At 47.7% G+C, this 71,617-nt stretch overlaps 1 protein-coding gene across 1 annotated transcript; it reads right to left on the bottom strand.

Annotated features, from left to right (window-relative positions):
- Positions 1 to 34,354: 34,354 nt before the first annotated feature.
- Positions 34,355 to 37,277, bottom strand: ZNF706 (zinc finger protein 706). The gene is made up of 3 exons (XM_082014879.1): positions 36,522 to 37,277; positions 35,211 to 35,318; positions 34,355 to 34,574 (listed from the first exon to the last, which is right to left on the bottom strand). The coding sequence occupies exons 1-2, from the start codon at positions 36,654 to 36,656 to the stop codon at positions 35,223 to 35,225; spliced, it is 231 nt and encodes a 76-aa protein (XP_081871005.1). The 5' UTR covers positions 36,657 to 37,277; the 3' UTR covers positions 34,355 to 34,574; positions 35,211 to 35,222.
- Positions 37,278 to 71,617: the final 34,340 nt, after the last annotated feature.

Raw genomic sequence — 71,617 nt, 5'->3', positions numbered from 1 at the left:
TTCTGTGAGAAGCTGCCAGAAGCTTCCCCTGTGTCCAATAGAGCCAGTGCCAGCCGGCTACAAGATGGACCCGCCACTAGCCAAGGCCGGTGGTGGTAGTGCCTCAAGGGGAACAGAGTTAAGAAGGGGAAGGAAAAAACAGCAACAGCAACTGCAGCTGGAGAGAGGAGTGAGAATGTGTGAGAGGAGCAGCGCTGCAGACCCCAGGTCAGAGCAGCAGGAGGGGCAGGAGGGCTCCAGGCGCCGGAGCAGAGGTTCCCCGGCAGCCCCTGGGGAAGCCCACGGGGAGGCCGGCTGTGCCCCTGCAGCCATGGAGCTCCACGGGGGAGCAGATCTCCACCTGCACCCGGGGAGGGCCCCACACTGGAGCAGGGGGATGCCCGAAGGAGGCCGTGACCCCGTGGGAAGCCCACGCTGGAGCAGGCTCCTGGAGGGGCCTGTGGCCCCATGGGGAGAGGAGCCCACGCTGGAGCAGGTTTGCTGGCAGGACTTGTGACCCCATGGGCGACCCATGCTGGAGCAGCCTGTTCCTGAAGGACGGCACCCGTGAGAGGGACTCAGGCTGGAGAAGTTCGTGGAGGACTGTCTCCTGTGGGAGGGACCCCACGCCGGAGCAGGGCAGAGTGTGAGGAGTCCTCCCCCTGAGGAGGAAGGAGCGGCAGAGACAGTGTGTGATGAACTGACCACAGCCCCCATTCCCCGTCCCCCTGCGCCGCTGGTGGGGAGGAGGGAGAGAAATGGGGAGTGAAGCTGAGCCCGGGAAGAAGAGAGCGGTGGGGGGAAGGTGTTTTTTTAAGATTTAGATTTTATTTCTCATTACTCTACTCTGATTTGATAGATAGTAAATTAATTTCCCCAGGTCGAGTCTGTTTTGCCCGTGAGGGTAACTGGTGAGTGATCTATCCCTGCCCTTATCTCAACCCATGAGCCTTTCGTTGTATTCTCTCTCCCCTGTCCCGCTGAGGAGGGCAGTGACAGAACGGCCTTGGTGGGCACCTGGTGTCCAGCCTGGGTCAACCCACCACACCTGGACTTCCTGTTCTATGTTACCAAGCACTATGATATAACTGGGATTGGGCTACTTTGGATTACATTGTCCTACATAAAAAAAACGTTCAAAACCAAGGTCAAGTCCACAGAAGTACTCCCCGTGGCTGGTGCTGTGGGTGGTGCAGACAGGCAGTGCTCACACTGGGACTGAAACACCAGAAAACAAAGCATTTGAGACCCTCTTTTGATATGATGTGTAAAGGCAGAAGATTGAACTCTTCATCTGCGTGGTCCCTTGAGGAGATGACCTCAAATGTGGTCTCAACCATGTGGAAATGGCATTTCAAATTTTATAAGTTTTTTTTTTTCTTTCCAGGAAGAACCTGTCGCCTTAAAATAATATTCCCGGGATGTTAAGGGCAGGCAGAATGACACAGGAGTTAAGGATACTTATTGTTTTACCACTGTAGAGCACTGAAGACTAAGAGCTGCTTGTGACTCCACCTGAAGAGTGAATTAAACAGAGGAATGTATCACTTGCTGTGAAGGTAACCTGCCTTTAAGGTCTTTTTTTCTTGTAACAAAAACAACCCCTGTTATGCAAAGAATTAAATTACTCATTCCAGGCTGACATATTGCCTTAGCATTTCTGCTCTATTCTGAGCAGTTGCACTTTTCAGCTGGTACCTAGAAAGAACATCGTCTCTTAGGAGTCTGCATAGGATGGTTAGAAAATACCTGCCTAGATGAGTCACTAGGAAACAGAGAGGAAGAAAGAAGTCTGGAAGCATTAAGTTGCAGAAGTGTTACAGGCCAAAGAAGAAAATAAGCACAGTGTTACTGCATCCAAGATCTGTAGTATAACAAGAAAAACATCTAAATTTTTCTTAATAAAACAAAAACCAGTGGGACTATACAGAATTAAGAGAGGGAATTAACCTCAAAATAGTTGTCAAGCTATGGTTAGCATCTCGGAGGCTCATAGAATCATAGAATAGTTTGGCTTGGAAGGGACCTTTAAAGGTCATCTAGTGCAACCCCCCTGCAGTGAGCAGGGACGTCTTCAACTAGACCAGGTTGCTCAGAGCCCCATCCAACCTGACCTTCAATGTTTCCAGGGATGGGGCATCTACCACCTCTCTGGGCAACCTGTGCCAGTGTTTTATCACTCACATTGTGAAAAATTTCTTCCTTAGATCTAGTCTAAATCTGCCCTCTTTTAGTTTAAAACTGTTACCCCTCATCCTACTGCAACAGGCACTGCATTCTCTCTTCCCACACCTCTCGAGGGGATGAACTGCAAGACAGGGACTGGAGGAGCAACGTCCCTCCCACTGTAAGAGAAGATCAGGTTCGAGACCACCTCAGGAACCTGAACATGCACAAGTCTATGGGACCTGATGAGATGCATCCCAGAGTCCTGAGGGAACTGGCTGATGTAGTTGCCAAGCCACTCTCCATAATATTTGAAAAGTCATGGCAGTCAGGTGAAGTCCCTGATGACTGGAAAAAGGGAAACATTGCACCCGTCTTAAAAAAAGTAGCAAGGAAGACCCTGGGAACTACCGACCTGTCAGCCTCACCTCCATGCCTGGGAAGATCATGGAACAGATCCTCCTAGAACTTATGCTAAGGCACATGGAGGGCAGGGAGGTGAGATTTGAGACAGCCAGCATGGCTTCACCAAGGGCAAGTCCTGCCTGACCATCTAGTGGCCTTCTATGATGAAGTGACTACATCAGTGGACAAGGGAAGAACTACAGATGTCATCTGTCTGGACTTCTGTAAGGCCTTTGACATGGTCCCCCACAATATCCTTCTCTCTAAAGTGGAGAGAGATGTATTTGATGGGTGTTTGTTGGGTGGATGAGGAGTTGGTTGGATGTTCACATCCAGAGGGTATCAGTCAGTGGCTCAATGTCCAGATGGAGATCAGTGATGAGTGGTGTCCCTCAGGGGTCCATACTGGGACCGGTATTCTTTAATATCTTCATCAATGACATAGTGGGATCGAGTGCACCATCAGCAGGTTTGCAGATGACACCAAGCTGAGTGGTGCGGTTGTCACGCCTGTACAGATGGGATAACACTGTAAAAAAGAGAAGGCTGGTGGTAAATACGTGTAAGTGTATGCATGTGTGCGTGCAGCATTGCTAACTCTAGCTCCTGGTATCACCAGCAATGGAGATTTCACTGGAAAATGAAGTGATTTTATTCCTCACAGCTGCCAACCAGTGTCTGAAGCGTGACTGCCAACATAATGCAGGTTGCTGCAGCAGCTCAGCTCCTGTCGTGCCCCAGGGCAGCCCCAGCTTTGGGTGTTGGGGTGGCCACTGGGCTGTGCTTTGGGGCACCAGCTCCTGCTCCGTGCCACCCAGCATCTGTGCCCCTGTACCACAGGCAGACCTGGATGACAACACTTGAACCATATTGACTCAAGCTCTATTAAGCTGTAGGAAAGAAACAAAATACCCCTTACAGCAAGGTCAAAACACTTGTCCTCCTTACCTGCTAATAGGGTGGAAAAATAATTAACCAGGGACAGAGTGTTGATTAGCATTAGGGGAACTGGGCAGCTCATTTGTATACAAGCCGATAGTTGCCATGTGTGCACCCCTGTGTTTGTTCACACTGTTTTTAAAGGTATCTTTGCAATCATAAGGTGCTTTCCCATACATTTTTTTTCTGTAAATGAGCCTCAAGAGCAAGTGGCAGGTCTTGAAAAGTGCACAGGCTCCCGCAGAGTGGCTTGGCCTGTCTCAGAAGCTGTTCCTAAAACGATATGAAGCTCTAAGGCTCCTGGATCGACTGTGCTGCTTTAAAATCACCTTGTCTGAATTACATAGCTGATTCTCACAGGAGGTGCTTAGGCTTCATGGGCCTCTCATAGCCAGAGCTGTAATTTTTGCACTCAGCGGTTGTTTCAAACAAGTAATTCAGAGGCCATGGCATTAGCCACCAGCTGTAATTAGCAATCTCACTTTAATGGCCCTGCATCCCCATTCATAGTGCCCCAGAGTTGCTGGATGGTGGCCAGTCAAAAGCACGAGTAATCTACTTGCAGCGACAGCCTTGGAAATGGTGAAACTAAATATGAAAACTCAAGCCCAGAGTCTCTTACATGTCTCTCAAGACTGAGTGTGAGCTTCCCACAACCTGGCTTTCCAGGACGTTGGCAAGTTCAGTTCCTGGAGTGTCTGGCTGAGTAGCCAGCGGTTGTGTAAGACACTGTGCTAGCCTAGCCTTGGCACAGGGTGAGACACAGTTTTCCATAATCACACCGAGGTGAAGTTATTTGCCATTGTTTGAATGAGAAGAAATTTTGTCTGTGCTCCCAGGTAGATCAGGAGTAGGAAACATACCTCCTCCAGATCCCCTCAAGCTCAGCCTCCTCTTGTCTCCTCCGTTATATTAAAGCATGAACAGGCAATGACCTTAAGACCATCTCATCACAGGCATGTGGGATTCATCATGACAACAGCTGCCTGTACTTGTAACTGTCTGCCCTCTTTTGCATTTCCCTTCCCGGTTCCATTTTCTCTTCAGTCTCAACACTCAAGTTTTATCTGTGTTTTCAATTTAAGGTCTATCCCTATATGAAATACCTGCGGAGCTTTACTGGGAACTATCAATAAAACTCTTAGTAGATGCTTGGGCAAAATTCTTGCTGGGATCAAAGCCGGGGCTGTACCTGGATGAGGACTTCAGCCTTTGGTCCACGTTTGCACCACAGCAATATGTTGTAGCCATCTGTGCTGGGGTTGAAGCCAGCATTTGTACAGGACACCTTTATTCAGCTTAGATGGGCAGCCATTAAATACCATATCATATAGCGAGATAATAAAGGCTTTTCTCAACCTGCAGGCTAATGTGGAGAAATGGAGCCATATTGTCCATGGGATTTTCTCAAACACTTCGGGGAGGGCACTGGATGCCGCTGGGGGAGCAGGAGAGACTGCTGCTGGAAAAGCAAGGCAGAGAAGATGCACAAGCAGGCAGGAGCAGTGGTCCATAGGAGCTGAGGGAGCTGGGGCACAGAGCCTCTTGCTCAGTGCTGCCGAGCGAAGCAGCTCTCTCCTGCGGGCTCCTGCGATGGCCAGGGATGCAGCGGTGCCCTGCGAACAGCGCTGCACAATGGCTGCCCAGCTCCGCGCCTTGGTTTCTCCCATGAACAGAAAATAACCTCTGGGCATTGAAATATTGCCTAATGCTTAAGCTATGGGACCATACCAGGTTGGTCTTACGCTGGAGCAAATCAGCTGCTTTTACTGCAGGTACTTCTGACTTTGCCTGTGTGGTAGTAAAGAAAAATGCCCCCTGACTTTTTCCTGTGGAGCCTGCAGTGTGATGAGAGATTTAATCTGCATAGGCTGGCTAATGCAGCCCCGTGAATCGGGTTTAGCTTTGATTAAGTTCTAGCACATGTTGTGGGCCAGCAGATTCTTTTCATGATAGTACTTTATGGCTTTGCATGCTTAGGACCCTCTCTGGGCATGTTGTATTGTGCAGCACGGGCAGCCCACAGACCTGTTCCGGCATTTGCCCGCCTGATTTCTGTGGCTGTGCTGGTGCAGGAAGCGTCTGGGGGAGCGGGCTGGCTCTCGTGTGGGAGGCAGAGGCTGTTGTGCAGGCTGCAGAATTCCTGTAGAGATTTTGCCTGGTATGTGTCTGAAGTTCACCTCCACACACAATCAAGAGCACCTCTTATCTTGCTACTCAGCCTGCAAAACTTCTAATACTCGGGTGGACCAATTATAATACAAATAGAGTGACCAGGGAGATTTCCTGGGGCCCTGGAGCGTCTGTACCTTGCTTTATTCCAGCTACTGGCTGCTTTATGACTGTCTGTAGGAAAAGTTTCCTTTTAAATGGGCATATTTGCTTGTTTTTCAAGTGGTGGTGACTTAATGCAATCAAAGTCAAGCAGTCTCAGATGACTTGCTGGTTCCTTCCACAGAAGAAAAGTTGCCTTACCAGGCATGTGATCCAAGCAGCAAGCCATCTCCTGGCACAGAAGAAGTTTGTCCTCCCTTGCAGAGTGAGCAACCTGGGATGAATGATAATGAATAGCTGCTTATCCTGAAGTGACTGTGAGCTGCAGTGAAGCTGTGCTTCAAACCTAGCACAGGCAGTAGCATCTCGGAGTAATGGTGACCTGCAGGGAGCCTGGTTGCTTGGATTTTAATGAACTGGTGCTCTGCCTTCCCAGGGACCCGCGCAAGACCTGCCCATCATTTCTGCTAGCTCAGCAGAGAGTCGCGGGCCTGGGAGCCTGGAGAGCAAGGCTGGTATTTGTACAAGACAGACCATTACTAGAGGGCACAGGGCGGGAAATGGGGTGGCGAGGGACAGCCTATTTAAAGCATTTTGGAGGCACTTGGGTCTCCCAAGAATCTGCACCTGTGTCTTGCGCATCATGCTGCGCCTGTTTGAATAGCACCCTTTAGGAGAGAAAACTCTCGGTCTCTCGTGTATTTAAACGTCAGGATTCAAGCCGGAAGCAAAACAAAAAGCAAAGAATAGCCTCAGGGCAGGATAAGTATGGGCTTCCAACAGAAACAACTCTTTCAGAGTAGGACCCATCTACCTGGGTTCCCAGATCCTGAAGGGTACCCATCAGTTCACAGCACAGTTTTAATAGGCCCTGAAAAAACAGGTCTTATAGTTCAAATATCCTCACTGTTTGCTAGATTGGGAAAATACTATTTTTACATGCTGTTTACAAGACTGATGCCTGCAAGTGTTACCACAATTTGAGTATTAATTAATTAATAGCAATGTGCAGTAGCTTTGGGGCAGATGAGGTCTGTGAGGATGATTAAGCCCTTCTCCAAGTCGGTAGCAGCAGCAGAGGAAAAAAAGAACCCAGCCACAAGAATCTGACAAATCCATTGAGCAGCCTAATCAATCAGCTGAGAAATGAGCAAGCAGATGTTTAACGGGAGATGTGGGGATGATCGCACCGGGAAGGCGGGGGGACAGCACAGCACCTGCTGGCGTGACCCGTGCCATCAGCTGTCATCCCTCACAGCAGGTTCATAGAATCATAGAATCATCTGGTTGGAAAGGACCCTTAGAGGTCACCTAGTCCAACCCCCCTGCAGTGAGCAGGGACATCTTCAACTAGAGCAGGTTGCTCAGAGCCCCATCCAACTTGACCTTCAATGTTTCCAGGGATGGGGCATCTACCACCTCGCTGGGCAACCTGTGCCAGTGTTTCACCACCCTCATTGGGAAAAATTTCGTCCTTAGATACAGTCTAAATCTGCTCTCTTTTAGTTTAAAATCATTACCCCTCGTCCTATCGCAACAGACCCTGCTAAAAGGTCTGTCCCCATATGCCAGTTGTGCTCACAGCTCCGCTCCGTCCTGCAAGACAATACACTCGTGTCAGCCCCAGCGAGGGCCAGCTGGTCCCTGAGGGGTGGGGAGCCGGGAACCACGGTGACCCCACACAGTCCTGCCCTCAGGCAGAGCTAGGGGCTGAAGAAGGGTCCATCCACAGCCCCCACACTGGGGTCTTCTAGGAACCCTCCCCCTCCCTTTCTGTAATGTGTTAAGAAAGGTACTGGTTTCTGGTTACTCCAGTTTGAGAGTCAAGCTGGCCTGGAAGGCAACGGGATCCTCTCGTTTGCCCCTGGCACGTATCCTCACACCTCCCTCCCAGACCTGCCTGCTCGTGCTGAGCTGCGATGGCAAAGCTGCTGCGCGCAGACGGCCTCCCCGCCCCAGCGGGACCCGGCACCCTCGTGCCATCGTGCTTCCCCGGCCGCTGCCCGCTGCTTGCAGGGACCCGTCCCTCGCGGCGCAGCCCGTGGCAGGACCTGCAGCAAGTGGGCTGCCCGACAGCCCGGTGCCGCCGGGGTTTCCTACCCTCAGCACTCCGGCTCGGCCACAGCCCAGCACCTCCTCCCCAGCTTTCCCCAATGCTGGGGTTAAGCGCCACGGCATTTGGAGACAAAGCCAACCAAGGAGCAGCCACAGCGCTGCCGCGGACCGGCCAGCTCCGTTGCGTGCTCTGGGTGTTTTCTCTCAGGCAGCGAAGCAAGGTTGCGTTGAAGGACCATTCAGCCACGCTTCAAGCAGGCTGCTACAGGATGATGTTTTCTTTTCTTTTTAAAGACAAAAGAGAAACAAGTGTCAGAATTCCCTAGCATGTGTATTGAACTCAAAATCAAGACATGAGTTCCTGTAGGACCTACAGTTTTGTGCTCTACCCATGCACTGTTTGCCAGCAGAGGGAGTGGACATGCACTGATTGCCCCGGTCCTGGCGCTGGGCACAGTGCTGGTGGCCCACCCACAACACCAATTCCCACCCATGACACCAATTCCCAGCCAAGGGAATCCCAAGGTACAATAAACCCAGTTTATTTTAAGCAGAAATGAAAATCGGTATTTTCCAAGTGCCTCATTGGTCAAGGAGCAGTTGGGCCAAATAATTATTTTCAGGATGACCAGAAGGCATTGCTCTCCATTTTAGACAAAGCTGCAGCTCCCAGCAAGCATTCAGGCAGGCGTATTTTGAAAGGGTCTTTGATGGGGCTCCTGCAATAAGCCAAGCCATACATGAGTTAGCACATTTGAGAGACAAGCCAGCAGAACAGGAATAATCCAAATCTAACCCAACACCATCTGCCACACAAGGCACTGCGGCTATATACAAAAACCTCATTAGTACCTGATGAGAGGGAGGCTGGGCCCACAAATAAATGTATTTGCAATACAGGGTATGTGTAATGCTGTCAACATCCATGAAAAGGGCTCATGAAAAGGGGACGCTTGCTCTGCTGGGGCTGGCCCCAGCGAGACCCCCGGGAAAGCCAGGGGGCAGGTGTGGCACGTCCTGGGGGTGCAGAGATTCACACTCAGACAACCCCCGGGGCCAGCTGGGGAAAGCTGGGTGGTACATAACTACAGCAGAGGAAGGTGAAGCCCAGCTAGGCTTAATTTCTGCCCTGATGGCCCATGTTGATCAGGGTGAAAGCCAAAAGCAGCAGAACCACGAGGAACCAAAATAAAAGCAGCCCCATCTCCCCTGCCCCAGGCTGGCAGCTGCCGGGGACATGGGACACAGCAAGCACGAGGGTCGCTGCCTGTGCTACGGCCGCTGAGCTGCTCACAGCGGCATCTGCCATTGCCCCAACACGTCCTGCCAAATCCACCTCTGTCACTGGTGCCCGAGGGGTGGCCGGACACCGGGCCCCGCTGCGCTGGCGATGCTCCCGGCACCACGTGGAGCAAGGAAGGACTTGACGTTGGCAGGTTTGTCACTTTAGCTGCCCCCCCGGTGCCGGCAGGGGCCTCGCGTCCCCCCACGGACGCAGCGCTGGGGGGCTGCTGTCCCCTTGGGCAAGGGGCATTTGGGGGCCAGGTGCCGCTGCGGGGGTGGGAGTGGCAGCAAGGGCGGTGGAGCCGCTCTGCGGGGCTGCGGGGAGAAGCCTCTCCCCGACTCACACCCTTCTCCCGTCCCTCCTTGCCCACAGCTTGCCAGCAGCCAGCCCAGGGACCTGCAGGCAGGATTTGTCCCTTGGAGGTAAGCCCTGAGGTGGAAGAACGGGGCTTGTGCCGCGGGATGGCTGTCAGGATCAGCTGGAGATGCCGGCACGGCGGGAAGGACCTGTGTCCTGGGCCAGCTCCCGCTCCAGGCTGCGGTAAAGACAAGCTCGTGATCTACGGCGGGCACCGGTACGAGGCCAAAACTTGCTGTTGTTATTATTATTTATTGCTTTATTTTCAACAGAGCACTTGTGTTTGTGTGGGCCCCCGTCCCGCTGGACGGCTCTGGCTCCCCGGGGAGGCCTGGAGGCGCTGGCGGCACAGCGAAATCCCAGCTCGGGGAGAGGTGGCACTGGGGGGTTTGGGGGGCAGGCAGAGGAGGACTGGAAAGGGGAGAGGATGCCAGCTGAGGCTTCAGAGCAGATACAATCCAGAGATATTAAAAAAAAAAAAAAGTAATTAAACAGGAGGAGGCAGAATTAAAGGGTCACTTCAGGGCTGCCATGTGGTAGCATCTTTAAAGCTATCGTGCAAGTGCAGCCTGGTATAAGAGCATGGCACTTTTATGGGCTGTTGCGTTACAAGATCCCGTTTTCTCTCTCCGTATGGTCAAATATGATGGTCTAAAACAGGAAAGCAGTTTGTCAGATGCAAGCCTCTGCAAAGGGTGAGGGTTGGAGAGGCGTGGCACCGCGGCAGCCACCCAGCCAGGTAACCCAGGGAAGAGAGTTATGTGCTTCCTCGGCTTTGCCCCTTGACCCAGGGACCCTGCCTGTCCCCAGGGCTTGTCCTGCCCCTGAGGCAGCAGTGGACGAAGAAGCCATGATACAGGGTCATCATTATTTTCCTTTTCTTTTGAAAGAGTTAGTCCAAAGGAGAAGTGGACTGTGCCTTCTCCTGCTGCTTCTTAAATATCTCGGATGCCGGCTGGCTCCCTCTCCCATCCTCAGCTTTTGCATTCTTCTCTCTCATCATCCCATCAAGACATTGCAGCCTCTAACACCTTCTGACACCCAAGATCATGCCTTGCTCGCTGAACTTCCTGCTCTCATACATTTCATCTTCCCTTTCGCAGTGCTGCCCCTTGGCCAAAAACTACTTCTCAGTCCAGTCACCAGCTTTGCTTCCGTAGAGATTTTGTTCATTTCCATCTGTTTTCCTTCGCTTTATATATTCTCTTGCCTGTTGGTTGGGTCAATCAATAGTGGGCATGGTGGTGTTGGGTTGAGGGTTGGACTTGATGATCTTAAAGGTCTTTTCCAACCTTGATGATTCTGTGATTCTGTGAATCACAGGCCAAGAGGTGGCAAGGCAATTTTATCATGCTCACGTCAGCAACTGGGACCTTCCTGACAGCATGGGACGCTGTGTTTGCCTGAGGACTGGTTGACTGGTTAGGAATTCAACCATTTCAGTTGCAGAGATGTAGGACATGGGCAAACCCTCTCTCATGCTCGCCTTTTCTTTTGGTCTTTGCCTGTGTTGTGCCTTTTGGAAAGCTGCCGAAGGCACGTGCAATGGAGACTTGCTGCTGCAAGGCAAACCTACTGGCGATGCCGTGGGGCCCCGGCCGCTCTGTCCACCCATGAGCAGGGCTGGCCGGCGGAGGCAGAGCTGCACTCTTCGCACTGACGCCTTCCAGCTCTGTCTGAGTTTACCTGCAGCTTTGGAGCAGCCCAGTCCTTCGAAACTCCTGAGCAGTGCACCTTTGCAGTGCCATTTTACAGCCTGGAGCAGCTCTTTGTTGGTGCAGTTTCTCTGCTTCTTAGCTCCCTCTGTTTTACTGGGTGGTGTCAAGAATTATAGCCTGAAAACATTGGAACAGGCAGGCTTTATACTTTGCTTCCCTTCATAATTACAGTGCTTGTACTTTTAAAATTGTTATTTGGTTAATTTAGCATTTTCAGTTCCACACCACTGCAGGAGCACAGGGGGATACATTGGTCTGAATTATTTCTTGCCAAACAATTCTGCTGTGAAAACGGCCGCGGCCACTCGTGGAGGTGTGCTGGGGGCAGAAAGCACGCTCCTCTGCAGCTCGGATCCACACCCTCAGCCCGGAGAAGGAGTTTCTATAGAGACATCTGCAGTGAACAAATGTATGGCTTCCCCAGCATGTGCAGGCGCCACAGCCTCAGCCCTGCAAGCTCTTAGGATGTATTTTTTGGCAGGGGAATGATGCTGATGAACCTCACCCCGTGCCCCCCCGCCAGCCCCTGGCCCTGCTGCCGGCAATGCTGCCTTTGCAGGATGGCGGCCAGGGGCAAGTTTTCCTGGTACTTTAGCTAGGAGATGAAATTTGAGGGGTCCCAGCAGGGTGCCCTGTTTGCCTGGCACCTGCAAACACAAATCCCTTTAAAAGTTTGTGTGTACCTAGCTAAAGCCGGCGAGAGCCACAAAATCCTACATAAAAGCAGAGCGGTGGTTTCATGCCTCTTCCCAGCACGTCTTGGGCCATGTCCCCCCCTCCCGCGTCTCCCCACGCTGCAGTGCCCACGGCTGGAGACCCGTGCCCCACCAGGCAGCGCTGAGCGTCCCTGGGCTCCACTCCACACGTCTGCAGGGGGTGAAGGCCCCTCCTGTCAGTCTTTGAACCATTTCTTCCCTGGGATGGCTCAGCAAACCATAAAGCAAGATGACGATGCTTGGTTTTAAAGTAATTTTTCCATGCCCTTGCAATACCCCAGCAGAGCTTTCCTGGTTTCTGCATGATGGGCAATTTCCATACGAGTAAAATACCTCTTTTCACAGAGGTAGACATGATAGCTCCGGTATCCCAGCCAAATATTGCTCCAGTAATAACCAGGAACTGTGCTATAGCCTAATTATTTTTCCTGTTAAGGCTTCTCTTGCTGCTCCAGCTCTTCTCTGCATCCCCTCTTGGACTGCAGCGATGCGTTGCACTGGGCTGCTCAAAGGCTGCTGCTTCTCCGGGAAGCACTGCCTGTCACTAAAAGCTAAAGCTGAGCCCAGAATATATAAAATATGCTTAACGTTTTGCCATCAAAAGAGTAAATGCAGCTGCTGATAACTTCGATGTCAGAAGACCAGCACAAAACAAAGCAAGGACTCACCAGCTAGGTGCACAGCCTTATTTCTATCACAGCACCCAACGGGGCAATTGCTAATGGACCTGTACAAAATTTGACCCCGTATTGATTTCCAAATTCTGAGTTGAGGTGGCTCAAGTGTGGGCTGCAGCTCTCTAGCAGTTACCATCCTGTCAAATCTCAATGTGAAACAAAGATAGAAAAGGCTCGTAGGATATTCATAACATATAACTCAGCTGGAAATAGGGAAAGTCAGACGAAGCCGGCTGAGCGTCCCTGGCCTTGATTTAGCCCTGGCTTGTGCTTTATGGGGGGACAGGGAACAGACAGATGGCCACGGGGTGCTGGAGGTGTCTCAGGGATCAGCAGTACAGTACCGTACAGCCCAAGCGCGTATCTTTAGCAACACACCCCCGGAGCGTGCTTTGCCAGCAGCGCCGTTGCTGGTTAATGGCGAGTGAAGCTCCACAGCCAGCAGCACGGCAGCGGCTGCCGCAGCTCAACCTGCCCCAGGAGCGGAGGGGCACGCGGCGCTGCCTCACTGGCACAGAGCGGCCGTGCCAAACAGAGGCCGTCACCACATTAAAATCCCCTTATTGCTCGGCTGCAAGAGGAGGTTATTCAAGCTCTTGATGAAAACACCATGTCCTCCAGCACCGGGACGATGACAGGAGACACACATCCCTGCTTGTCTCTACCCAAGACCCAGGACTTCCCCTCCGTGGCACCTGGTGGGACCATCAGCTGGGCCATGGCCCTTTAGGGTCCCTCACGTTTTAGGATTGCAGCAGGGTGGTGGCTTGTCATCTGGGTAGGACACTAGGTCCCCTTGCCCACCCGCTGCCCATGGGCGGTGGGCAGAGCCTGCCGCTGCTGCAGGCGAGTGCCCCATTTTCAGCCAAAGGTGCGAATGAGGGTGCCCTGCTCCTGCTTGCTTTTCCAGTTTCCTTCCTCTGAGGGTTAATGAATATCTTGCTCTATTTTTTGCACAATAACAACAGCGCGCAGCTGAGGGGAAATTTGCACAAGGAAAAAAAAATGACTTTGTCGCCAACTGTGGCTTGTTTTATTCACCTGGTTTGGCTCCGAGTGGCTGGTTGCTGGAGGAGCGCCGGGGCAAATGCCTCCTGGGTGTGCCCCGCTCCCGTCGGCTCGTGGGCTCTGCTGCCAGCAGCTCCTGTGCCCAGGCGGCCTGACCCAGCATGACCACCCTCACCTTCTTACGTAAAGGCACTTACGGAATATGGGTTATAAAACTCAGCTTATCGGTTTCTGAGACGCACGGCTGTCCCAGCACCATGGCACTGCTTGTCACTCAACTGCCTGGTAGGGAAGAGGCATCTTCTGATCAGAGACATCGCCCAGGGCAGCAAGGGGGTGGTGGAACCTGGCAGCTACGCAGGTCTGGAGGAGTCCCTGTTTTCTGGCCTTGTGCCTTGCTGGCAGAGGTGCTCTGGGGAGCTGTTTGCAAGAGGCCGTGGCAATAGCCCAAGCCAAGCTGCCTCTGCTCTCATGGGGCCACTTCATACACCCTCAGTTTCTTTAAACTAGTTACTGCTATGAAAGCTCAGTGGCAAAACAAATATGTACAAGCCTTAGTATTGCAGAGACCCTGGGTATGCTATTGCAAGCAGCTCCAGTAAGCGAGGTTAGGAAGAACTGCTATGGTAGACCAAAGCTAGACACACAGGCCCTCCGAAGCCAGAGACCTTTGACAACATGAAAATAATCTTGTTAGAAAAATATGGATTAGATATGGTAGGTAAAGAGACAGGAGAGTGAAGGGAGCATGTATTTGCTCTGCAGAAATGCAGGGATAGAGGAGAGACCCTGTGATGAACTGCGTGAGTCAGAACGGCAAGTGTCTCGGCAGCGCTTGGGTTGGGAGCCTAGCTCTAGTGAACGTGGGTTCTTTGGGTTTTGCTGCTGTTACCGGCTTGGCAGCCTTCAGAAGCGATGCCCCGGCTGTCGAACACATGGTGCAGAGGTGGTTTCGGCTTCTCTGAGCACAGGATGCAAAGAGAACAAAGCTGCTTTTCTGGAGCGTGCCGCCGGTTGCCGTTCGGTGCAAGCGCTGGCTCGCACTGCCTCTCCACAGCAAGCCGGGCTGCTTTTGAGCTGGGGCCACTGCTCTCTGAGTAATCCACAGTCTCGGCTGGCCAAGGGAGTGCCTGGATCCCAGCCCACACCCTCGCTGCAGGGGTGAAAGATGCTCTGTCTCGGCACCTGCTTGTGCAGCAGCCTGGTGCCGTTATCCTCGCCTGCTTCCGACTGTGACAAGCTGATGTTACCCTTTCGCCCAAAGCTGCATCTCCTTCTGCAGGTACTTACTAAGGGAGTGTGAGCTAAACTGCTGCTGCTCCTCCCACCCTGGGAATTCGTTTATCAAGAAAAGATGCGCTGCACATTCCCCTGAGCCTGGATTTGTGCTTCGGGAGGCCAACAACAGACCCAGGACTGCCCTTGGGGATTTCCAGCAGGATGCGACCTCCTGCCAGCACCTTCCAGCCCCATTAAGCCAGAGGAGCTGCTTTCTGAGGAGCTGGCCGTGTAGGAGGATGAGCCCCAGCCATGGGCAGAGCCCCAGTCTTCGGATGGGACAATTACAGGAGGGATTGACTCATAGAAACCACAGAAAACAGGGCTTGGAAATACCTTACAGCTTATCAGGCTGCTGCAAGGCAGGGTCAGCTCTGGCTGTGTCACTTCTGACACATCTAGACAAACACTGCTGGCTTTTTCTTGGTCACTATTCATGCAACATTACTGGTTGCTCTGCCAGTACCACACTAGGTTCACCATGACCCAGGAATACTGAAGGAAGGTGGATTTCAGTGTTTTTTTGTTCCTTCTGCATGAAGAGGAGTGCCCATGGTGAGGTTTCTCAGGATGGAGAGACTGGCATCCCGGGATCCTGCCCCAATGCAGCCACACACCATGTGAAAGCTCTCTGGCATGAAGGCAAAGGATAGAGGGATGATTTCAGCCTCCTCTTCCTTATTGCCTTGATTCTGAGATACATATGTAGCTTAAGCTTATTTGCAGCACCCAGTCCACATTCATCATGGTACAAATCGCAGCCTCCAGCAGAGTTCTCACCATAAAACAAGGATGTTTTAGTCAAAACCCTGTTTAATGCTGATGCCCTCAATCCCACGGCCTTCTAGCACATCGTATGGTGCAGAAGCCCCAGCCCCACACAAAAGTGAGGAGTACCACGGGGCGCCAGCCAAAATGCCGCGTCTTGTTCCTAAACGCTGGCGTGCTCCACCAACACTGGGTTTTTGCAGAGCCTGTAATGGGGCCGTGCAAAATGGGCTCTGAGGCAGAAGGAGGACTGTGGAAAAAGGGAAAGTCCTGCCTTAATGCAGAGTCTGGCTGGCAGCACACTGGCTGGGTGGCTGGTTTGCCCCAAGGGTTTGGCTCTGTGCTCTGTAAGCTAGGGGAGGTCCTCCATGGTTTTCAATAGGAAGAGGAGGAGGGATTTCGGCAGCCGAGAAGGAGGGAAAGGGAGAAAGGCAGCACAGGAGAGGGCTGGGGCAGCTCGGGGAGGATCCCTGGCCCAGAAGCTGAACAAAAAAGAGACGAGAAAGAGAAAAACCTGAGCAAGTTATGGGCGAAAAGGCAAGTTTGTCTGAGGGACTGGGGCCTTGAGGGTTTTCACAGCAGAGGAGGGAGTTGGGAAGAAGGAAGGATAAGAAAGGATGCCAAAACGCCAGCCAGCGTAATGCCTCCGACTGCAGCACAATGACACTTGGGGAATTTGGCCAAATCTTAGATTTGCAAGGTCCAGAAAAGGAACTCTCTATTTATTTAGCTTTGGTTAGTAGTAAAGAGCACAAAGCTCCCGGCACCCTGAGAATTAATCTTTCCAGAGTATAATACATCCAGCATTACTAAAAGCAAACATTAAACCAGGAACAAATGAACTCCGCTGAGCCAGCCAGTGAATCAGCCACGAGCGCAATGTCTCCCTGCTCCCGACCGCTGTCTGGGGAGCATGACCTCCAGCCCCTCTAAAGCACAGCAAGCAGCTGGCTCCCATGGGAGGTCTCAGGTGACCATGGGGAGCAGCACAGCCCACGGGAGCCCTTGGAGAGGGCATTACCTCCACTGCACCTTTGGCTAGGTAAAGGAGCAGAGTGATAAGGAAAGAGACGTCAAGCCATGCTTTTTTGTCAAAAACATATTCCCCCTTTTTGGACTGTTGCCATCTCCCAGAGGACACTAAAATTTTCCTTTTGGTTTGGAAGGATCAGCTGGTCTACCCATCTCTCCTGCCAAGCCCCGTATGCCCGGCGAGAGAAGGACATCCTTTGGAGCCCGGAGGCATCCACTGGGCTCAAGCCTTCCGCCGTGCACGGGCAGCTGTCGGCACTCATTTTCGACCATCTCGCAACTCTCTAGAAGCTTCTGGTTTGATTTTTCAAACACTCCAGCAGTTCGTCACACCTTATCGCCAAATTTGCTTTTTCTGCCTTGGGGTTATATGCAAGGAGCTCATCACGAATCAACACTAGCCCTGTGTTGGAAAAACTATGCTTTACACACAGCACCCGAGGATCATTCCTAGTTGCCAGCTACCCAAAGCCCTGCAGGAGGAGAAGCTTGTGATCTGCTGGTCATGACCTTCCTGATTTTTATACCAGTAACATGGGTACCAGCAAATGGGGTCTCTGGTTCAGAGGAGCACCCCTGGTTTAAATCCCCCATGGGCATAAGCCTGGATTAGGTGCTAACGACCACCAACGCTGGCAGGAGCTCTGCTCCTGAGCTGGTGAGGAGGGCAGGGAGAAGCACCGGCATCTGCAGAGACTTTGTGCGTTCCCCTGTTGATGGACCAGCGACTGATTGCATCCTGGTGGTACCACATCTGAGGGGAGAGCAAGACATTAACCATCTGCTCTGTGGTGAAGGCTGGCAAAAGCTTTTGAGCTAGAAAGAGGAAAATGTAGGGTCGGCGGCTGCTCTCATACCCCTACTGACGGCACATTCCCCCCCTGGTTTGGTCAAGAAAGCCTCCATGCATCCTTCCTGCTCCCTGACAGCCGCTCTTGGGTGTTGAATAGATAGTGTGTTTTCAGGGTAAACACAAGGCTTCAGTATTTTCCAGGACTAAATGCCTCCCGACTGACAGCTCTGCTAGTGCTTCTGGGCCCAGCACAACATATGAAGCTTGCAGGGGCTTGACATTATAATCTATCCCAAATCAGGCAAGAAAACCCAGACTTTCCCTCTTCCTGGGATCTGCAGCTTCCTACCATCATCCTTTAGACATCCTCACCTTTGCTCCTGACCTCGTTACGCTCAAACTTAAACCAGGTTCTAATGAAGAAAAGATGAACAATGAAAGAATGGAGTTGTCTCCTCCCTTGAGCTAAAGGACTTGTGTCCCTGCAGGGGGGATCGCATCTCCTCTTGCCGTCGGAGCACGGGAAGGATGCTGGGACCCCGCGTCGCTGGGAAGAATGCCTGCGGGGCTGCCGTTAGAGACTGTATCACAGTAACTGGTTTCCAGAGGCTGAATTTAGGTTTGCGTAGGCAGTAAGTATTTCCCAGCTGTGGGTGTCTGGCATTGCTGCCTTCCCACAGGGTTTCGTATGTGCAGTTAACCCTGCCGCCCCCAAATAACGAGCTCAGCAAGTTCCCCACGTGCAGGTGTGGACGGGGTGCCCAGCCCATGGCCCTGGCACCCCCTTGACGCTGTGGGCACCCAGTTTCACAAGGGCTCGCTCACGGCAGAGGACTCCGGGGCTCCCTCCCCTCCGGGAGGGGACGTCGCTGGGGGGTGCCCGGCTTCTACCCGTCCCCCCACAGCACCTCGTCTCCTTCAGCCCCCCACTCACACCAGTCTCTTGTCAATTCAACCCATCCCTATTTCCCCACTCTCCTACAGGCCAGTCACCCCCTCTCCTTACCTACCACCCCAGTTCTCCCCACTGGTTTGTCCCCTCTCTGCTTTCTTTGCCCTATCATCTCAGCCATTCGCCATCTCCTGCCAACCAGCCTCAGGCTCCTCAAACCTCAGGGTAAGGACTGCGTGGCCAGACACTGTTCCACATGGATGAGCAACCACCAGCACTGTCCTGAGGATGGCCCGAGCACGCGCTGGTCACCAGCAACTGGCTGGTGTCACCTACCCTGGGTTTCAGCCTACCGCTGGGATTGCAGAGCTGCAGTGTCTCCCTGCTTCCGCTGAACTGCAGCTCGGCTGGCACAAAAGCTTTGGAGAAGCTTCAGCCAGACAGCTGAGCAAGATTTAAAAAGTCCTTAAAAAAAACTTTAGAAAGAGAAATAATATTTTTAAATTAATCACATTTTTAAACTACAATTTGTCTGCTTACACATGAAGACAAGGAGTTTGGGTCATGCTCTAACCCTATTCAGACTTCAGGAGTGGGACTGCCCTCACATACCTTGGCTTTCTAAAAGTCAAGTCTTTTCTAAACTAAGTGTCAAAATCAATACAGGACCCAAGCCCCGAGAGGAGACATCTCCCCCACCCCTCCTGAGCCCCACCTTGGGTGGGAAGCAGCACCTTTCAGGAGCGTTATCTTCTCTTGTTTGCCCAGAAGAGCAGCTCGACCCAGGCACTTTGCTTTTCAGCCACTGAAGAAGAAAGCTTTCAAATGGTCCTCACCCCTGGGACCTCCTGTTCCACCTCGGGCACCCCTGGCTGTCCTTGCTCATCCATCCCCTCAGGTCTCAATGCCAGGCTTGCCCAGTTGTGGCAACCCCAATCCATCCACGGGGCTCGACGGCTGCAGGCATTCCCACGAGCCGGCCTTGGGCACGTGTCCCAGCAATGACCACATGTCCCAGCAATGACCACGTGTGGGTGCATGCCAGGGAAGAAATGCAGCTGCGCACGGGTCTGCTCAGCTGCTCTGCAGAAGGGGAGCCTAGGCGTGAGGGCATCATCCTGCCTTCAGGCTGTAAAGCATCCAATCAAGCTTCTTTTAATATATTTTAGTGTAATAATTTTATCACGGTAGAAAATAGGTGCCCAAGAACAAGGAAAAGACAAGGTGCTCACCCTGACCAGCAGTTCTTCGTTGGTTACTGAGCCTTAATTTTATGACTGGAAGTGAAAAGCTGACTCACCCTCCCTGACTACCTTCAGCACTGATGCAGGAGTTTCTGCCTTTGCTCTGGAGCCATGAAAAGTAACAGGTACAATAAGATTACAAAAATCATCCTGAGTAACAAATAGGAAAGAGTTGCTTGGCAGAGGCTAGACGGGAACATTCTGAATTCATTTTAACTACAACAATCACTATCAAATGGCTGGAAGGATGGTAGAAGAGCAGCATTATTACACTGTGCAAAATTTGAGGCAATTTGTTCCTGGAATTTGCTTTGTTTCCCTCAGATTATTGAATTCACCAGATAATACCTGTCTAGAATTCCTCATGCAAAAAAAATAAACAACCCACAAATGAAGGAAAGCAGTAAATCCAACTTGAATGAACATTAAACTCCACCAAGATACAATGTAGAGATGAAGCCATGAAGGCTGGATGCCGCTCCATCCACTCATGGGCAGCGGCAGCCCCACACCGCCGACCACAGGCTCCCACCCAGCGTGCCCTGGTCATCCTGTAGCCATGGGGGTCAGGGCCACTCATGTAGGATTGAGGCTCTCATCTCCATGGATCCATTCCCAAATGGCTTAATTAAAAGAAAAGGAGCAATTCCTTTCCAATCAGGAAAAAGGTAGTTGAAATCAGGAGGCTCTGGATGTCCACCACGAGCTATCCCAGCTGGCAGCTTCACGGGGTGCAGTGCTGGGACACAGAGGACAGAGTCTTTGGTATACTTGGACTCAAAGGTCAGTAGATGTTTACTGTACAAAAGCATGCTGCTTTGCAGCTAGGAGGAGTAGATTTTGCAGATCACGATTAACTCTCCCGGGGATGTGAACGCTGGACGTAACAATTACAGCTGTGGACAGTTTTATCCTCTTTGCCATGAGCAGAAAATGGAAGGACTGCAGAAGGAGACAGTATTACATCCCAAATCTCCTTATTTAATAGTGGAACAAAATGTACTTTTACGCCTGTGCAGTTTGTAGCAGCGAGCTGAGGCTTTCTTCCTCTTACCCCAGGGTGCTTTCATTTGTTCTGCCAGCCCATTCCCTGCCAGTCAAAGGATATACATTATTAATGTACGGACTAAATGCTGTTCTCACTCATCCCTTTGCTCTCAAAAGCACTGCTTACATGAAGAGGACAAGGAGGATTTGGCCAAAATATTTTAATCGTGTCACTCCAATGAATTGGTTTAACACAGATTTAAATGTGAATCTTTTTGTTCTGATTTTTGTGGGTGTTTTAATTACTGAACGGGTTATTGTTTGGCTAATTTAAATCAGCATGGAAGTGGAATACCCTGGTAGCTGCTTGAAGGAGTATCCCTGTATCCCTGTCTGAAACGGCAAGAGATTAAGACTGAAAATATAGCTTTATAAATTGTGATTATAAACAGCTTTGAATTTTTTTTTTTTTTAAAGGGGAAATATATGTGCAGAAAGAGATGTCACCTGCAAAGGAAGTTTGAAATTTTTGAATAATCCTACTCCAACTGAAGTTGCATCAGCACCTAAGGTGTGCTTTTGATAATTCATGGCCCCGTATCAAGGCAGACATGAATTGTATTTATGCAGAGCCACAGTCAAGTTGAGCAAGTCCAGGACCCGGCTGTTCGTGCCCTAAAAGTAACTGTGCTTTGGGAAATACAGGATACAGCAGAACATACATACAAGCAACAGTTTGGGTGACAGTTACAGAGGACTAAGGCACATTAAAGATCCCAACAGGTGGCTAAGTGATGCCACTAAAGATAAAGTTAACGGCTGCAAAACAGAAACCAGCTTCTTACCCTGATGGCCAAAACCCAAGGGCCAGACCCAGCAATTCTGGCTGCTCTGATTCGTTCAGCATTTGAGCTGGGTACATGAGATATCTCACACAGATTTTATATTGCCCGCTCTCACTCTGCACTGTGCCGAGGAGGCGGGCAAGCAGGCTGGGGATTCATTTCCTCTCACACAAGACCTGTCTTTCCAGACAGAAGGACAACAAATGAAAAACTAATGGGATGATGAAGTACGAGAAAGAGAGAGAAGCACTTGGGTTGGGCTGGCAATTCAGCAAAGCCGATCGGCACGGTGTTGGCAGTTCAGGGTTCAGCAGGGGTAAACGCGGAGCGGTAAGCCTTGACCTGGGAACTAATCACATTAAATACATAGCGGTGAAACACACGGAATGCTTTTAAGGAGCTGGCTGGTTTCTCATTCAGAAAGAGGGCTGCTCAGTACCACGGTGGTTTTAAGCGTGGGGAGAGCGGGTCAGGGCTCCTCCCGAGCCCTCTTTTCTGGGGCAACTCTTCACCAGCCGATTCATGGTGCAGTAGAAACCTGCCTGGCCACCGCTGTGCTGGAGATCACCCAGCAAGCAGAGAGAAGGGGCCATCGGGCAGGGGGGACTGTGGGTGTGTTGTCCTGCTCTCCGCTTCGTTTGGGCCCAAGCCTTGCCCTTATCACAGAATCACAGAATCACTAGGTTGGAAAGGACCTTTAAGATCATCAAGTCCAACCATTAATCCAGAACCACCATGTCCCCTAAACCATGTCCTGAAGCGCCACATCCACACGTTTTTTGAACACTTCCAGGGATGGCGACTCCACCACCTCCCTGGGCAGCCTGTTCCAATGCCTGACCACCCTCTCAGTGAAGAAATTTTTCCTAATATCCAATCTAAACCTCCCCTGGCGCAACTTGAGCCCATTTCCTCTCGTCCTATCACTAGTTACTTGGGAGAAGAGACCAACACCCTCATCGCCACAACCCCCTTTCAGGTAGTTGTAGAGAGCGATAAGGTCTCCCCTCAGCCTCCTCTTCTCCAGACTAAACAACCCCAGTTCCCTCAGCCGCTCCTCATAAGACTTGTGCTCCAGACCCTTCACCAGCTTCGTTGCCCTTCTCTGGACACGCTCCAGCACCTCAACATCCTTCTTGTAGTGAGGGGCCCAAAACTGAACACAGTATTCAAGGTGCGGCCTCACCAGTGCCGAGTACAGGGGCACAATCACTTCCCTGCTCCTGCTGGCCACACTATTCCTGATACAGGCCAGGACGCTGTTGGCCTTCTTGGCCACCTGGGCACACTGCCGGCTCATATTCAGCCGGCTGTCAACCAGCACCCCCAGGTCCCTTTCCGCTGGGCTGCTCTCCAGCCACTCCTCCCCAAGCCTGTAGCATTGCATGGGGTTGTTGTGGCCGAAGTGCAGGACCCTGCACTTGGCCTTATTAAACCTCATACAGTTGGCCTCTGCCCATCGATCCAGCCTGTCCAGATCCGTCTGCAGAGCCCTCCTACCCTCCAGCAGATCAACACTCCCACTCAGCTTGGTGTCATCTGCAAACTTACTGAGGGAGCACTCAATTCCCTCATCCAGATCATCTATAAAGATATTGAACAAGACTGGTCCCAGAACCGAGCCCTGGGGAACACCACTCGTGACCGGCCGCCAGCCGGATTTAACGCCATTCACCACAACTCTCTGGGCTCGGCCATCCAGCCAGTTCCTCACCCAGCGAAGAGTAAACCCATCTAAGCCACGAGCCGCCAGTTTCTCCAGGAGAATGCTGTGGGAGACGCTGTCAAAGGCTTTACTAAAGTCCAGGTAGACAACGTCCACTGCCTTTCCCTCATCCACTAGGCGGGTCACCTGGTCATAGAAGGAGATCAGGTTGGTCAAGCAGGACCTGCCTTTCATGAACCCATGCTGGCTGGGCCTGATCCTTTGGCTGTTCTGCAGATGCCCTGTGAGCACTCTCAAAACCAACCGCTCCATAATCTTCCCTGGAACAGAGGTCAGGCTGACAGGCCTGTAGTTCCCAGGATCCTCCTTCCGGCCTTTCTTGTAGACGGGCGTCACATTGGCAAGCCTCTGTCCAGCTGCCTGTCACTAAATAAGGTTTAGGGAAAAGGAGAAGGAGGCATGGCAGAGAGAAATGTGGTCTGAAAAGGATGCCTTTGCATGAATTTGGATGCTAAGGGACAAGGCAGTACATCCTAAATAAAAAAGCTGTAGTCTGAAAAGCAAAGACCTTGCGGAGTAAACCATTAATTCGGTGAAGAAGGAGCAAGAGAGCCCCTCAGCTTCCCGGTGAAGAAAACACAGAGGCAGAGAAAGAGTTGTTTCAGCACCCAGCAGCTGTGACAACTTCTGTCAAAGCAAGGTACCTATTCTGCAGGGGAAAGGCTTGTCAATGTGACCTGAGAAAAAGCACGGTGTGGCTGTGACCAGTGTGCGTTTGGGAAGTGCCAAAGAGCCCTGGCCGCAGAGCTGGAGCCAGCTGTGCCAGATGCTGTTTGAGAGACCCCAGCAGTGGGTGCTGCAAGGGCAGCAATGGGGCACGGGCAGGTGGGGAGGTGCTAGGAAACAGCGAGGACAGAGACCGGGAGGGCAGCGGGAGCAGCCTGGCAGCTGCTGCCGACTTCTGCGATGTATCCGGGTAAAGCAAGAGATTTGAAGGAAGGCAGTGAGGTCTAGAGAGAGTGAGGATGGTACAAAGAGGAGATGAATACAGGAAAGCAACAGATGAGGACAATGATTTTTTGGGCAGCTCTCTGGATGGCCACTCTGTAAGCAAGGAGCCTGGGCAGGCAGCATATGTGAAGGCTGTACAGTAGACGAAGGGATGGTGCACAGAGGAGATGTCAAGGACCTGGACAAAAACATTAAGGCAGGCAGAAGAATCGGCAAGACTCCTACCTTGCACGAACGGATCTAGATTGAGACCCAAACCAAGCCAAGGGTTCACGTACAACCCAAAGGGACAAGATAGTGGTAACAATGGAGAAACGAGCAAGGGGTGAAGAGCCGTGGGCAAAAGGTTCAGAGTTTCCTATCAGCAGTATGGAGCTACAGCGTTTGGCTAGACATTCACATGGAAATGTCAGAGAGAGGGGCTGAGACCGATGCCACACTAAAGAGGCAGATAGAGGAGTTATTGGGAGTAAAAATGGTAGCTGACTCATGTTTCTGAAGAGGAAAGACTTATACAGCTCTCCTAGAAAACTGGCTGGAAATGGGGATGTGGAGTAGTCTGCCATAAGAATGGAGAGACTAGAAAATGGTAGCCATTGGAAGACAAAAAGAATATAAATAACAATGCTGGTTTTGATACAACTTCCTGAATTAAAAGAAGGGCTGTTTCTACACAATATGAACCCACAGATTGGGATCCACCTCTTAAAATAGGTGGGGTTTACTATAGCTTAGGAAAACCAAGAGATGTCTATCTCAAAAATACATGATGTGTCTAGCACTCTGAAATCTAGTAACTAAAAAATTGAACCAAGGGTAACCATTGGGATTATTTGTTTAATGTCTCCGCATACCAATTTGCCTGAAGCATGGCTTGAGACAGACCAGTCTCAATAATGAAGAATCTTGATTTTAAGTTAAATTCTACACCATCTGTTTCATTATAATCCCCTTCCATTCACTCTCCAGGGGGACAGTAACAGCTTTACTTGCTTTAAGGATCTGGACAAGTAACCTTGGGCAGGAGTAACATTTCAATACTTTCTTGTAATCAGTTTTAGCAACTAAGCCAACGAGCTCTTGGTAGAGCTTATACTTGCCTGGGGGGCAGATCCATTTGCAAAGAAATTCTGGGAAGCAGCACTTTTTTTGGCTGTTGAGTTCATAGCTGACCTTTGGTTTATTTGGTGGCACTTTTCAATGTTCCCGTTCCTCTGTTCTAGTCTCCTGTTGAATGGTGAGTGCTTCATTGGGCTTTCCTGTTCATTTCCTCCCATGGAGCTCCCTGGAAATGGAAGGACTTCCCTTTCCTCCCTGCCAGCTCTACAGCGTGTGATCTGCTGGAGTCAAATTCTGGTGAAAACATCCCTCATAAATATCCCTGCTGACAACGAAGTCTCAGCATCAGCTTTGTTTAAGATTCCATACAGTTTTTCCCTTCCTGAGACACCAATTACATACAAGCCTGTTCAAGAGTGCTTGGAGAGATGAGTATCTGGGTAAGGATCAACACAGCATGTGGAGCTCTGGTATAGACATATCCACAGCAAGGAGGAATGGAAGAGGAAAAAAAAAATCACCCAAGCACTTCTCACATTCACTACCACATTATTTAGAGGGATGGTGTGTCGGTACTTGCAAAATATCTGTCACAGGTGCCATACAAAGCACAACCTCTCCAAGATACTGTTAGTTTACTGCCTTTAAATGGACCTTGACCATCATTAGCAATCAATCAATTCTTAGCCAGCCTCAAGTGCTCAAAAGAAAACATTTCCTGTAAGCAAACGTGCAGTGAACCGTTTTTAGTCTCTAACTGGGATCCCACCTCTCCCTCTCCTTCCCTCACACTGGGCAGCTATCAAGGGAAAGCTCTTTGTCTTTGCTGATCTCGTACAGGAAAACAGACTCCCTGCCACTTCCCTGCTTCCAGCCACAAGCTCCCTAGCGCGGGCACCTTGGTTTATCAGACTCTTCCAGGGGCTGACTTCACTCACTTGCCCAGCAAAAGTCAAATGGATCATTTTCTGTTGGGCTGCTGGGTTGATTTGGCTCATGAAAGTGCCCAAAAAGCACTCAACATGGGTGATGCTGGGGCACACAGCTGGGATCAGAGAAGGGGAGAGGGAGGCAGAAGAAGAATCACCTTGTCCCAGGCAGCAAGAGCTAAAAACATCTCTGTTGCCCACAGAGCCATAGCCAAAGCTCTGACACTGAGCAAGTTTGGTGCAAGCATTCAGTATCAGGTGCTTGAGCCTGAATTCTCCTTCCTGACTAAAGACAGACAAGCACTGATGGAAATTTTCTTGTGGTTTGGGCATTTCTCAAGTGTTTGTCTGGTGTCCAGTATCAGGGAAGGATATTCTGCAGCTCTAAACCGCTGCCCTCCCCCATAACCACAGAGAGCGCCTTTCCTCCACCCAGCTGCCTATTTTCACAAATAGGAACAAGATTGCCTTTAAGATATCTCTTATTTACCAGCAAATTTGGCTGCCTTCAGCCAAGGGTTTTAATAGTTCAGGCCTAGGGCCAGCTAAGCACGACTAGTTACGCTGCTCATGTGGCTCCATGAGCCTCATTTCGAGAGGAAGGCAGGCTGGCTTCCGGCGGCAGCAGCCCCAGAAAGCACCTCTGCAGGTGCCAAGTTGTTTTTGTCCCTTCATAGGAGTGAAAGGTGAAGCCTGGCCACCACTGACTAAAAATAGACGGTGCAATCAAGGCAGTATTAGCAGTGAGGAGCTTTACACTGGACAATTTGATTGTTACATAATTGCGCTCCTACTCATTCACCCACCGCAAGTGGGGAAGGTGCAGGCAACACATTAATATTTGGGTCCTGAGAAAATGCCTGGAGCCACAGGGCAAGCAAGAGACACGATTCATTTCAGAAGCATCTAAAAGAGGGCTTTCCAAATTTCTGTCCATGGGGCACTAGTGTCTGTGAGGTCCACAGAGTCATATTGCCCCCACAGTGTTTCCAATTGAAAGGCTTACGATAAAATAGCAGGAGAAATTTTGAGGATCGACAGTGGCTGTATGCCAAAAACATCTTATGACTTTATCAACTACAGTTTGTGAAGTCTGTGTCGGTACAGCACTGTATACGTTTTCTAGGACAGACTATTGCACCTCCTAGACATGCAGAAATTGTCCTCTGATTGATAGAGGTCAATTAAAATGATGCTAGTAACATAAGTGATTTATACATTTTACAAAGGTGTTCAAGCTCACAGCTCTCTGCACATGCACGTGAATATTTAGCAAATGACAAAATTGAGTTCCTACTGACTTCAGTGATGTAGAATTCAATTATTACTTGAGAAAAATACAGGCATCCTTTGTCCGTTTAGAAAGCAGTCCAGAAGCTGAAAAGTCCTTGTTCGCTAGCGGTGGTTACGATCCCAAACAGTGTCACATTCTTTCAGCTGCGTAACAGCTCACGCTTGCAGATGCGTAATAACAAATTCATTGTAGGATTTACTGCAGCAGCAAAAAGCAGCTGTGTACTATTTCTTAACATGGTCCTTAATAAACAGTATTTCTTAGACCTCATTAAGAAAAATATTCTCGTTTTAGCATTGATCTGGTAAGAGCTAATAGTGGCAGTATGCACCAAAGGGTATCTAAGAGTCAAGCAATTTTTTCTAAAATCAAAAATAATCTAAACTTACTTTCTAAATACAAAATTCAGCAAGTAAAATCCAGTCACAAATGTAAATTATTTTTCCCTCCTTTTCTGTGTGGAGAGAAAAGGAAGCTCCAGCACACAGGAGGCTATTCTGGTCAGTTCTCACACCGCACACACCTCACTGAGATACAAAATCTGAATTGTATGTCCTGCAACAACTGAAAGTGCCATCATGTTAAGCATTACTGTAACAGAAAGTGAGTAATGACCGTAAGAAGAATTCTGAATACAAGCAGGACATTATACAAACATTTTAGACTTTTCTTCCCCCAGAAGACATCATTCTTCAATTATTCTTTTGGCTGGAAATAAATGCTCAGCTTTCATCCTTCAAAAGATCCACAAATAATTCAAAATAAAGCAACCATTTTATTGCAAAATATGCAGTGACCATTTACAGTTAAAGAAAACACGTATACCAAAAGAGTTAAAACTATTAGCAAGTAATGGCTACTAGAACTTGAAGGCACATCAAGAATAAGAAGATAAAAATTAAGGCTCACCCTGTTGGCCCAAGAGTATGCCGTGCAGTTAACATGCATGTGTTTTCCAGATGTACTTTCACTTTGCAAAGCTCCATATAAGACACAAAGGCAGCTTGGGTATTGCCCTGTTATCGGTAAACAAAAAGCGAAGACAACAGACACAATATACTCCTGTGAGGGGTCGGGTGGCATCGGCATCCATAGGAAAAGAACAGACAGCAATGATTAAAGTTTAGGGACAATCTTGAAAACCAGAGGAAGAAATGGTCAGAATGATGTCTGGCGAAAAGTCACTCAAGCATTTACTCCAATTAGTGCAATACAGTTTTATATACAGCATAACAGCTATTGCACATTCAGGAGATGTATCAGGCCAGCCTAGTCTGTAGCATCTTTCTCACTGCCAACGTGTGGGTAAGTAAATACTTAGCACAGCTCCAACTTTAATGAGAAAGTCTGCAGCTCTGGCACATTTTGGGACCATGAACTGATCAGGATGGGGTGTATATATAGCTTCTGATAGCTTCATGGTGGGCAAACTGTGCAAAAAAACCCCAACCAAAAACCTAAAACAGATTTTCAAAGAGTTGGTCTCAGTGTTGTGCAGCATGTTGTAAATGTAAGAGCTAGTGTGGATCCTGAGAGACAGACAGGTGACTGGGTTTTAAATAGCTCAAAAGTCAATAAGGTAACATCTTCATTAGCAGAGTCAAAAAAACAGCTGAGGTTCTAAAAGGCAGATACAAAGCATATAAACATCTAGGGAAAGATAAAGTTAAGTATAGATACATTACTTGATGAGGAAGGAGAGAAAATGAACAGTAAGATTTACAATTAAGTAATAAACAGCACTTTGACTTCAGTCAAAAGTTAACTAAACAAAGCATGCTAAGAAGTTGAATGAGTAAATTGAAGTATTCAAAGGACTTTGATGCTATTCAGGTTGGCAACAGCTCTTTACTCTTATCCTAGGATGCTCCAGCAAGCAGCCACGTCAGTGTGGACCTTGAGTGTTGCTCTTTTGAGAACTCACAGAGCACAGAAGAGTCCAAGAGAGCAGTGGCACAAGCACAAGGAATTTAAAACACAACAGGGGACTCTCTCAGTCAACCTAAATCTGGCAAAATGCTGGAATAATTTTTGTGAAATCCTATTTGTAAACGCATATGGAGAAGTAACCCAGCAACAGCCAGCCGACATGGATTTGTCAGGAACAAAGTATGCCATACCCCACTACCATCTATCTCCTTCTTCGTGACAACTGGCCTGGTGGCCACAGGCACACAGGATCTCAAATCTCTGTATGGCTGTAAAGGCCTTGTCATTCTGCGAAGTCCTCCCAGGTGAAATGGGGGACTCCAATCCATACCAACCAGAAGGAGAATCACAGCAGTACAAAATGCTCTCAAAAGAGTAGTTTCCAAAGGCTTACTGGGAACCTGGGAAGATACTCAAGCAGGGTCCTGCAAGGCTTTGCCTGGGATCTATCCCATTCAGCGTGTTCATGACCAACTCAGATTATAGAGTAAAAGACTTCCCTATGATACCATACTTGATGAACTGCAAACAGCAAAGGAGACATGACTGGATTGGTGGTATCTTGATAGATTTGGTCTGAAATCCATTAGAGACAGGTATGCAGACACCAAATAGGCACAAAATGTTAAGATTATTAGTGTGGACAGCAGTGGTACCAAAATGTATCTGGGATATTTGCAGACCAGGAACTGAATGCAAGTCAATGTGATGCCGTTGCAAAAAGGCAAGTATCATTCCAGTGCGCATTAAGAGTACTAATGTATGCAAGTGCTGGAAGGCAATTGTTCTAGCTACTCTGCACTAGCCTCAGCCAGCACTTTGGGTCACATTTTGGACTGTACAATTTAAGTGCACAGTCAAACTGGAGAGGATCCAGAGAAGAGCACCGACAACTGCTAGACTTAGAAGGTGTGACCTATGAAGAGTGATTAACTAGGTTTACTTGAAAGAGAAGACTAGAAGGAGAGCATGACAGCAGCGTTCAAATGAGGGCACTATTCATCACATCTATTGCCAATAAGAACAATAAGTAATTGAACTTAATTTGCAGGGATAAACTCTTGCTGTGATAACTCTCTAGTTGTACGGTTCAACAGTGGTACACGCTGCTTACAAGGTCGTGGGATCCCTTTTGTTGGAAGCTTTCAAGAACAAGTTAGAGAAACACTTGTTAGTTACAGTCTTGGCAGATTTGATCCAATCTCAGAGCAAGGAGTTGGACCAGATAACTTTTTCAGATTTCCCTTAGTCCTTGCTTCACTGAAAGATCTCCAGCATCTAGTGAAGTTTTGCACACTGTTTGCCATTTTGTAACATCTATGAACAGGGAACACACAAGTATGCTTTCCATGCCATCAAAGTGCTGTATGGAACTTAACTTTATGTATTTAATGGTCGGTCTTTTTCAGAAAGCTGTGCCCTATTTCCTAAAAAACTTGAGACACTGCTTGAAGAGATTCCTGTTGGATACTAGTGCTGGGACAACTACAGATTCCTTCTTTCCCAGAACCCCTCCATGCTAAAAGCCATGTAAGGGAATTGTAAAAAATTTGAAAGCTATCAAGATAACAACTCCCTCAGTTGAGTCTCTATTGTGCCTTATCTGTATAAACATTGTAATACAATAGACAATGCATTAAAAAAATTCCAAATAATTTTCAAAATGGCTAACAAAATCCCACGGACAGAACTTTACACCCTCCCAATGTCTGGACCAGCACAACATCACTGATGATGCTGAAGAATATGGAAAATCACACACTGAATACCAGTTCAAAGCTGAGTTTTGGGCTGAATTCAAAGTCCACTGCAAAACCTGTAAGGTTCTAAACAGGTAAATCAAAGGCCACAAAAATAAACACAGCAGAAGGGGGCTGAGTAGAAACACACGCTGACCTTTATTTTGCTTATGGATTTGGCAGGACAAACTGAGTCGGGAAGACCACGCTTCTAGTAAAGCCAAATACTCCCTGACTTGTTTCTGAGAAATTGGGAAACAAAACAGACCTCAAGCCTATCAGTATTAGACGATAAAAGAAATTCCATCTATTAGCTCTCCTTATCAAGATGGGAAAACAGTTCAATATAGTTTACAGAAATGCTACAAATTCCTTCATTACTATGTGGTTTGCAAACAGCCCGTGGTCATTAGCTCTACTTGAGCTGAAGCGTTTTCAGCTCAACAGCAAATAACCAAAAGGGATAGTCTCCAGGGACATTTCAATAGCACTGCATAAAGCCAACTCCTTCCTTAAGGCTACATAGCAACTGTCTTCAATTTCTATTTCAGATTTTTCACACAGCTTTTTGATAGCAAGAAATCAGAAACCCTTAGTGATAGGTAGAGATACAGAAACTAGTCTAAGTGAGTCTTTCTTAACACAAATTGCAAAACTGTTCTTGATTACTCAGCAGTTCCCGAGACAGCCTCATCATAATCACGCATGCTAACTTTTATTCTGGGCTCTAAAGTGAGACCTTTTTTCGTAACATTTTAAGTCCTGCTTAAAATGTGATTTCAGATGCCACTTAAATAGATTCCCAGAAGAGATGTAGGCTTCTGAAAATCCAAAATCACTTTTTAAAGTTGCTCCACAAGTATCTGACTGCTGATGCCCATACTGACAACATAAGAATCCTTTGCCTAAATGCTGTCCCTGCACAAAGATGAACCTTTCTCAAGGGAACATGTGAAACTTTCTATGACTATTTTTCTTTCTTTTAAAGTTTGACAGCTTCAAGTTCCAGGACTGCCCACAGCCAGGAAATTAACTTTGTAAGTGCGGTAATACTTGTTTTTAAAAGCAGGCAGGAAATATGACATTTTACATTTTATTTTTTTAATTCTCTTTAATCAGACACATTACAACGCACAACTGTGTCTTTAGCCGGGTAACAGGGTGCCATCCTTCAGATCAGGAACAGATGATGGAGAACACCTAGTCCTTCCTCTGACCTTTTAGGTAACGAGGAGTATTGCAGATATTCTAAATGAGGACGATTACTACGTAGTATAGCATTCCTCTAGACTTATAAAGCCTTTATAACAATTCAGTCATAGCTTCCATTTATTTCTGTAATTGAGATTGCAGCTACTGCAGCTAGGCATCTTAGTGAACTGAAGATCACCCTTGCCTTCCAATACATAAAAAACCCATCACTTCATAGGGTATTTTCAACTTGAGCATCATAAAGTTTTGAAAATACAATTCTAACTGAAGTTAACCATCCCACTAGTGATGCAGCTTTTCCAGTGCTCGTTAAGAGAGATTGTTTATGAAACAAAATCTTTTTATTTAATGCTACACAATCCGAACTGAAGGAATAGAACATATACTTCACCTCAAGACCAAGCTATAGGGATACATCCCAGAACATTTTCCAAAGTAAAACCAGATTACCAAATACCAATCAGTGCAAGAAACATCTTTATCCATTTGCACTCAGCGTATTTTTAAACAAACTACAGCATCAGAACATTTAAGTACCTCTCCCCCATACAGCACAAAGGTCAAGAACAGATTTCTTGCCTTGTGGGAGCCAGTTTGTCAGGATATACGTATTGATAACATTAAAGAAAAATAAATGAAGCGTTACATTCTGATGTCAGGTGTACAAGTGCAGTAGTGGATTACTCTGAGGAGAACAACATTATCTATAAAAGTTAAGTGGTATACAGGTTATCCTGGAGTGACTATAATACAGAGAAACTTTATGCCAAAGTAAGTATTTACAGAGATACTGTCACAGCAAAGAGGACAGGAAGCTAGTCTCACAGAAGTAGTTCAATAAAGAGCAAATGAGTGGACAAAGACAAAGGCTTTGACTTTATATAATAAAATACCAAGTGCATTCTTTTAAGTGAATGAGTCTTTGAGACTATGGTCCTAGATTTCAGGAAGCCATTTGAAGGTCAGATGTACAGTCCTACTGTGTGGCAAGGGTTACTTGGAATGCCAGGATTTTTTACATCCCTTGTAACCTCAGTAAACCACAGCAATTCTAGCATTGCTTCTTACTGCAAGGTCAACACTTTAAGCCCCCTCCAAATGTCAAAGATCAGATTTTGTATAGCAGACCTAGCACAATTCAGATGTTTCTCCACTACTTCTGTGCTGTACATCTGGGATTAGAACTGAGCCTGGAACACTTTAAGGGTAATTATGTTTAGCTGCTCACATGTTCTTGGCCAGAGAGTTATTATCCAGCTTTTTCTTGTCAATTCAACTTTAATCACATCCGATTTCTTGAAGTAGCCATATTACTTTAGTTACTTTGGCTCTTTTCCAACAGGCTTATTTTAAGCTGGTTGTGAAGAAAGGTTATTAATGGCGGGCTATTTTGCATATTTCTCGAGGAGCTGCTACTGAAATAACCAGACACATTTGAGGGGGAACACGTGTGGTTGACTGCTCAAAATATCACTAAAAATCTTTTCAAATCAATTTTTCTACTAAGAGTTGCTTTAACCTAACACTATGAGCATTTTTCAAGCCAGCATACCCATCAGCAGTCAATCCTGCCACCGTTCAGCTTCCTCAGCCATTTAGGAAATATAAAGGATAACAAGCGTAACAAGAGTCTCTCCAGTGCATGACTTCAAGGAACATGATCCCTCACAGTGAAGGAATCCCATCTGAAATGGCTTGCAGTATTAGACTCCAATACACAGGACAAAAATATAGAAGGGAGTCTCACAATTCTCATGCAGCTTCTAGGGAGTCTGCTGCGCCTTGAGCCAACAAGTAGTGACTGGGTTCAAGCAGGCAGCACACTGAACAGTAAATCTGAGCAGCTTCCCTTTTCACTTAAGATTAATTTACTGTAATGTACATTACTTTCAGTGGAATGATACTGCTCATGTTTTGGCAGGATGGGGAAAATTCCACTTTGTCTTTATTATTTTATAAGGCAGATAATGCAGAAAGTTGAAACAGAACTTCTACAAGGATTTAATCTGTGATATTGTAAAATCAAAGTACTACTTTATTAAATGAGTTATTTTACACAATATGAACATCAATATAATTACAATTGTAAAAAATTTTTTATAACAAGTATGGACTGATTTTTCAGGATTTCCAAATAGGGCACAACTGTACATTTACACAGAATTGTCTTTGCATGAAGCCCAAGAGGGAACAGCATAAAAATATGAATGTTTCTGTAGCCCCTTCATTTTTGCTGATCAACAGTTTTAGAAAAGCAGCTGCAGGTTTGTTATGTAAGGTCTGACAGTAGTGGAGTCAATAGGTGCCATGATTTCACCTATAAAAAACAAGAATAACTCAGTTAAGCTGAACCGTTACACAATGCTGTTTGCCTTGTGTGAATGAAATACTGTAATACTGCTTTTTACCTCATTTCAGCCTTTTATTACAACCACTTCCAGTTACAGCCTAACAACTGGCTATTGGGAAGTCTCTTCTATAGTTAACACAGAGGTTAAGTTTTGTATTTGAATGCTGAAAAATCTGCATTCACTCACATAGCTTCAGGAACAAAAAGGCTCAATTGTTGGAAATACACTAAACAACTATTTCCATTACATGCTTTGTAGCAGACAGACTGTATTTATTATATGTATTTTGTTCAAAGCAAAACTAACATTTCAAAGCAAGAACTAATAATAAAGTATTCCTACAACTCTAAGGATGACCATGTGAAATAACATTCATCCCTTTTAAAACCACCTTCATGCACAGTGAAATGCCACAGCCATTTCATGTATCTAAGTACTGGCTTGATTCTCTTCTGTAACAGTTCAGGGGTATAACTTTAACCTATAGTTAATTTTCACATTAAAGGAAATGAAGCAAGTGTTATGTCCCAGTTGGTGGTGCTAAAAAAACGGATTCATAATACACCTTTCTCAGACAATCGTTTAAAAGTTAAGGTAACGACCTGAAGACAACTTTACGCCTGAACATCAGCCAATTCTGGAGGAAGTGGAGTCTTAGGATGCTTGCTTTCAAAGTGCTGTTTGAAGGTCTTGGGATCCGGCATTTGTGTCTGATTAAAGAGAGACATTTATCTTTATGCACAGTACAAGAGTTAATAATACCACAAAACCTGTTCCCCTCTAAGTTTTATTTTCTTTTTCCTGAAGCAAACTGACTCCTCAACAACATTGCTCTAGTGACAGAAGCACCACTAATTTAGCCGCAGATTAAGAGAGAGTATTTAACCTTAGATTTTCAGAGAGGAGCTTTTAAGCACTACTATCACACTGTTTTGGCGTGTTCATCAACAGTGTTATTCTTGCTAGAAATCTCCCTGCAGGTCTTATACTTCACATGCTCGTTTGGTGGAAAACGTACCTCCTTACCATTTTCTTTTTCGACACTCAAAAGATAAATGTTTATCCTTTTCAGAATCAAATCTTTATGAAAGCTATTTCTTTTGTTTATCAATAGGCCAAAGAGTTATGTGTCATAGACTGATTCTCTACTTGGCACAAGCTATCTCAGATCATTGCTACTACACAGTTGCAGGTATCAACTGCCCAAAGCAATTGCTGCTACAGCCTGATTTCACAAGACGATGAGCTGGTTACAAGTACTTAAGTGAGCAGCCCTGAATTCAGAATCTTATTTAAGACATTCAAAGTGACAAATTTATTCTGGGACCGACCATTTAAGTGAAAATGGCAAGTTTATCCTTCAGCTCCAAAACGAGCACATTCAGGAAAACCAGCCAGAAGGAAACTATAATCTGATTAGCACTCACATTTCTGTTCTCTTGTCAAGTAATTTATTCCAGTAGACATTACTGTGTATCAAACTTGCACTAAAGCTTTTTGGCACCACCACTTTGCCTCTCTACATTAACATCAATAACCAGTGATGCTAAGAAGGGCCAAGTTAATCACAAAGAAAAGAACTTCCTGTTTAATCTCCAGATGGAAACATATCTCACACTTCTTACATTTTATATGTCATACTAACAGCACATGAGGATCTACTACAATGCAAAAGGCAAGATAACCACCCAAAACAGATCTGTACTTGACCACTCAGATTTTCTCATATCTCAGTTATCAGTACAGCTGAGTAACCTATAAGCAAGTCACATAACATGCAAATGCTTACAGCAATAAGCTAGACAGCCACTTTAGTAGTATTTCAGTTCCCACTATATAATCCCCTAAAAATTCTGCTCTAGGCTGGAAGACAGACCTGCCTACAATAATATTTTGTCTTCAGTTCCTCTTACCCTACAGACAGTGCAGGTATATATCAAGGCAGCCTTGGCTGCAGCCTTCTGATCATGTCCTTGTTTCTTTTTTTGCTCAGCTTGCTTTTTGGCATTTTTCTGCTGCGACTGGATCTTCTGCTGTCCACGAGCCATATCTACAAACAAAAAGAAGACATTTAGTCTACGAATGTGAGAAACTACTACTGCTAGCTGACTCAGAAGCTATAACCATGAGCATAATGCAGTCATGCTCTGTCCGTAAGGTCTGCAACTCCCATAACTCTCATACAACAGACATCTGTTGAAACTCTTCACTATGTAAAGACTCTCTGGTTTTAGCATCATTCTTAAAATACGTACCAGAATTACTAGGCTGTTCCAAGGTTTCTTCCTCTACAAAGTTTCAAGGCCTACTTTTGAGAAGTGCTTTCAATAGTCAGAATAATTAAAGTTTCCTTTACAGTTAACAGAAACTTATTGTCTATTTCCACAGGTACCATAAAATTTAGGTGGGTTTGTTTTTTTTGTTTGAGGCTTTTTTTTTTAAACTTAAGACTCAACCTTTATTTCTGGAACTTGAAACGGGCTCCAAGAAAGGCAGACCAAAGTATTATCCAAGCTGTATTACTGTCTTCTGCTGTATGTGCTTGTGAGCTGCTTCAGAGTTGGGAACACCAAGAACAATAGGTCATCCCTCTTTATTCAAGGCTGTTTTTACCCGTAGCTATTCTTTTTCATTCTCAGCCAACTTTACATGCATACATACTTCTTAAAAACAAGTAAAATTACCCCCACCAGAAGCCATTACTCTATATAACACAGAGGCATAAAGGACACAAACACTATTGCCATACGCCGTTAGAAGGTGCACAAGAAACGAGATACAAAAATCACATTTCAGGGAGCAGCAAAACAGTGTACTTTACAACAGCAATGCTCCACCCGTATATAGCCCACTAGGACACCCAGTTAAGCTCGCACCCCACCTCCAGAGCAGGCACCAGGCAGGATTTGGGTGCACCAACAGAGCAGGCTTCAGAGTGTGGTTATACAACCCAGCAGCCCACTTGCCGCTATTATCTCTCTCACAATCCCTCACGGCCCACGCACAATCCAGTTGCGCGGCTCTCACAGAAACACAAAACTTACTATACAAGCACAGGACAGCTAGTGAAGTTCATTGTTTTCAGGACAACTAGTAAAGTCTAATGTTCCCAGGAGGCTGGTTGGTCACTGCCCCTTCTATGCAACCTGGGAATTTGCTATGAGTTTGGTACTCATGAGATACACTGCATGGCTACAACAGGGTTGCCATACAGTCTTTCCCACAAGGGCAGCCAGCCTTCCACTCCAAGAGGGAGAAGAACCTATGCAAACACTGACTGACCTCCAGTAAAGATGTGTGAAAAGCCCTTAAAACCCTTATGAAAATGAAGTTTCTATGAAATACCAACTACAACTGGAAATTCACTACTATTGCAGGAATTTCTGGGAGTGTAGCATCACAGTGCTTTAACACTGAGCAAAAAGATGGTCCCAAGACCCAAAAGAGCTCTTGTGGACTGAGAGGCACCTTTCAGGCCCCAGTCCAGTTCTTTCATGGTATATAACACCACCTCATAACCCTTTGCAGGAGTATTACACTACCTCTTCACTGTTCCCTCCTCTTCCTCCATCAGTTTCTCTAAAGAAGAATTTAAAAGTCCATGACTAACAAAATGGAACACAAGAAAACACAAATTCTATTAACAAGCATGAAGAAATACAGGTGTCAACAACAGTTTCCATAAGGTACAGCACTGAATGTTAACAAGACTAAAAATACCAGTCTATGTTCCACTGCATGTCACAGTTACTCCCAAACATCCCAACCAGGGCCTCACACTGTTTATATACAGCATGGCTCAAGGAGAACACTCAATATCCGTTAAAAAAAAAGATATGGCCAATAGTTTTGTATACAGTAAAAGAAACTGTAGGTTTTATTTCAGTTCCATTTTACCAGCAGTACAGTAATCCTCCAGAAGTCAAGAGGCTCCTGAGAGAAAATACTCAGGTAAGGATTTTATTTTCATGAAGTGTTTGAATATTACTTTGTATTTTAGTCCCTTGATAAGAGCCTGTTAAACAGTACCTTGCGACAGCCAACCACACAGAGCTTGTATGTACTTGGCAGCTGCTGGTTTTAGACACAAACAAAAACATCTGCTTAAAAGTATCAGCCTCCACATGACACTCAATACCAAAAATCCAAAAGTTTAAATACTGCAAATTATGCTAATGCAGTTGAAACACACAGAGCAACTACTCAATTACTGAGAAATTAGGATTATTTAGACCACCAGTATGTTAAGAAAGTGACAAAAACAACCCAAAAGCTCATTTAAAAGAGTGGTGAGTTCATCTACAAGGTTATATCTGTATTTCAGTTGCACAACACAGATAAGTGTTGTTTTCCTTATCAGGCAACACCCTCAGACAGTCCAGCAAACCAGCCTGCTGTTTTGAAATAAAAATGCGCGAGCACATTAGGAAGCCTAACATGACAGAAAAATTCGCTTCCAAATCACAACAGCCACAGCACAGACGTTACAGGGCAGCGAGGCTGCAGCTTGCAGGACGTTAATGCCTCACGCAGGGTCGTTTCCTTGTAAGTAACCAGAACCTGAGCAGAGAGTTTCAAGTTCTAAAACCGGACACCGACAGCTGCTTCCGCTGTCACTTCCAGAAACAAACAGCAGCTCGACACACTCTGGCTTGCCCGGCCAGGCGGCGAAAGGAGCAGCAGCAAGCTCGGCCTTCGCCCGCCGTCACTGTGAGGGAAGCCCGCTGACTGGGCCCAGCCTGAGGCGCGAAGAGGCAAAGGGAGGCGGCGACCCCGCGGGAAGGGCCTGGTGGGGCGGGGGGCGGCCGCGGCCCGGCCAGCCCCACCACGTGCCCCGCGGGGAAAGGCCGAGGAAGGAAGCGGGCCCCAGCGCGGAGCCCCGCCGCGGGGAGGCGGCCCGCGGCAGGCCGGGAGCGGAGCGCGCCTCGCTGCCGGGCCGCCCCCTTCTCCCCGGGGCGGGCCCGCTCCGCCGCGCCACGGCCGGGCCCACTCCCCTACACGCCCCGCCACCCCCGCCCTGCAGCCAGCGCGGCCCCCCTTCCCCCCCCGCCGCGCGAGGGGCCGGCGCCGCCGCTCACCCGGCCTGGGAGTCCGGCCTGGGCGGCCCTGGCGAGCGGGTGGAGAAGGCTCCGCGCGGCCCCGCAGCAGCCGCCGCCGCCGCCGCCTGCCCGACAGGAGGAGGAGAAGGAGGAGGAGCGAGGGGTCCGCCAGCACTGCGCATGCGCAGCCCCGCCCCGGCGCCCGCGCTGCCTGGCCCTGCCGCCGCGCGACCGGACCCCGCCGACCAATGGCGGCGGACGCCCGTTACATAAGGCGGGGGGCGGGGGTGGGGCACACGGCGCGGCGGCCGCGGTGACCGGGACGGGGGTGGGGTGGCGTGGCGTGATGTGGGATTCGCGCTCCGGCGCGCGCTGCCCGCCCCACTGTGAGGAGGCGGTGGGAGCGCCGGGGAGGGCTCGACCCGGGGAGCCTGCCTCGGCCCGGAGGCGGCTGCGCCGACTTTGGGGTACGCCGTGCGGGCCAAGGTCCTGGCACCGTCCGGCCTTGCCAGAGATCTGGTTCTCGGAGAAAGGGGACAGCCGGGACAGCGCTACGGTCGGAGATCGCAGCCTGGCCCTGACCACTTGGTTCCTGGGGGTTGTGGCTCCATTTGAGCCCTGGGACGCTGCAGGCAGATTCCTAATGAAGTCTGATTTCTGCTGCCGGCGTGCCGGGCTGCGGGCAGCACCGCACCGCAGCGCCGGGGGGACTGCAGTAGGCGACTACCCCCGGACCATCGGCTCTTCCCGGCAAGCCCTGCTCTCCGCCACATTCCTCTGTACTTGGCATGCAGACGCAGCCTAAAAATAGTCACTGTTCCTCCTCAGTGGGATTCGGAAAAATGCCTCTGAAGGGGCTGGAGATGAGGCCAGGCAGGGATCCTGGGGAGGATGAAATCGTATTCAGGTGGCGGTTCAGGCAGAAGGCCCACGCGGAGGCTAGAAGGGTCAAATGAATTGAAAGCAGAAGGAAACGGCCTAAGATGACATAAGCAGAATTTGTTTCTAGTTGAAAGTGTGCTAGGTCTTGTTTTGGTGTTTAAGGCAAGGACCGCAGAGGAAGTAGCTTGCAGGGCTGTATTCACAGCCCAAGCAATCTGAAAGGCATTAGTTAGATCAGGAATTAGATCTGAAAGGCATGAGTAGAGATGCAGGCAGGCCTTGTAAAGATGGGGAAAGGAGCATTTTTATCTTCTGTCGACATCTTCATATATCCCAAAGGAAGGCTGAATGTCTGTGCCTTCTCAGATGATACACCTGTTAGGAAAAGGAGAAATTGAGGCAATATCTCTGCACAGACATGACATTCTGCCATTCTTTGAGCAACTGTAGCTTTAAAATAAGCCTGGAGTCTTGAACAGTTCTGTGTCTGGGGCAAAACAGCAAACATAATACACTTACTAGAGGAATTACTAGATGTTGGCTTGGCATTTTACAGGGGCACAGGCTTGAGGACTCTAATGTTCCCTTCTGATGTGAGAGTGAGGAAAAGCAACACAAAACCCCAAAACAGTACAGTGAATGATTTGGGCCATCATTATGAGTCATTGATAGCAGTTACAAGGGAGCTGTGTAGCAGATTTCTGACACTTAAGTCACTGGAAGTAGGTCTGGATGTGACAACATCTAAAACAGTCAAACATAAGCCTATGGTAAAAAATGAAGTTATATTTTTCCTGACATTCCTGTTTAAAATGATGTTTTCCACATTAAACTGAGCACTGAAAATGCTTACACCTGGGCAGTGTAATCCCCACTGCATTAAAATAATCTTGGTAGATTCTGAACTTTATGGAAATAGGCAAGTATAAAAACCACCAAAAGTGCATGTGCGTGTGCTTGTGGGGCGATAGGGAGAGGTGGGCATTTTGGGTTCTGTGCTTGGAAGCAGATGGCTTTCAGAATGAGGTTTCGCTTTGATTGGAGAGAAGACTGTTGAGTGAAAAAGTAGCCTCTTTCCTGGCTCATGCTATTTTAGGAAGACTGCTGGCCTCAGATGTGCAACTGGAGACTGCTTTCAAGGGTCATGTCCCCATACTATGGCAATGCTATGCGCCTGGTTGGACGAGAATTTCAAATAAAGCAGATCTCTTGAGCACACATTGAGCTCTGGCTGGTCTCCAAAACTTTTTCTGCTTTTGGGAGAACAGAGTAGCTCCTTGCAGGACAGGGGACTGTGGCCTTTCCTCAGGCTGCTCTGGTTTTTGTCCCTTTGTGCTGTAGATCCTGGTCACAGCATCAGTCCCTGTATTGCCCAAATCATGGTGGTGCAACTTAGATGTTTCTAAAGAGACCGTTAGGAAATAAAAATCCAGTGTGAAAGAAGAATATGAGTCCCCATAGTTGAGATTTCTACTATGAAGAGAATAAGGAAAATTTCCCATTCACTCCAAATAATTTTTCAACATTTATTCACTGCATGAACCTTGCTTATCACACCAAAGGGGATATTTCTGTGCACGTGTGCATGTTAGCAGAGAGACACTGGTGAGACCAGAGTGAGCTGGTCGAGAGGCAAGGCCGGTCTGTGTGTTGGATGCTTTGCATAGCTCTGACAAAATGAACCCATCGTAATTGCAGTTTATCTGGCTTACAGACTTCCTCTGCTTTGTGCTGCTCCCATATGAGGTGAAGCAACCAGAGTATATGAATGAAAGTATAAATAGAAGTTAAAATGAAAAATAAATGCAAGCTTTAGACTGAAATGTTGTATCTTTAAGTGGCTAGAAATACACTGCAGCTTTTTTCTGTGTGCTGCTTGTTTAATTGCTTTCTAATTTAAAAACAACTCATAATCCCCACAGATATTACCAAGTATTCTGCATTAAAATAGAGTGAAAATCGAGGATACTTCTCAGTAGTTAAGGGTAGACCAAATGCAAGGAGTTTGTTATAATCCCCAAGCCAAGCCTTAGAAAAATGTTTCAGTGGTTACAATTCCCTGTGCATAGGTGGGGCTGCATCTCCCTTCTGAATCCACTCCAGTCCACCCGGCAGGTCCTCCCGCTGCTGTTCCCTGTCACACTCACTGCCTGCGTCTTTTTCCTGCTCGTTTGCTCATGTGCTCGCTATTGATCCAGCGTCACATTGATCAAACACCTTCTCACCGACTAAACACTGGCTTGCAGCCCAGCGCTGCCCCTTGCAACTCGCTTGCGGGGAGTACATGTGCCGGTATCGTGTGCCTGGCTATTGAGTGATTTTATTTGGTGCCCCACCATGACCCCTCGGCGTGTCTGAACAAGTGAAGGAAAGGGAAGGGAACATGCCCTGGGCCCTACAAGTGACAGAGATCTTCTCACTAGATTTTGTGGGTGCAGACCAAGTTGACAAGAATGCAGAAAAGATTAGCTCTGCAGCTGAAGGTTGTAAGCACAGACTTTGGAGCCAATATCCTTTGAAGGGATATTCAAAGCCGATGCGAGGGTAGATCAGAGTCAGTACTGCTGAATTTCAGGGACGGGATGATGTGGTTGCAGGCAGAACCCCAGACAGGCTGGAATCCTCTACAGTTAGTATTGTTTGATATAACACATGATGCAGCAGTACTTAACCTAGCTCAGGTGCCTGGCAGGCTAGTGTTCTGCTCATTTACCCTTTCTCTGCCTTATGGACTTTTACCTCCTTGTGTTAGCATACCGTTCTTTTCCCTGTACATGCATTTTTCACAACCACAGCTCCAGCTCTCATACATCCAGTTCACGCCTGCCTGACACAACATTAACTCTTGTCCCTCCGTTGACCCTGATTGCTGTGTGCTACTTTTCTGCAGCTGGGATGTTGGCACCTCATGGGCTTGCCCAGTATTGCTGTCGTGGCAAATACAAAAAAGAGTGAGATCTTAAATCACATATGTGGTTCACAGATTCAATAGATACTGAGCTCTGCACTGGTGTGAGATGATACTAAACCACAATACTGCAGAAAGGAATATTTTAAGGCACGTGACAGTGTGCCTCTTTCCACGTGTTACTGTAGAACTAGGCATTTTGTACTGCACAGTATGCTGATCTGCAAGGTTTAAAAATGGAAAAAGAAGGAGAGAAAAAAGAAAAGCAAACAAAATGAGAAGGAAAGCCAAAGACCATGCTCTCTTTTGGAAGGATGCTGGCACAGCAATGCAGCTCTCTTGGCACAGCACCTCAGGCTTGCGATACCCTGCCACGTTAGCTTTGAAGGACCAACCTCATTAGCAGCAATGCAGCTTCTTTTTCTGTTTTGCTGCTGCCTTTCTGAACAGACTCTTTGTTTCAGGGACACCTGATGGGTGACATCCTCCAGAACAAGGACAACCTCAGGTGATGTCCACCATATTGCCAGCCTCCCTGTGCTGCTCACTGTACTCATGCTCCCATCAGTAGACTTCAGAAGCATATAAACAAGAGTGACGTTATCCTTCCTTCTTCATTATTCCTTTCTTCATTATTCCCTTCTTCTTCCATACTCTCAGCGAGCTGGCAGCCTGCCATGTGTCTATGCATTTGTTAACCTTTTCCAGAAGTTGATACAACCATCACTTCTATCTCACCCCTCCTACCACTGGCTCAGGATCCTGTGCAATGAGGCAGCTTGTGGAAATTCTTCTGCCACCAAACCTTAAATTAGGACAAACCCAGGGAAGAGTGTCCCAAAGCTGATGGTAGATTGTGGTGGTGTATTGGTTTGCTTTTGCTGGCACAGAGACTACAACTAATTGTCCTTTCTCTCTTTTTTCCCTTCCCATAGCTCCTGACCCTTTGTGGCAGGCATGGACAGAGCTGCTTCAGCGAACATTCCTCTTCATCGGAAGGGCAAAAAAAAGTTCAAGGAAGGATGCAACATGGAGCTGCCCACATCCTCAGAGAGACAAAAAAAGAGAGGGTTTAAGAAGAAGGCTCATGAAGAATGACAGAGAGGGAGGCAGTCAGAAGGTTGGAGATGCAGTTCCTCAAAGGTTGGCAAGGCATATGCACCTTCTGGACAGCATGGGCAAAGATTGCCTTGTGACCTCTAAGTATTTTGCAGTCTCTCCTCTTTTAAATCCATTTTGTTGGATGTGACTTTTGCTAAAAACAAGGCGCAAATGCCTTTCTCAGCATGTCAAAACTTTTTTGACCAACCCACATAGACAAACTGGAGACCTTGAGAACATACGCTTCCGTTTTATATAAACAGTTTAAAATAGATTTTAGCTTTGCACAGCATTATGTACAGTTACTATTTTTAAATGCACAGCAATTAATCTGATGTGTTCATTCCCTTTTTGCATGTGCCCTCCATTCATGCTTTTGAGTTTCGTACATGTCCCTGCCTTATCATGAAAACCAATATATTTGTACATTTTTAATTAAATCAGAATACCAAGATTTCCCTTCACCAATATAGTTAAATATATGTATGAAGCATGAAAAAAAGTCCTCACAGTGTCAGGTGCGTATTAAAACATATGCAGCAATTGTGGTTAAAACCTCTCACAAACATGCGAACATTGTTGACAACTTTCCTCTAGCATCGAGGAGGGCAATACGTCCCTCAGTCTGTGCTTCTGAGTGGCTGCACATCCCAGAGATGCCTCTATGTTAAGATGGCTTGAAGCATCTACCAGCTCTGCTTGCTTCCTTCTGCAGCCCATCTGCAAGACTCCACCCTTGTACTAGCAAATATTTTGGTAGCTGCTTATTGTACCTTGCAGAAGGGGCAGTTACTTCTCATCCACAGCCAGCCTCTCCATCTGTTTTTCAGTCATCCACGTGCAGATTTCATTGCCTTTCTGGAACTGCTAAGGCCAGGGTGAGAAGCCCTTTCTGCTGTCCAAATGGCATGTAAAATCTTGCTGGGCAAGGAAGTAAAGGCAAAGGATGCATCCCAGAATGACACATCCCAGAATGAGCACAGAGAGTCAGTACACAGGAAAGGGCTCTGCAGCTGCAGGATGTTCCCCATGGAAGGTAAGTGGCCTCGGACATCCAAAAGTGCCACACACACACTGCTGGTTTTCCCAGGTCTGCAGTGCTGGCTCAGCCCCAGCAGCCTGCTGCTTCAGGAAGAGATCAGTGAGAAACATAGGCTGGATTTCAACTTTTTCCCTTTCAGATGCCCCGTTACACTCACTCTGAAGCTACTGCATGACTTAAAGGCAGGAATCCAAAGAGCCTGCTGCAAACTGAGCTGTGAGGATTGCTCTGATCACCAGTGTTTCCCGCCAGCTGCTGAAAACACTTTGAACATGGTAAGGTCTATCTCACAAACACTGGTGAATAAATAGGACCTGGCAAGAGAAATCAGGGGTATGATTTGGTTTGCACCAGGCCACTGGATCCCATTGCTTTCCACAAAAGATCCCAGAGTGCTGCAGCAGAGCAGTGTGCTATGGGAAGTGGGAGCAGAACAGAAAACACATTTCTGGAAGTAGCCAGCAATGCCAAAAGGCTGCAGCTAAGTAGAGGCAAAAGACATTACTTGTGGGGCAGTGAGGTGGAAGGTATGTGCTGATTGTCAGAATTACTGCAGCTGAGTTCGCGTGGATTTATGAAGCCCACAGTCATATCCCAGTTGATGCTCCTAAGTTTACTCTGAAGACAGACTGCCTCAGAATGGAGGAATAGAAATCCCTTTTCCTGCTATATGGCTGGTGTCTGAGCAGCACAGGCAGAGGGCTGCATTTTCACTCTGTGCTTTAGCCTGGCTTTTGCTTGGAAACTGCAGGAGAAAACCGAGGAGGATGAATTATGCTTCTGTGAAAACACTCAGTGCACATGTCTAATCAGGCAAGACAGAATAACACTTAAAGAGTCCCAGAGCTGAAAAGAAACAAGAGCTGGTTATGAGGTAACATTAGGTACAGACTTTGCACATTAGTATTTACTAGGCTAGAAAAATTTAAAGCTCTCATTTAAACTACCTGATTAAAAAGGAAGAAAAGACTCATTTTAATGTGACTGCTGGTCTGTAAAGCTAATTTGAAAAACTGTGCTCTTGGAACTTGGCTAAAGAATTATAATGAAGTGGAAATGCCTGGTACTGGAGACTTGCATGTCTGTCCTAATGGGGAAGTGGGACGCTTACAATGCTTCCATGGGCAAAAAAGACCAGGTTAGAAAACAAGGGCCTGATCCTGTCCATCCTTAGACAGGTATAGAGCTGTCTTGAGACCTGCCTGCTGCACTCTCTCTCCATCCCCAAACCAAGACAGCAACCCCTTCCCATCCTGTACATGAGCCTTTCTACTCCCACATCTCCGGTGTACCCTTCTCCAAAGCAGGTGTCCCAGGCTCTTCCTGGCACTGTCCCCTGTGTCCTGGCATCCACAGTAACAAGTAACTGCAGCTGTGCAAAGCTCAAACCAAAGGCTGCCAGCACAGCCTGAGCCCTTGCCCACTTCACCTGTTCCCATTTAAGAATGTGCACCTTTAAACAAGATGAATTTAGACTGGAAATTATCTCCCAGGCTTGTTGCTTCTATATATTTCTCTGATACTATAACGAGTTCTTTGGTGACAGAAATCTTATCCTCAGATACTTAAAATCAGGATCAGATCCTTTTTTTACCTTGTTCTTTGATAAACCAAAGAGCTTGAGCTAGTATTCAATAGTGGTTTCCTAAGAACCGGTCCTTGTGGGACCAACAGTTGTAAAAAGGCTGGCGCTGAAGATGCCTTCCCATTTACAATTTATTTTTGAGATTTTGTATAGTCAGATCCCAGTCTGACTCCCATGGTTTCCACTAGTCTGTATAAACAGGACACCTGTATTTCCCTTTTGGCTTCCTAAGACTGTGCTGTGGACATGCAGGACTTGGGTGGACATACATTGCAGACTCAACCTGCACCCCAGTGTGACCAGGTCCAGGCCTCACTGGTGTCCAGCAGTCCTGTTGGAGCCGCTATCCTCACTGCATTACTGGGTGCCCAGAAGTCCTGAGGGGCAGATCCTCCCCAGATCTTTCTCTGGGTGTCCTTTTCCATGTGCCAGGCAAAGTTTCCACAAAGAAAATGGTAAAGCCTGATGATGTTCACTAACCACTATGGATCCCCTGACACCACCTTTGACTTGGAAGCCTCCAGCAGTACCCAGATGCAGCTGTGCACATAAAACAGACTGGTGGAAGGGCTCAGGCTGATGTAGCCACTCTGAAGCTCAAAGACCTCTGCCTCATCACTCTAACCTTGCAGCCCTGTGCCAGCACAGAGCCTCGCTAACTCTCCTCACAGGCAATGCAGTTCAGACCTCCACTAATTAGACCTTGGCCTGGGTCAGGAAGCAACCTTTGTGCCCTATGCAGCTTGAGAGCCTGCGGCTCTCCTTGCTCAGAGAGGCGCTGCGGAGGGCGAGGTGCTTGGGCAAACAGTGATGATAAGGGAAAGAACGTATGTCTTTGCTGGCTCAGCACTGGAGGTGGCTTTTTACCACACCCACCTGCAAAGAAGGTGGAAATATTTGTCTTGGGAAAGAGGAGGAAGTGGAGGGAACCACCCTTGTGCTTAGCTGTGCTGGTTTTGGCTGGGATTGAGTTAATTTTCTTCACAGTAGCTAGTATGGGGCTGTGTTTTAGATTTGTGCTGGAAACAGTGTTGCTAATACAGGGATTTTCCTTACTGCTGAGCAGTGCTTACACAGAGTCAAGGCCTTTTCTGCTTCTCGCCCCACGAGCGAGCAGGCTGGGGTGCACAAGAAGTTGGGAGGGGACACAGCTGGGACAGCTGACCCCAACTGACCAAAGGGACATGCCATACCATATGATGTCATGCTCAGAAATGTAAAGCTGTGGGAAGAAGAAGGAAGGGGGGGGACATTCAGAGTGATGGTGTTTGTCTTCCCAAGTAACCGTTATGCATGATGGAGCCCTGCTTTCCTGGAGATGGCCGAACACCTGCCTGCCGATGGGAAATGGTGAATCAATTCTGAGTTTTGCTTTGCTTGCGTGTGTGGCTTTTGTTTTACCTACTAAGCTTTCTTTATCTCAACCCACGAGTTTTCTCATGTCTACCCTTCTGATTCTTTCCCCATCCCACCAGCGGTGAGTAAGTGAGCGGCTGCATGGTGCTTAGTTGCCAGCTGTGCCAGCGCAGCCCAGGCAAGAGAAAAGGCTTTGATCAAGTCTGTGTGAATTTGTTCAGGACTGTTTGGGAGAATCATATGACAACACTGAAGAATCAGTGAAGGGCACAATTGGCAGGCTTACTATTCACCTCTGTTTTTCTATGATCCTGTGGAGTGCACCAACCTCAGATGCTGGATACCCTGCCCTCAGCTGTCTCTTCATAGGACATATACATTCTTAAATCTCAGCAGTGGCGTTAGATGTGGCTGCAGTCTCTCTGGGACATGCTGCACAACACACAGAGACCCTGACACATAAGTGTCCTGCCCTGGGCAAAGGCATCATGTCTGTAGAAACCTGTGATCACTTCAGCCAACTTTCCCAGTGCAAAATAATTGGTTTTAGCAGTTAGGACAAAGCATGATGGCGAGAGAATATTAAACCAGCAAGCATACTTTCATGTTGTGTCTCATCTAACCTTAGTGAATCCTGAAGAGTTTTAGGTGGTATTTACTGGAGCAGAAATGATGAACCAACCTGATCACACAGTAGAAAGCCTGGTTGCTCCTGAGTGCAACTCAGTGCCTGCGGCGCTCATACTGCTTGTGATGAGGGAGACAGCAGATTGTAGCATTAAGGTTACTTGCCCTGGCAGTCTAGTAATGGCCCTTCTGACCAAATGTCAGGTTGCCCCTAGGAAAGGCCTCAAGATCCTGTTACTTAGACCCCAAGGGGGAAACAGCTGTTCCATTGTGCTGCGACAGAAGGACCATGGCGATGATATCCAGCAGGATACTGGTAATCCTCAAAAAGTATCCAATATCCATTCTTCAAAGAAAGGGCTAAGTCCAGACTGGACAAGCCTGTTGTTAACAAACGTGTTCCAGCCTGCCATGAAAGTCTCTACCAGAGACAAGGCAGAGCCTGGAGAAGTTAAAGCCTGACCCCTTTGGGGTAGCTGCTCTCTGGAAGCGTCTCCTCTTCTGCCCTTCAGTCACTGGCTTTGAGTGGGGCTAACAGCAATCGAATGGCACATGTCACAGCAGAGCCTTAGCCAGCCCTAGTCTGAATAAGGACAGAAGTAGTATCATGACAGATAATGTCAGCTACGAATAACATTATTCCTTAACGTCTAAGGAGGGTGGGACTAAGAATTTCTAAACTTTGATTTGCTCGCAAGGCATCCTGAGAGATAATCCTGTGTAATACGATGGGCTGCATTGCTCGCTGGCACTGACGTGCACAGCTCCATTAGCATTAGGTGCACGGCAAATGCTCAGACAACAGCTGTACTTGGCCTCCTCTTTGGTTCTGCTCTCTATTTAATGAAGTCTTATGTCTGATACAGAAATACTGGGAGAAATCCAGCCCACCTCTGCTGGTTTGAATGCTGTTGCCTGTATTTGACTCTTTCCAGAAGGCCCACAAATGAATTTAAATGAGGTGCAGTTGTTCATTTGCAGCTTGCACATGGTACGAGAATCGGGTACCCGGCCCCGAGCTCCTCATCTGCAGGACGTGTCGCAGCTCTCGACAGCTGATTGCTGCATTTTCCTGCCAACTTCTCTTCACGGTCTGTTAGCTGCTGTTTTGGAAATCAAACTTGCTCCTTGGCATCTAATCAAGCTATAGAGTCCAATTTATTTCTAGCACAACATCCGCTGGCGTTGCCCCTGCAGTACGTTGGCCCAGCCTGTGCAAGCTCACTAGCTCAGAAGTATCTCTGATATCTTTTCTGTTGCCAGCAGACAGAGGCAGCAATTAAGATGATGATTGCATTTTTAAGGGCTTTCTCTTCAGGAGGAGTGTAGTACCCTGCGATCGGTCCCAGGCAGTCTCTCCTTTCGGGGGGAGCCTTTATGAGCACCGGGGGTACTTCTGCCACGGAAATGAAAGAGCTCGGCTGAGCACAGGGCTCGCGGCTACGCCAGGGCTCTGCTTCAGCCTCAGATCTCACCCTGCTTTAAATTCTTTCCATTGACTTTATCTTAACCTTTCTGTTCCATACACAATGTTATCAGAGCTACTTAGGCTTTACTGGCATGTCTCCTATATTAGTAGTTACATTTTGTTGACAGGACCAGACTGGTTGAGGTAAATTGGCTTACTCAGAGCATGCACACAGTTGGTCTGACCACGTATTCTTCCGGAGCATTTTCCCATGGAAAGGAGGCTTATGCAACCATTCAGTCTGTCCCACTAGCAATTTCAGGCCCATTGGCTGATTTCAGTCAAAATCTGAGGGAGCAGTTAATCAGCAGAGGCAGCCGTCCGTGCACAGAGCATCCTCCCCGGGCCCTGAAAGCCGCAGTGCAGGTTTTGCTCTCAGACACTACAGAATCCACACAGAAAAGACATTGCATCCCACCTACACAAATTTTAGTGGGCGTTTGTGTCTTGCTGGATACCAGAGAATCCAGCTATAAATCCATGGGAAAACATGGATTAGCTGTGCTGCTCAGCTGCTTTTTAACTTTTTATTCGTAAGGCTTTTTATTGTAACTAAGAGCACTGGCACTGGATCCAAAGAAATTCTCAGGTGCCAATGACTTTACAGTCATCTTTTTGCTGGTGGTATCTGCATTAGCCCAAAACTGCAGCATGAGAGAAACAAATGAGGATCATCAGCAAATGATGGCAACGTTAATTACATAGTGGTGCTGTAAGAGTACTAAACTCTGTAGTGATAGAAAAGCACCAGGCTGGCCCCACTAGGAAGGACTTACAGTTTCCAAAGGCAGAACAACCTAAGTCGGTACCCAGAGAGCACCAGAGCAGGAACATTTCCCAGTGGTGGGTGCATCACGCCTGCGGTGGATCTGCGAGAAGCACCGCAGGTTCCTGAGGAGATGGTGTCAGCCTGCTGGTGGGGGAGCTTTATGGAGATTTAAGTTAATGAAGGCAATATAGAGCAGAAATAACACAACAGCCTCGTAGTGAAAGGGACCCCTTCCTCAAGTGCTTTCTGCAGGTTGTGCGAGCAGGGCTGGCGTTGCAGGGTAAGCTGATGAGCAGCGAGTGCTGTGGGCCCCGCTTCCAGGGCTTCCAGAGCAGAGGCAGCTCAGCTAGCTGGCTAGCAAAAACCCTTGGGTAATGGCCAGCGAGCCTTGTTCCTCAGAGCAGCGGCGCGAGGAAGGTACACAGTCCACAGGCAGTCTAATTAAGATCTACTATAAAGACAGTCTTAGCTGACCTCAATCACTTTTATCTGGGAAATACAACACGTGACCCCAGCTCAGCAGCAACACGTGCAGGAGCGAGGGGCAGCCTGAATAAAAGCGGGTTTTCTCAGACTTTCTGCTTTGTGGTCGGGTGCAGCAGCGTGATCTGTCATGACAGCCTTCCCTTTGGGGCACACACAGGGCTGCACAGGCAGCAGACACAGAGGGTCTTTTGCAGGCGTTCTCTGCTGTCTGAGATGTGATGAGCTCATGTTGACCTCCCTCTCCCTGCCAAGTGGGGGAATTAAGCAGATTATTCTTCTGTTTTCTATGGTCTTTCTCCAATAAACTTAGAGTAAAACCATATTGCTGAGGTATCACATTGGGCAGAGTAGTATCTTGCAGCTGTGATTTAAAAGTCCGTTGCAATATAGGATGAGACGGGGTGTTTGCATGAGCTTCCTTTCCTTCAGCAGACAATCCCACCGGAGGCAGGACACGCTGTGAGTCCAGTAAAGGGACACCCAGGAGCTTAACATATATATAGGAGCCTTCTACTTAAGGCAGAGTTCTGCCAGGAAGAAAATCCCCCAAATATATATAGAGGGATTATATAATATAATATAATATATAATATACATTATGTAATATATTATATAATATATCATATATCATATATAACATATTATTGTAGATATAATTGCAGCCTATATAGAGGCTATAGGGGATGCTGTTCAATAATGCTACCACTGTGTCTTCTCTAAAAAGGGAAGCACAGAGCTGTGGTCAGTGTCGGTAAGTTGTATTCTTGTATTCCCCCAGAAGGATCCAGGGGACCTTCACCAGGACTCAGGTTTCTTGGAGCCTGAGAGAGTGATGGCTGATTCCCAAATGAATTAATGTATTGCTTTCCTTCAGGATATTAATAATCTGAGCCAGCTCAATTTTTTTAACTCGTTACCACCAGATATAAATCTGGTCAATAAACAAGTCAATAAACCTACAGGTCAGGCGGGCTGTAGCCCAGGGAGCTGGTTTGATAAAGTGCCAATTTGTACTGCAACAGAGCTGTCTGTGGGCATCATCTTGGCAGTCATCACTTCACAAGGAGGCATAAAATAATTCCTAGCCATTGCTGTTATTTGCCTTACCTCTTTGAAATACACGGTGCTAAAAGGGAGCTAAGACACGCACTTTATTTTCTGCACTTCTCTTGATTATTTCTAATGTATATAAATAACCCTCTTAGTAGCTTACCCTCGACTCCTCAGGAAAGTTTTTACATGAAAGTTAACCATGCTTCTGTTCAATTGGTTTTTCTTTTGCCTTCCTTTTCAAAATTCAAAATACCAGCGCTGAAGCAAAGCGCAGCCGAGCGAGCTGAGCCTGCCAGGACACCCGCTTCCCTCTGCCACCTCGCGGGCTGCAGCTACAGTACACGGAGCATGGATGGCTTTTCTAGCGTGACATACGTTGTTTTCCCGTCATATTTAATGAAAGATCCCATGATAACAGAAAACATTACGCATCGCCACTGCTGGGCATGTCCTGACACTTCCGAAAGGAGTTTCCCCTCCCTGCGTCAGAGCTGTCGTAACCAGAGGCACGTCTCAGAGCGGTGACGACGTCTTGAGTGGTTTAACCTTGTTATTGCAGCAGAAGACGAGGGAGACTCACCTCTATTATTACTGGTGGATTTTTTTTGTTTGCTTGTTTGTTTTAAAGTTTGGGTAATTTTTTTATGTGTGAAGCCTTCAAAAGGCACTACTGTCTTTTTCTGGGATACTAAGCAAAAGCCTGTACCCAAACATTTTTGGTCACCAGCCCCTTCACCCCAAGAAGGCTGCCACTGAGCTGTTGTCTTCTTTTTAGAAAAAATTTTAGCTCTCAGCTTAAAGCAGAAATTCAAACTGAAGAGTAAAAGCATTGCTGGAGGAAAAGATGCCAGCTTCCCTCTGCAGAGTGCTCATAAGCTCTGGAAGCTCAGTCCTAAACCTCCTTAGCTGGCTCAGCTGTAATCTCAGCCGCTGCCTTTGTGGGCCAACTTCTGATATCACATAACCCTCCGCTCTCAAAAGGAAGGAGGAAATGCCACTATGAGCTAGGCTGTAGCCATACATAGGCAGAAGAAAGGAATGGGGAAAGAGAGACAGGATTAGGCACCTTGCCACAGGTGCCTTCCCGAGGCAAGGAAAGAGCACTCGCTCACAGCTAGCTCGACCACACAGCCCTGCCACCACCTCAGGCTTCAGAGCAATTACAGCTGAGCTAAACCTGAGCAATATGGGAAAAGGGAAGGTGTGTAGGTTATAAAACTAAAAGCAAACTCCAAAACAGACCGCTTTAGAAGAAAGTTTTTTGGTTTTCTTTGCATTAAATAGATAGGCTTTGGCACTAGCTATCACAGATTAGAGATGCTCAAAACGATATGGCACAAGGAAATGTTGCTAATAGCATAGCATAACAAAAGATAGTTAGGACAAGCTCTAAGAAGAGGGTTTTCTCCATGAGTGTAGCAGTTTTCAGCAGGAAAATGTGGAGTGTCATAACCTGATGCTCTTCTGGTAATACTGAATGCAGCCATGCAGCAGTGAGTAGTACTGCACTGGGAGGTCAACAGGACAGCCAAAGAGCTCTTCCCTTCCTGCGATACTGGGAGAGGACTGGCTACTGTTCTCTTTACTTGTTCTTTAGGCAACCAAGAAATTTTGAATCATTTTGAGCTAAATGACCTATAGAACACCTATGTTATATCAAAGTAAATGTTAAAAATTAATCTTTGCAAAGTTGAGTTTGGCGCACACTTTGGATTTGTTTTCACCAAGTTATCTCAAATTGAAACACAGAGGTTGAGTATTTTTTCCTTCTGAACAACCACAGTTGTAGTGCTGGCCTGCCTGGAAGGACATTCACCTCTTAAATGCAGGAAGTTTGTAAGAGGCATGCAACTACGTTTAAGAATGTTTTCTCTTGTCCTCAGTAATATCTATGCATGTTGGACAAGTTGTAACTGCTCCATTAACTTCAGTGTGTGTTGGAAAGAGCCATTGTTGAGGGAGCCCAAATATTTTGGTTATTTTATGGTCATTTATATTTATATATTCATGGGCTATGCTAAATCCATTATTGTTCAGAGTAACCTTCTGGTGAAGAATTTGTTAAAATCTAAAACCGCATTAGACATGGCTGTTCCTCTCTTTACAGAAGTGACTACATAAAGCTCAGAGAACACACGTAATCCTGACTTCAGAAACACATCCCAGTGCAAACGTTCCCTGCTGACGCTTGAGGAGTCACTGCTAGCTCCTCCTGGTGACCCATTTACCTTGCCTCCTTGGGAAACTGCATGGCCCACAACAAAGGTATTTCCAAAAAATCATTCTGCTTCCTGCCCAGCACATCTCAGCACTATGAGCCTGAGTGACCCCACCGCTCTTCTTGGCCCCTGAGGAGGTGCTTGCCAGGCACCCCTGACCTCAGCGTGGGAGAAGACCAACACAACGAGCTGGAGCCAGAGCTGGAAGCTGGTGCAATGCCTGCAGAAAGGGTTGATGCACAAGCAGGTCTCTGTAGGGAGGCTTGATTCAGAGAGAACTCATCCATGCTGATGCCATTACTCTTTAGGCTACTAATTAGTGCAGCTCAGCGTAATGTGCTCTGCTGACGAAGTCTGGAGGTTTGGCCTGTGCTGCTCTGCATCCTGCCTGGCAGAAGTTTCTGACCTGATGTGTTATTTGCTCTTCTTGCTCAAATACACCCTTCATCTAGTGCAATACCACAGGGCTTGGCTCTGCCATGTTACCCAGGTTGGACAGAGGTGCCAGAGATGATGTTGCCATCTCAATACCAGGTCTTGTTGTGGGGCGCTGGCCCCAGCGGGATCAGCAGTGGGGCTCAGTTCTCCCCGCACCCCAGCTTGTGCTGCACCAGGCTGGCGTAGCTGGAAGCCCCCGCGGAATGGTGCATATGTTCTGCACGGAGCTAGCCCTGCATTTGCAGCATTTGCTTCTCTTGTGTTTCTGGTCCTTCTCCCTTTGCCTCCCAAGGCCCATAGCGATGTGCCATGGAAGGCATCCCCGTGGAGACGGGCACCTGGCCCAGGGGATGGACAGATAGAAAGTCATGCTGACAGCTTGAGAGCATCTCTGGAGGAGGATTGTCAGCTAAATGGGGAAGTGCTTTCACAGGAAGGAAGCCTTTCCCCAAGGGGTTGAAGTATCTCCGAGTGCTCAGAGACCGTGCACCTCAGCCGGGTGTCCTTACAGGGGTGTTGAGGAGCGTGGAAGGAGAGAGGCTTGAAAGAGAGCAGCAAGGAAGGAGGAGGATGAGAGTGGAGGGTAGAGAGTGCTTGAAGAAAACCTGATTGACTGACTCACAGAAAACAGAGCTACCTCAAAACATGAACTGACATGGTGCTCCTTTCATGTAGTGTGAAATAGCTGAGGGCTCCATCTTTCTGTTACACAAAGATGCTGATTTCCAAGGACTGGAGCTTTCTAGGGCAGAAATTAAGCTTTAAATGGAGAGATCAAATGTAGAATAAATATCTCATTAACCTTGACAAAGCAAAACATCTTTCTGCACAGCTCATAGCGAAAGTGTGAAGGATGGGATAAAACAGGCATCGGCTTCCCTGCGTGTTAGAGACTGGCGTCTGGCACTTAGAATATCTGCTCCGCTGGAGGGGTCCGCCACCCCCTTGCAGAAACCAGCAAGTTGCAGGCTATTTCAAGGATAAAGAAAGATTTTCTACTCTTTCCTTGCTGGAACTGGAAGCACACTACAGCATGGCCATGGATACAAAAATGCCAGGGAACAAGAGGAAAAACAGGAGTTTGGTTCTGCATCCCAGCAGCTGGGCTTTGTTTCCCTGTGCAGGGAGATTTGGGATTTTCCACTTCTAGGTGTTTCGCTGTTGGTTTTTTCTTCCTAAATACCTGTCATTACCTCTGGTGAAATGTGCAAACAGGGCCCCGAACGTAGCACTGTTCCCAGCCACATGGGCTAACCACACCGTAGCTGAATGTCCAGATGTTTGCCAGCAGTAAGATTCTCTGGCCTGCCTGCTCGGGTCTTACTCTAATCCCTCTAGAAAATATGATTTACGAGTTTAGCCTAAGACAGACAGGAAACATCGGCTGTGTTTTCTTATTGTCAAAGCTACTGTTTCTGAAAGTGGCACAAAGAGGAGCTTGACCTCTCTTGCATGTGCCTTTGTGAGCCAGTGGAGAAGGGAAACACCAAAAGCCTTCACAGTGGAGAGGACTTTTCCTAAGGGTACAGCAGGGTTAAGATGGGCGCTTTTTGTCTGAAATTACTCCATTAATGTTCTTATGCAAATGAAATGTGAATCCTTGAAAAAAGAGCCACTGTGCCAACTGATTGAAACAAGACAGGGCAAGAGCTAGCTAGCATGAAGTTGGCCTGTTTGACAAGATAATAACAGCTGAAAGGACGTAGGTAGACTTCCTAAGACTAGTATAACTAGTTTTTACCAGTGTGAAACAACTACATAGCAGCTTGCAAAAGCTATTTGCCTGCTTTGTGGGTGGTGGTGTGTAATGAGACAAATAGAAGCATTTGTCTAATAGAAACAAAAGCAAATGTAACTAATGCAGCATATTCATGTTGGGAACTTGGCTACTGGATCCTCAGGAGCAGTTGCTCATGTAAGATTAGCTCAGGAGGGTGCTTAAACGTACTGTCAGGCTCCCATCACTCATACTGCTAAAGCCTTGGATTTGGGCTGCTTTTATATGTAATGGGAAGTTTTGGAGCATCAGTGCATGATGCCAGTACACGGATAAGGCAGTAATCTTTGAGTCCTTGATTTCTCATGGAGATTGGGCAACAGCATCTCGGGCTGAGATGGGAAGACCTGAACAGGTGAGGGCCTGGGGTTCCTCATGGCCATGAGCATGCACTGCTGTGCCAGCTGCTGACCCATGCACAGTGACCGATCGTGTTGCTCACTTCAGCAGGCTGCAGTGACTTTGGCCATTTTGAGACGTTCGGCCTTAAGGGCTGAAAATCCCTTCTCTCTCCTCGATGGCGGTGAAGCCACCGCTGGATATCCTGGACTCCTCATTCAGGAGATGAGCCAGGCTTGCAGAGCTGCGGAGCCTGCAGAAAGAGCTGGGGACGCAGGCGCCTGGTTCCCCTGTGCAGGGCATGCTTGGCTTACACCTCTCCGGCTCCTATCACCACGTCAGATGGGAATAAGGAAGCTCAGAGTCCGGCCTGAAAGCAGGTTGCTGTTGGCTTTAGTGGAAACAGGTCCTTTGAGGATCCCTGCACACAGGCTTGACGTAGCCATCTTTGTACCTACATGCCAGGAGAGATCTTGAGAGCTGGGTTTCCCTCTCACGTGGGGCTGGAGCAGAGAGCAGGGGATAACCAACTGAGCTGACACTCAGGGCAAGGAGAGGGTGTGAGTGCTTAAATATGCGGTTCTGCACACCTGAGACTAAGATTGCCTTGCTGAAGACAAGACATGCACAACTCCTCAGTGCCCTCTGCTCCTCAGAACAGCCTGCAAACAGCTGTGCAAGATTGCAGAGTCCTCACACTTGTTAAGTAAGATAACTCCTAAGAAGACTACCCTGATGCCACGCTCCTGGAACCCCTAGAGCAAGCCACGAGGGTGCGAGGTCCAGGGCTGGAAGCCCACATTAATCTGTCTTGGGGCTCCTGCTGCTGCTGCTACAGAATTCTATGGTTTACCACCATATAGTAAACTTGCACTTTCTTTTTCTTTTTTTGGCTCTGGCAGATCAGAGGAACAACTCCCAGGCGGATTTAGAGACTGCCACGCTGCAATGCTCCAGCCTATCTTATTCTACTTCATTGCACTTAATTGTGACTGCCCAGAGCTCCGGCTGGGGATGGAGCCTGCAAGCCACCTGCTGCAGAGAGGGCTGAAATGCTGCTGACTCCTTTTGCTTTCCTTTCAGCCTGGCAAAGTAGACGACAGATGTCTCCTCCCCTTTCAGAAAACCTTTCTGTTCTGCTGTTCCCACTTTCTTTCTCCAGCCTCTTTTCCGCGATCACGTGCACTCAGTACCTGCCTTTTCCAGCTTTTCATCTGGCTTCCCAGTTTGGCTTTCCACTTTCAAATCTCTTTGCACACTGTCATCTCATCATTAGCTGCAGAATCTCCCCCAGCTTTAGCACACACTCCAGCTGCTCCACTGACTTTTATCTCCACTTTCTTCTCTTTTTCATCTTTCCTCTGCCCTGGACTGTTTCCAGTCTCTTTCCTTAAGTGCAGGCTGTCGCATACAAAGCCGTAGCATTGTCTCTGGCCTCGTTTTCCATTTCTATTAGTGTTTTAGAAACAAGCTAGCGACTGGCCTGTATCACCTTTCAGTTCTTCCTGTTGTAAAGAGATTTCAGCAAAGAGAAGGGTGCAGGTGCTCTAGGGGTTTGGACACATTTACCACCTGCTGGTTTCTGACCCCAGTGAAAATGAAGGAGTGAGCTGGCAGGTCAACCTGGCCCCGCCTGGTAACTCAAATGCTTGCAGCAAGGCTTTTCCAGTTTACATATCAGCCTTAGATTAGAAATAAGGGCATTTCCCCAAGTACTTTCCCATTAACTTCTTAAGAGAAGAGTGGGTAAAATACGGCATTAGTTTTCAAAGTCAATTGTCCAAGTCTGGTTTTGTCTGGGGACCCAATGCTGGTGTCCTAGCAGTGGTGGCAGATCCCCCATCATGGGAGCTGTATTTCCAGAGGGCAAGAGTGCCCTTCACTGCCACATTTACTTAAAGGATGGCTATTTTCCCCTCAGATTCTGCTATGAAAGTTGGCAATGGCCATCAGGAGTGTCTCCTCTCCCCTGCCATCGCCTCCTGACTGCTGTAGGTCAATGGCTCACCACTGAGTTTCATGCATGGGTAATAAGCACACAGAGATGGTGTTTTACACCCAGTAGGAATTGTGTAAGCTGAGCTCTTTGCAGGCTCAGATCGTCTTGGTGATCTGTATGAAACAAGCCCTCTTTGCAGTGTAGTGGAAGTGATGGCCTTCAAGATTCAAGGATATGAAAAAAAAAAGGTTGAGCCGAGGAGAATGGCAAGAGGTTTGTGTCTGTTAAAGAGGGAGGTAAATGAAACCGGGATCTTCATTAGGAGCGCCTGACCTGAGCACAGACCAAACTGACACTGTTTCTCTCTTTATTTCAGCAAGGTGTACCCACAGTCAAAAGTTTTGTGTCTGACTGAGTTCAGTTAACCTGGAAGTTAAAAACTCCTCTTGGTACATTTTGGGTGGTGGCTGATCTATCAGGCGGTGTGTATGCTACCCAGAAACAGAGATGGGAGACAAGGAAGGTCAAGTGCTAATAGTTCCCCACAATTGTCACTGAGGTATGTGGAGACATTTATGACAACACTATTAATTTTTCCTGTAACAGAAGCAGCAGCTTGTTAATTTATTTGATTCCCTTTCAACTAGAAATATCCTCCTTGCAGCTCAGGTACGGGGGAAATTAAAGGCCCATCTTTCTTTTAGTTTACTATCTTATTTTTCACCGCACGCACTGCAGTATCCGATTGCAATGGCGGCACTGTGATGGCAGTCTTGACTCTGGCCAAGCAGATCTTCCTTCTTGGTATGACTATCATCACATGCCTGGTGCAGCCATGGTCTGCGGTTTTGGGGAAGTTTTGTGGGTTCTCCCAAGCAGCCCCGCTGAAACGGGTTCCTTAGCACAGCTCTCCAGGGTCCCAACAACGGCAATGCTTTTGGGCTGTTTTTGGTGAGTAGCCAGCACTGGAAGCAGGAAATTTCTCTCTTACCCACCCACGTAGCCCGTGCCTGTCCTGCGTGTGCTGCTGAGACTCAGCCCAGCCCTGCGACATGGCCCCAGCTTCAGCGCCAGCCCTGAAACGCGAGCGGGTGAGGAGCAGGGTTAGGTATTGCTCTCTGCCCATAAAGCTTGGCAAGACCCAGCAACAGGGTTCTTTTATACTTGCTTCTGGTCTCCCAGTGCAGCATTTTGGCAGTTCTGCTCAAATGGGTTGTTAATATTGGCAGGTGCCTTTCTGGGCACTGGGACTTTGTCGGCCAAAGACAGCGAGAAGCGTGAGACGGGGGCAGAAGCACAGGCAGCCTTGCCACCTCATGCCCTGGGAGGACAGAGCTTTGCTATCCACAGCAGCAGGGAGGGGAGAGATCTCTCAGGTTTTCTATGCACACAAAACCAGATATATACACATAAATAAATATATCTATCTATCTCATTTACATGAGTTATGTTTTGTGTGTTCCCAGATGAATGCTCTGGTTCCCCTCCACAATATATACATTATTGTTTTCCGTGCAGCTTCAGGACTCAAGAGCAGCTTGCTGGAGAGAGAAGGTTTCCCTTTTGCAGATTTCTAGGCAGAGGTAGAGAGGGGCCTGAGCTACAGCTGACCAGAAATTTTAAGAGGAAACCTTGCATAATTGATCCTGGCCCTTGTACCTGTTAACAGCACTTGGTGGAAAGGTTAAGAAAATCTTCCTGAAATGTTTTTTATGCAACTGGGCAGGACTGTGTGGCTGGACTTTGCTACTTCCCACCAAGGCTTAATGTCAGTGATGGTCATGTTTTTTCCCATGTTATCAAGGGAGGTGTCCTGGGCTGCTGACAAGGTTGGATTTTAAAGGGTGGTCACTGCCTAATGTCACCTTCACAGAGTCCTGGTGTCCATGACTCCCAAAATAGTCTCATCCTGCTCCTCTGTGTCCCTCTCCCTCCCTGGATACTGAGCAGAAATTTTATGCCCCTGGACAAGAGTGGTGAATATTAGAAGAGCAGAGCTAAGAAGAAAAGATGAACAAAACTCCATGTACCTGGAGTAGTCCTCTTTGATCTTATTGCTTTAGAAAAGGAAGAGTGACCCTGAGGTCACCTATTAACTCATACTAATATTCACCTGAGATGTGAGCTTTCAAATCCTTGCCCTGCTGCATGTCTCCTTGATGGCTGTGGTTCCTGGCTGGCTCCTTTGTATTTCAGTCCTTACTCGCCTGTCTGGTAGGTGTGACAGTGATTTCATACCCCACGGGGCACTGTGAAGGCAACCACGTGAAATATTAGGGCTGTTGTGAGGTTTTCAGGTAGATGGTACGCCCTGGGGCAAGCGGCTGCCTCATCGCTGTGCTCCACTCAACGGCCTTTTCACCCTGCAGCACTGGAGACAGAGCAGAGACTTCTGAGGTTAGACACCGCGCAGCGGAGGGCGTCCCATGCATGGAGGCTCCAGCCGCTCTCGCTCAGCTGAAGTGTTGTCGGCCTCTGCGCCGAGCCCCTGCCGTTACGGAGAGCTGCTGACATGCCTGCGTTCTTGCAGGCGGCACAGCTCGAGCTGCACCTCATGTCCTTGCTCCAAAGGAAACGGGAGAAATGCAGAGGGCCGTGCAGAGCCTTGCTGAAAATCAGCCTCTTCTAATAAAGAGTGGGTTATTTTTCGTTTAGACATAAAATGGTTGGATCCTTTGGGAAGATTGCCTTGCAAGCAGAGACTTAGACCTAAGCTGTAATTTGCTCTCACAGTGTGCGAGACGAAACCCACTATCTCCAAAGGAGTATCTAGTGCAGGCAGGGACCATGCACCCAGGTAGCAGAGAGCTGCTTTCTTCCTTAGGCAGTCTTTGCCTTTCAGCATCTACTTGTGCAATCATCAGCTCTGGCTGAGTTACTATGGTAATGAGAGTATATCACGGGCATTACACTTACTCACTGTCGCCAGGGTCATAGGAGAAGAAAAATAGCAGAGCAAGCTGCTTAACTTCTTAGTTTCCTGCACACCCATACTAAGAGTGTGGGAAAGAACAGGAAAGGACTGGAAGTCCCTGCATCTTCCATGCCCCACTCGCAGTGCAGACACAGAGCCAGGCGCTCCTTCCTATGCCCTGGGGATGTCCCCTCTGCAACCCACTCGGCTCCCACAGACTGATGTGCCCAAAGAGCAGGAGGTGGCAGTGCCACCAGATTTCACCAGTGGCAAGACGAGGGCGGCGCCGTGGGCCCTGGGAGCGCAGGGGGACAGTGCTTCGTGCTCAGAGTGCTGCTGCTGCATCTGAGAGGGCTTCGAGGCAGAGGAGCACTGCCCCAGGACCGGGAACGCCGACCCTGACCTGTGCTGCAGGTGCCTGGAGGGGCTCACTGCTCCCCAGTGAAGGACCTGGGCTCACCCGCCTGCCGGCAGGCACCGAGGTGGCTCTTGTCAAGGGAGAAGGAGGTGATATGGGTGCTGAGTGCATGCAAGAAAGCCGTGCTGGACCCGGTCAGACTCACAGCCTGGCTGCCTGTGCATGGGCTCTGCCGTGGCCAAAAGCAGGGTGGTGCCGGGCTGTGGTGCCTGCTACGCAAACACTATTAAATCTGCCCTTTCTTCTAGGACCTAGAAAGCTTATAGAGAAGTCCTTCTACTGGTGCAGAAACCTCCGTTTCATGTGGCACGGGGTGTTAAGTGGCACCTTGTGTAGAGACTATAAATGCGTAGGAGGAGGGCTCGGGTCCCGGTCTTGCAGCCCCGAGCTCTGCGGTCTTCCCGCTCCAGTGCTTCAGCCAGGCTATTTTTATCACTTAGGCTGCAGTTTTTACTTACTATTCTTACCCTGTGTGACTGATTACTCCCGATTATGAAGGAATTTAAACTTGCTCAACACATTTTAATGATTCTGTGTTGCGCAGCATAAATTGGAGAATGGCGTCGGCAGCCAAAGCTCAGGAACAAAGTCTGCATAGGGGCCTGGCCTCAGCTTGGCCCAGGAGAATAATGCGTTGTGTTAGGACCGGGCACTGTCGGTTTTTATAACAGGACATGTAAGAGCCTACATACACTGGTTTTATTCTTCTTTTTTACTTGGCTGAACAGTCAATCAGGAAGAGTTTCTAAGACACCGTCACAAATAGCCAGAAGAGGCAAATCCAACAAGCTGTCAGGACTGATTTTCCTGGAAAGATGACTACAAAACACTGTTCTTATTTACATTATTCATGCACATTTTTCTAGTTCTAAAGGATTCACTAGGGCATATAATGTATTACTTCCAATCAAATGAGCTAATTTCTCAGCAAATTGTTCTTCTTTGCCATAACCCACTAGCGGGTTTTTTTCTTGCATCTGTTGGAATTATTATTTAACCAATCTGCAAAAATTTAAGCTACATTGGTCTGGAAGAAAAGCAGACAACCATGTGAGTTAGCCACACTCAGTTATCAATATCCTCAAGCACCAGAAGACGCAAGTCTGAATGTGACCTCCAGAGTGACCTCCGCTCCTCCCCTGGAGGGAGAGAGGGGCGACACTTCCAAAATGAAGAGCCTTTCCTCTGCCTGCACCCCTGCACAAGGCCCTGCCCTGCCCAGCGAGGACACTGCAAGGTCAGCCGGGGCAGCTGGGGCCGCTCGGAGCACCTGGAGGCCGTCCCCTCCGAAGAACGTGAGCTTGGCTGCTGAGTGAGACAAACAGAGGGACTCCACGCGTAAAGGAAAGTACAGTCCAATTTCAGAGAGCAGAGGGATGGCAAGTGAGCCTGAGGAAAGGGCAGGAGACCATCTAAGCTGCACCTGCAGCCAGCAGTGGATAGCTACAAGCTGTCAGTCCTGCCCCAGACAAGCTACTGTTTATCCTCCAGTACAACCACATCTTGCTCTTTAATGTGTAGTTAAGAGAAAGAATTACTACAGTAGTAAGGACCACATTTGCACTTACCTGAATTCTTAAACATCTTGTTTAACCTTCCTGATGGATTAGACATGTCTGCCTGTGGAAAAATTGAAAACCAGTAAATAATACATCCACTGAGTGCTTCACCTTGGGAAGGGTCACATTTTGAAACATCCGTCTGTTGATCAAATTAAAGTTTCTATTTGATGGAAGGGGGATTATTTGGATTCAAGGACCAGTAGCAGAACTGATTGCGTGACGGGTCTCTGAGTTAAAACAGTAGCATCAGAAGCCAGAGCGGTGCTGTGGAGCAGCCTCCTCCTGCAGGGAACATGCAGAGTCTTACTGCCGTGATACTTACCCAAAACAGTTATGATCATACTTGTAATATGGCACGGTTATTGAACCTCTTCTAAGCTCAGAAATTCTTACTGGCTACAATGCTTTGGATTTCGGGACTGGTCTCCATGGGGATTATGGCCCAGGTAGTCCTGCAAAGGACTGGTGCTGGCAGAGGGAAATCTTGATTTGGGTGGAATCCCTGCACCGGGAGCGCTCACATGCTCACAGTCACCCTGCTCTCCCTGCCAGTGTCCCCTCTCTGCCCAGCCTCTGGAACAACCTCACGATCCACTTTTGCTGGATTTGTGGCATCGACACCGAGATGCCCAGGGCACTTCCAAAAGCTCAGCACCTGGAGCAGGGTGTGCGAGGAAAACCCCTCCTCCTGTCAGCGTGGGGTGACAGGCTCCCGGCTGTGAGACAATCAAAACTGCTGCGCACCGAAAAGCAGCTCATGCTACGTGCTTCGGGAACTCTCCTGAGAGCAACAGCACAGCAGAGCGAACGTGCTGCGTGTGAATCCCCTTCTTCTGCCGTGCACAGGGAGTCGGGGAAGTTCACAGAGGCTGCGTTTTCCAGGCTGCCAGCCGTGGCTCAGCACTGCAGGGGTGCAGGAATTAGAGACAAAATGGGGAAGAGGCTCTCCTGGGCCGAGCTGGGAAGCTTCGTTCATGTTTATCATGACTCAGAAAGCCACCCGGTATCCGTGGGCGGCAGAACGCTGGGTGGGGAGTGGAGGGGGAGGCTTGCGGAAGCAGCACGCAGGTAGCAGAGTCGCTGGGGTGGCTCGCTGGGCTTCACGTGCTGTGAAGGTGGGGTGAAGCACGTGCTATGCTTGCCTTGCGTTATGGGGTAGGGGGGAAGGGGGAACGTTGCTTCATTTCCAACTTTATGATTAGAACGTTAGCCCTTTATTAGAGCACAAACTATTGTGTTCATGCTACTCTTGCCCTGTGTTTTACATGACCTGGGTGCTCTTTACTGGCCCCAGTGCATTCCAGTAAAGCAGTGTTGTGGACGTCCCCTGCTGTAATGGGGTCATGACAATCTTCTGAAGCAACTCTGCTTCCTGCAAGGCTCTCAGGGTCAGTTTAGGGACACAACACAAGAGCGTTTGGACAAACGCACTGGACCCATGCCTGGCTAGCCATGAGATACGGTCTTTATCCTTTGTCTTCCCTTTCTCTTTTTTGCTTGGCCTGACCCTATTTGAATGCGGCAGCCCTGTTAGCTCCCTCAGCCATATGTGCAAGGACAGACAGACCAGCGCTCCTGGAAGATTGTATATATGCACGCATCAGTGTGCATGTTCAAAATGCAGGCAGAGCCACAAGAGCAATGCCAGGAGTGATTTTACGGTGAGTATGCATCATGGTCATGCATTTTCTCAGTGCATCATTCGTCTTACAGACAGGCCAAGATGACTTTATATACATTGCATTTCTCCCATACCTCTGTCATAGCAGAAGGCAAAGCTGGAATAACGAGGCCTGTGCCGACTCACAGCACAGCCATAAATTCTAGGAATGCTTCCGAGGCAAGTTAAAACAAATTAGTAATTATCATGACTGACAGGTACTCTGTGGCGACCAGTGAGGAGCCTGCTGATGAATACTAAAAATCTCTTAGCAGAGGAGTTACAACTGTGGCTGTCAACATGGCTATAATTAGGCAGCGCTAAGTGAAATGACTTCTTCTCAGATGTACTCCCTCGAGAATCCACAGATCTGGATTGTCATACAAAGGAGAGTAAAAAGGGCTGTTCCCTTTGCGTTGCAGGGCCTACAGAGACCAGCCAAAATGGGACCCAAGTGGAGCGGGTACTCGAGCACGAGCGGGGTTAGCCTGCCTCTCAATCCAAACCGTCACACCTTGCATTCCCCTTCTGCCGTCTTTTCCAGGGCCTGCAAGCACCTCACAAGTACCAGAGTTATGCCTCTCAAACACCCAGGAGTATTAATCACTTGAAAGATGAGTTAATAATCTCTGAGTTGTTGAGACATGCCAAAGGACAAGCTTATAAATTTTCATTGCACAGTGGGGAAGTGTTCCTCTGGCTGGGAGATCAGATTGATGACAAGTTCAGAAGTCTCCAGGGAAGCAGATGAAGAGACACAAGTTTTCTGTGTGAGCAGGAACAGACACTTAGAAATATAAAATCTCCTGTGGAAAAGTCAAGCAGTGTTAAAAGAGACCCATACCTTCCTACTTAAGGATTAATCTTTACATAAAGGCTAATTGTTGCTGCATAATTTCTCCAGTGCCTAAAACAAGCAGGTCTTTCTTCAGCATCATGCCTTTTATTTTTACAGTTTAGAGAAAATAAACACCCATTAAACGTTTGTGGACAGAAATAGCTGTCCAATTACCATGGATTTCTTGTGTATTTTTCATGCTGGATATCGCAACCATGATCTTGTTCCTTACATGTGACACCACTTCTTACAGTGGATACGTCTGAAAGGGACTCATCCTTGAGGGTACCATACTGGCCTGAGATGAACTGGGCTGTGACATCCCTGCCAAGGTGAAGCAACAGCACTGACAGTAGCAATTGAGAAGGATATTAAACTACCATTGATTAAAGTCAGCTCTGACTCTAATGCTGAAATCAGCCTGACTCCATCCGGGGTGCTGCAGACCATACTGCATTTCCACAATAATAGAAAACATCACTTTTCAGCCTTGCTTAGTGCTGTCGTCCTGGGAACAGAAAATTTCCACTCACTCCTCAAAATGCTGATCTGTTGACTCATTTTTCAGGTGAGCTGTTGTTAAGTCTTGCTGGGTGTGTTGCTGCTGCATCCTGTTTGTGCAGGAGCGAAGGGCTGAGTTTTGTTATCAGCTCACTGTGTGCCCATTCTAACCGCAAATGGCCTTGGGTTAAAAAGCAGGAATTTGTGATTCCAGGGATGCCTTGAATCCCTGCTTCTAATCTTCGTACAGGATTCAATCCATCAAGGCTAAGCACCATTCAGGAACTTTCCAAGAGATGACAGATTTACATGCGTTGATGCTTTACACCAAGGCTCTCCCTGCAAGGGACGTGCCTGCAGTCAGGATCTAGGACTCAGACCGCTAACTCTGGGTAGCACCAGACTTGTCAAGTTGGGGCTTCGCCATCACATTCATCTATAAAACCAAACTGTTTGTTCCACTCCTGAGGAAGGCAATGGAAAGCATGAAGACCTGAATTAACCTATAAGGGTAAGTAATGGCAGAATTCAAATTTCCAGGTCTTTTTACTCCTTCCTTTATTGTTTCAAAGAGCTGCCACCCACCTGGGGTGGCAATATGTTGTCACTATCGGTACACCTGTGTGGAGGACAGCAGAAAAGCAGCTCCCTCCTGTGAGTCAGCGTGCTCCCATCTGAAACATTCGGTACCATTAGCAAGGAATCTTCTAAGTATGTCTTTTTCCTCCATCTGGCAGTTTGATCCATGTTCCCGTCACCATTTTTGATGGATTCATTTCACACGTAATGAAAGACTGTCTCACAGGCGTTTAAAAAGCAATAGCAAGGCAGTTGCTAGCACTCCAGAGCAGAGACCTTCAACCAGCGGCTCTGCTGGCTGTTTTTAGTTACTGTATGGTAGGAGGAGTACCTCGCCTCGCAGCAGTCTTGATCCTTCCTATGTTTGCTATGGTGGAAACATTTTTTACAGTATAAATGAGAGTGTATTCAGTGGTGACCACTACCAGAACAAAAGAGCAGGGCTGAGCAGGCCCCGGTGTTTTCATGTGCAAAGCTAGCACCACCCACGCGTGCTTGTGAGAGAAAGAGCTGTAGAGGTGATGCCAACACTGCTAGGGACAACTGCAGTCAAGGGAGGGGTAGAGGTTCATTTTCAAAAGAAAAGTGGGAGTACAGTGCTCAGATGAGTCAGTAAGGAAGAGCCCCCGCAGAGGAGTCTCACACCTCTTATTGCCTTGCAGAACTGCTCGTTGCTGCCTCTTTGCTCCTGTCCTACTTTCTAGGAAAGCTGCAAAAGTTCACTGCATTCTCAGAATGCCCCCAACAGCAATTCTGAGCAACCTGCACTGTCACACCGCTCATTAAGCCATCAGCTATACGAAGAGAAATCTAAAGATGACAGACAATGCTTTTCACTGGCACCCCTCCTTGCATGAGTAAGAGCTGAGCTTGGGCTGTGTGAGGTGGGGAAGGAGCATATCTGAGAGTTTCTCTGAATTGCACAGGAGTGTAACAGGCCGAATGTTTTTTTTATATTTCTGTGCAGAAAACAATCATTTTGGTGTCCTTCTTAACATGACCCAACTTGCAGACCGCCATCCTACAGGTGGCAAGACACACTTGTGCATGTCTCCATGGTCCTTGGGGAACAGGGTGGTGGGAAAACAACAGCGAACTGCGTGATTTGTTCTGCTGCATCCCATCCAGTTCACCCTTCCTTTCAAAGCTACCTGGTCCTCAAACAAGAACTTTTAGTTATAGCAAACCAATACCCTATCAGAATTTCAGAAGAAAATCTATTGTGTTTTCCTCTGAAGACCCAACTCTTCTGCTCCTCCAGTCAGTCAGAGGCTCACTGAGCAGGGAGGGATCTCTGGGACAAGAACTGAAGGATCAAAAAGCCTCTACTCCTATCCTGGAAGGCAGACTCACTCATTTGAAGACAAGTTAATCTGTAGTTTTGGGGCTGAAACAAAATTAACTTTAGTGGAGGAAAAGTCCCCAAACTGGACTTGCTGTATTTTCTACCCACCTGATTTATGCTGAGGCAACCACTGCATCAGATGGAGAAACCTGGCTGCTTTTCCAAAAAACCTGTTCCTAGCCCTGAGACACACAGAGTTGGTTCAGAACAGCCCTATCACACACAATGTGATTTGGCCCCTGGGTGGTGGTGGTGAGTACAATGTCTCTTGGGTATCTCCCAAACGCCGTAGCTGACAACAGATAATCCCTCAGCAGATGAAGGTAAATTTCTGCTTAGGGAAGCCACGTAACTCCATTGTTCCTGTCCCCAGACGTTTGGGTTTTGCTTCTATTCTAAAGGACTGAGGGTAGCAATATACCCTCCTTAACCAACGGTAAGGAACTGATGTTAAATGTACACTGGTCTCACCAGCCTCTGCAGAAAAACCTGTCTCAGGAATTTCACTGCTTTTCACAGAATCACAGAAAAATCCAGGCTGGCAGGCACCTCTGGAGATTGTTTCCAATGCTCTGCTCAAACAGGGTCAGCTAGAGCAGGCTGCTCAGGACTGTGTCCAGTTGGGTTTTGAGTATCTCCAAGTATGGAGACTCCAGAACCTCCCTGGGCAATCTGTGCCAGTGTTTAGCCATCCTTACACTAAGACACTTTTTTCTTGCTTTTATGTGGAATCTCCTGTATTTCAATCTATGCTCATTCCTTCTTGTCTTTTCACTGAGTGCCACTGAGAAGACTCTTGTTCCATCCTCCTTATCTTTGCAAACCCTTGATTTTCCCCATGCCAGGAGGACACAGTCCTCACTTCCCAACCTGTGGCAACCACTTTGCATTCACAAGTCTAATGTGTTTGTGTGTTAGATTTTAATCCAACATTAGGTGCCACCTGCACCACTGAAATTAAGATCTTTAAAAGCTCCTGAAAAGAACTCAGCTGCAGTTTGTTAAAGCAAATTTTTAATATGCTTCTGTTCTTCCCTACACTTCATTTGCACTTGCAAATTTCCATCTGAGGATGCTGTAAAAATGCCAGTGCAATATGAAGTACCTCTTACACACTGAAACCAGACTAATGATGTGGGGCTGATTCCTAATGACAGCCACAAGTCGGCACGTTTGCAACCAGTCAAGACGTGTCATTCACTCATTCCGCCTCCAACACAGGCTTATTTGTAAAGCACCTCCTGGCTGTTAGGGTAAAGGAGAATCTAAATGGATTGGAAGTTTACCCTTACATTTATGTTGTCACAGACTAATAGCAGTTTACTGCCTACTAGGGATTTCTAATGCCTGTCACTTTGCTATTTATGTGGCCCAAGCACCAGGACACCCCTGACATCCTGCCTCTTGTGCACAGGAGTTCCTGGGAGTCAGCCACTGCTGAGTATTTCTCAGGCAAGACTGGCAGCTCAGCAAGTCTCAGTCATTATCAGGAAACAACCTTTACAATTAACACTTCTTTAAGAGGCTGATGCTGGGAACATGCGAGAGAACGTACAACATTGAAGCTTGAACCAGAAATACAAAGGAGATAGTAGGATCTCATGGTAAGGGTCTTATTAACAGTGAAAATGTTGCTGTTTCTGTAGGACTCTTCACTATGATGTTTAACTCAAAGAAAAACACAAAACAGAAAACCCTTGGATTACAAACATATCAAGCAACATTTTGAAAAGGGTTGTTGGGCAATACCAACTGCTCTGATAGTTACAGAACTTCCTATTTTGAATTCAAATTTATTCTTAACCAGACTATGATCCTTTACCAGAATTATGTTACGAATTTTAAAAGCTCTTCCTTTGCTTTAATACACTTAAAAAGACAACAGAGTCCCCCTCAACTTTCACTTTCTGAGGCTAAACAAGCCCAATTCCTTTAGGCACTGTTAATAAAATATATTTTCCATTCTCACCATTGATGTTTGCAGCGCTCTCTGCACATGGTGCAGTCTTGAGTTCCTCCTCCTTGAGCACAGGTCACCTGAACTGCATACAGGTGAGTTCTGGGTATATGTACCTGGGAATATGCCAATACTCTGCTTTAGAAAGGCCTCTTCGGATACATAAAATATGTTTGCTTTTTTCACGACCATCCCATCATAGTCATG

This window comes from Phaethon aethereus (genome assembly GCF_964289735.1).
Source record: "Phaethon aethereus genome assembly, chromosome: 2".
Lineage (NCBI taxonomy): Eukaryota > Metazoa > Chordata > Aves > Phaethontiformes > Phaethontidae > Phaethon > Phaethon aethereus.
This window is presented reverse-complemented; position numbering and strand designations above follow the sequence as displayed.

What these genes read in the sequence shown, in the direction of transcription:
- ZNF706 (XM_082014879.1), bottom strand. Translation starts at nt 36,656, where the DNA reads ATGGCTCGTGGACAGCAGAAGATCCAGTCGCAGCAGAAAAATGCCAAA. An exon ending in ATACCTGCACTGTCTGTAGG is followed by an intron (nt 35,319 to 36,521) that starts GTAAGAGGAACT and finishes CTCTTTAATCAG; the next exon opens with ACACAAATGCCGGATCCCAA.